The sequence below is a fragment of the Zea mays genome, chromosome 1 (genome assembly GCF_902167145.1).
Source record: "Zea mays cultivar B73 chromosome 1, Zm-B73-REFERENCE-NAM-5.0, whole genome shotgun sequence".
Taxonomy (NCBI): domain Eukaryota; kingdom Viridiplantae; phylum Streptophyta; class Magnoliopsida; order Poales; family Poaceae; genus Zea; species Zea mays.
In genome coordinates, this window is record NC_050096.1 from 44,712,570 (window position 1) to 44,784,658 (window position 72,089).

At 44.2% G+C, this 72,089-nt stretch overlaps 1 protein-coding gene across 1 annotated transcript; it reads left to right on the forward strand.

Moving 5' to 3' along the window:
- The first annotated feature begins 17,316 nt into the window (after positions 1–17,316).
- Positions 17,317–22,694, forward strand: LOC100273620 (jasmonate-regulated gene 21). Its single transcript, NM_001148036.1, has 3 exons — positions 17,317–17,687; positions 17,836–18,172; positions 22,115–22,694. Exons 1-3 carry the CDS (start codon positions 17,374–17,376, stop codon positions 22,409–22,411), a joined length of 948 nt encoding a protein of 315 aa, NP_001141508.1. The 5' UTR covers positions 17,317–17,373; the 3' UTR covers positions 22,412–22,694.
- Positions 22,695–72,089: the final 49,395 nt, after the last annotated feature.

Sequence of the window (72,089 nt, forward strand, 5' to 3'; positions counted from 1 at the left end):
TCACTTTGATGGAGAAGACTACGGATTTTGGAGTCACAAAATGCGTAGTCATTTGTTCTCTCTCCATCCAAGCATATGGGAGATAGTTGAGAATGGAATGCATTTTGATAGTAATGATAGTCCCATGTTTATCAATGAGCAAATTCATAAAAATGCATAAGCTACTACTGTTCTTCTAGCTTCTTTGTGCAGGGATGAATATCACAAAGTGAGCGGCTTGGATAGCGCCAAGCAAATTTGGGACACCCTCAAGATCTCTCATGAGGGGAATGATGTCACAATGCTCACCAAGATGGAGTTGGTGGAAGGCGAACTCGGGAGATTCGCTATGATAAGGGGAGAAGAGCCAACTCAAACGTACAACCGGCTAAAGACCCTTGTCAATAAGATAAGAAGCTATGGAAGCACGCGATGGACGGATCACGACGTCGTCCGCCTAATGCTAAGGTCTTTTACTGTCCTTGATCCTCATCTTGTAAACAATATTCGTGAGAATCCTAGGTACACCAAGATGACGCCCGAGGAGATACTTGGAAAGTTCGTGAGCGGGCGAATGATGATCAAGGAGGCTAGATATGTGGATGATGCATTGAATGGCCCAATCCAAGAGCCTCAAACTATCGCTCTCAAAGCAACAAGAAGCAAGGAGGCGTTACCAAGCAAGGTGGCGCAAATTGAGGCGGTCGGGCTTAATGATGAAGAAATGGCCCTCATCATCAAGCGCTTCAAGACGGCGCTAAGGGGTCGCAAGGAGCATTCAAACAAGACCAAGACGAAAGGGAAGCGCTCATGCTTCAAGTGGGGTAAGATTGGTCACTTTATCGCTAATTGTCCCGATAATTGACCAGGAAAAGAAGAGTGGAAAATGGGAAAAGAAGAAGAATTACAAGAAGGCAAAGGGCGAGGCACATATTGGAAAGGAGTGGGATTCGGACTGCTCCACGTCCGACTCCGACAACGAAGGACTCGCCGCCACCGCCTTCAACAAGTCATCTCTCTTTCCCAACGAGCATCACACATGCCTCATGGCTAAGGAGAAGAAAGTAAGTACTCGAAACTCTACTTATGCTTCTTCAAGTGAGGATGAGTCTAGTGATGATGATGAAATAGACTATTCATGCTTATTTAAGGGCTTAGATAGATCTAAGATTGACAAGATTAATGAATTGATTGATGCTTTAAATGATAAGAATAGGCTTCTAGAAAAGCAAGAGGATCTTTTGTATGAAGAACATGATAAGTTTGTAGAGGCACAAAAATCCCTTGCATTAGAAATTAAGAGGAATGAAATGCTTGCTTGTGAGTTGTCTACATGCCATGATTCTATTTCTAGCTTAAAGAGCATAAATGATGATTTGAATGCTAAGTTAAAAATAACTAGTAAATCAACATCTTGTGTAGAAAATGATGTTATTTGCAATAGGTGTAGAGATTTTGATATTGATGTTTGTAGTGAACACATAGCCTCTATTGCAAAATTAAATGATGAAGTTGCTAGTCTTAATACCCAACTTAAGACTAGCAAAAGTGAATTTGACAAATTAAAATTTGCAAGGGATGCCTACACAATTGGTAGACACCCCTCAATTAAGGATGGTCTTGGCTTCAAGAGGGAAGTCAAGAACTTAACAAGCCATAAGGCTTCCATCTCCACAAAGGAGAAGGGGAAGGCCCCTATGGTGAGTAATGCAAAAAAAACCATGCCTTCATGTACCATGATAGAAAATTTTCCAGAAATGTTCATGATGATAGGAGTTGTAATGCTTTTAACTCTCACGCCATGTTTGCTTCTAGTTCTTCCTATATGCATGGTAGAAATGTGCTTAGAAGAAATGTTGTTCATCATATGCCTAGGAGAAATGTTGTCAATATTCCTAGGAAAGTGAATGGACCTTCTACAATTTATCATGCTTTAAATGCTTCCTTTGCTATTTGTAGAAAGGATAGGAAGATAGTTGCTAGGAAATTAGGGGCAAAATGCAAGGGTGATAAAACTTGCATTTGGGTCCCTAAGGAAATTGTGACTAACCTTGTAGGACCCAACAAGAGTTGGGTACCTAAGACCCAAGCCTAAATTTGCCTTGCAGGTTTATGCATCCGGGGGCTCAAGCTGGATTATCGACAGCGGATGCACAAACCATATGACGGGGGAGAAGAAGATGTTCACCTCCTACGTCAAGAATAAGGATTCCCAAGATTCAATCATATTCGGTGATGGGAACCAAGGCAAGGTGAAAGGTTTAGGCAAGATTGCAATATCCAATGAGCACTCAATCTCTAATGTGTTTTTAGTTGAGTCTCTTGGATATAATTTACTATCTGTCAGTCAATTATGTAATATGGGATATAATTGTCTATTTACAAATGTAGATGTGTCTGTCTTTAGAGATGTGATGGTTCACTAGCCTTTAAGGGTGTACTAGACGACAAACTTTATTTAGTTGATTTTGCAAAAGAGGATGCCGGTCTAGATGCATGCTTAATTGCTAAGACTAGCATGGGCTGGCTGTGGCATCGCCGCTTAGCACATGTGGGGATGAAGAACCTTCACAAGCTTCTAAAGGGAGAACACGTGATAGGTTTGACTAACGTGCAATTCGAAAAAGATAGACCTTGTGCAGCTTGTCAAGCAGGTAAACAAGTGGGAGGAGCACATCACAGCAAGAATGTGATGATCACTTCAAGACCTCTGGAGCTGCTGCATATGGACCTCTTCGGACCCGTCGCCTATCTGAGCATAGGAGGAAGTAAGTATGGTCTAGTTATTGTTGATGACTTTTCCCGCTTCACTTGGGTGTTCTTTTTGCAGGATAAGTCTGAAACCCAAGGGACCCTCAAGCGCTTCCTCAGGAGAGCTCAAAATGAGTTTGAGCTCAAGGTGAAGAAGATAAGGAGCGACAACGGGACCGAATTCAAGAATCTTCAAGTGGAGGAGTTCCTTGAGGAGGAGGGGATCAAGCACGAGTTCTCCGCTCCCTACACACCTCAGCAAAATGGTGTGGTAGAGAGGAAGAACAGGACACTCATTGATATGGCGAGGACTATGCTTGGAGAGTTCAAGACCCCCGAGTGTTTTTGGTCGGAAGTCGTGAACACGGCTTGCCACGCCATCAACAGGGTCTATCTTCACCGCCTTCTCAAGAAGACCTCATATGAGCTGCTAACTGGTAACAAACCCAATGTATCGTACTTTCGTGTATTTGGGAGTAAATGCTACATTCTAGTGAAGAAGGGTAGGAATTCCAAATTTGCTCCCAAAGCTGTAGAAGGGTTTTTATTAGGTTATGATTCAAATACAAAGGCGTATAGGGTCTTCAACAAATCATCGGGTTTGGTTGAAGTCTCTAGCGACGTTGTATTTTATGAGACTAATGGCTCTCCAAGAGAGCAAGTTGTTGATCTTGATGATGTAGATGAAGAAGATGTTCCAACGGCCGCGATACGCACCATGGCGATTGGTGAAGTACGACCACAGGAACAAAAGGAGCAAGATCAACCCTCTTCCTCAACTATGGTGATTCCCCCAACTCAAGACGATGAACATGTTCATCAACAGGAGGCGTGTGATCAAGGGGGAGCACAAGATGATCATGTGATGGAGGAAGAAACTCAACCGGCACCTCCAACCCAAGTTCGAGCAATGATTCAAAGGGATCATCTCGTCGATCAAATTCTTGGTGATATTAGCAAGGGAGTAACTACTCGATCTCGATTAGTAAATTTTTGTGAGCATTACTCCTTTGTCTCTTCTATTGAGCCTTTCAGGGTAGAGGAGGCCTTGCTAGATCCGGACTGGGTGTTGGCCATGCAAGAGGAGCTCAACAACTTCAAGAGAAATGAAGTTTGGACGCTGGTGCCTCGTCCTAAGCAAAGTGTTGTGGGAACCAAGTGGGTGTTCCGCAACAAACAAGACGAGCACGGAGTGGTGACAAGGAACAAGGCTCGACTTGTGGCAAAAGGTTATGCCCAAGTCGCAGGATTGGACTTTGAGGAGACTTTTGCTCCTGTGGCTAGGCTAGAGTCCATTCGTATTTTGCTAGCATATGCCGCTCACCATTCTTTCAGGTTGTTCCAAATGGATGTGAAGAGCGCGTTCCTCAATGGGCCAATCAAGGAGGAGGTGTACGTAGAGCAACCCCCTGGCTTCGAGGATGAACGGTACCCCGACCACGTGTGTAAGCTCTCTAAGGCGCTCTATGGACTTAAGCAAGCCCCAAGAGCATGGTATGAATGCCTTAGAGATTTCTTAATTGCTAACGCTTTCAAGGTTGGGAAAGCCGATCCAACTCTTTTCACTAAGACTTGTGACGGTGATCTTTTTGTGTGCCAAATTTATGTCGACGACATAATATTTGGTTCTACTAATAAAAAGTCTTGTGAAGAGTTTAGCAGGGTGATGACGCAGAAATTCGAGATGTCGATGATGGGCGAGTTGAACTACTTCCTTGGGTTCCAAGTGAAGCAACTCAAGGATGACACCTTCATCTCCCAAACGAAGTACACGCAAGACTTGCTAAAGCGGTTTGGAATGAAGGACGCCAAGCCCGCAAAGACTCCGATGGGGACCGACGGACACACCGACCTAAACAAAGGAGGTAAGTCCGTTGATCAAAAGGCATACCGGTCAATGATAGAGTCATTACTTTACTTATGTGCTAGTAGACTGGATATTATGCTTAGCGTATGCATGTGTGCTAGATTTCAATCCGATCCTAAGGAGTGTCACTTAGTGGCAGTGAAGCGAATCCTTAGATATTTAGTTGCTACGCCTTGCTTCAGGCTCTGGTATCCAAAGGGGTCTACTTTTGACTTGATTGGATATTCAGATTCCGACTATGTTGGATGTAAGGTCGATAGGAAGAGTACATCAGGGACGTGCCAATTCTTAGGAAGGTCCCTGGTGTCATGGAATTCTAAGAAACAAACCTCCGTTGCCCTATCCACCGCTGAGGCCGAGTATGTTGCCGCAGGACAGTGTTGCGCGCAACTACTTTGGATGAGGCAAACCCTCAGGGACTTTGGCTACAATCTGAGCAAAGTCCCACTCCTATGTGATAATGAGAGTGCTATCCGCATGGCGGACAATCCTGTTGAACACAGCCGCACAAAGCACATAGACATCCGACATCACTTTTTGAGAGACCACCAGCAAAAGGGAGATATCGAAGTGTTTCATGTTAGCACCGAGAACCAGCTAGCCGATATCTTTACTAAGCCTCTAGATGAGAAGACCTTTTGCAGGTTGCGTAGTGAGCTAAATGTCTTAGATTCACGGAACTTGGATTGACTTATAGCATACATGTGTTTATGCCCTTGATCATGTTCCTTATGCATTTTGTTGCTTAATAATGGTGCTCAAGTTGTACAAACACTCCCTTGACCTCACAAGTCCGTTGCAAAGTGATGCACATATTTAGGGGGAGCTGTGCTACAACTTGACCCTTTGAGACTAACCATGTGCTTGAGTTTACTTGTTTTAGTCTCAAAGGAGGTTTGAAAGGGAAAAGGTGGACTTGGACCATGCAAGACTTCCACTGCACTCCGATGAAAGAGTAACTTCTTCCAAGTTCATCTCCGTACTCTTATTGCCTTTTTACTCTTAGTTGAAGATTTTGGTGAAGCAATGGGGTTAAAAGGGCCAAGATTGATCCCGTTTTGGTGCTTGATGCCAAAGGGGGAGAAAATAAAGGCCAAAGCAATAGATGGATCAGCTACCACTTGAGAATTTTGAAAATAGTAGATTAGAGCTTTAGGTTTGTCAAAACTCTTTTATTGTCTCTTATGCCAAAAGTTGGCCTCTTGTGGGGAGAAGTGTTGATTATGGGAAAAGGGGGAGTTTTTGAAATCCTTGATCAAATTTCTTTGGAAAACCTCTCTTTATGTCTCTACAAGTGAATTTGACTTAGAGATAGGAATTTGAGTTTGATTTGCAAAAACAAACCAAGTGGTGGCATAGAGTGATCCATATATGTCAAATTTGAATCAAAACAATTTTGAATTCTTAGTTGAATTGATTTTGTACTTGTTCTACTTGTTTTATGTTGTGTTGGCATAAATCACCAAAAAGGGGGAGATTGAAAGGGAAATGGTCCCTTGGGCCATTTCTAAGTATTTTGGTGATTTAGTGTCCAACACAAGTGCCTAAGTGTAAAAGGTGGACAAAGTACAAATCAAGAATAAAGGTACGTTTCTCAGACTTAGTACATTGTTTTATGGACTAATGTATTGTGTCTAAGTGCTGGAAACAGGAAAAATCCAATTGAAAATGCCTTGGCTCGAGCACCCAAGACTTTGCTCAGTCTAGAGCACCGGACTGTCCGGTGGTGCACCGGACAGTGTCCGGTGCGCCAGGCTGGCTCGAGCGAACTGGCCGCTCTCGGGAATTCACCGGCGACGTACGACTATAATTCACCGGACTGTCCGGTGTGCACCGGACTGTCCGGTGAGCCAACGGTCGGCCGGGCCAACGGTCGGCCGCGCGATCTGCGCGGGACACGTGGCTGAGCCAACGGCTAGAAGGGGGCACCGGACTGTCCGGTGTGCACCGGACATGTCCGGTGTGCACCGGACATGTCCGGTGCGCCAACGGCTCTCTGGCTGCCAACGGTCGGCCACGCCATTTAAGGAAGGAAATTGGGCACCGGACAGTGTCCGGTGTGCACCGGACTGTCCGGTGCGCCAGTCGACAGAAGGCAAGATCAGCCTTCCCAGATTGCTCTCAACGGCTCCTAGCTGCCTTGGGGCTATAAAAGGGACCCCTAGGCGCATGGAGGAGACAACCAAGCATCCTTTGAGCATTCTTGATCACTCACACTCCACTCTTGCGCACTTGTTCGACATTCTAGTGATTTGAGCCCCGTTCTAGTGTGCTAGTCTTTTTGAGCTCAAGTTTGGGTCTTGTGTGTGCGTATTTGCCGTGATCTTTGGGTCTTGTGTGAGTTGCTCATCCCTCCCTTACTCCGTGATTCTTTGTGAACATCAAAAGTGTAAGGGCGAGAGGCTCCAAGTTGTGGAGATTCCTCGCGAACGGGATAAGAAAAGAAAAGCAAAACACCGTGGTATTCAAGTTGATCATTGGATCACTTGAGAGGAGTTGAGTGCAACTCTCGTCCGTTGGGACGCCACAACGTGGAGTAGGCAAGTGTTGTACTTGGCCGAACCACGGGATAAACCACTGTGTCATCTCTGTGTTGAACTCTTTGTGGTTATCGTTTTGTGCAAGATCTTCTCTCTAGCCACTTGGTGATTATTGTGCTAACACCTAACCAAGTTTTGTGGCTTAAGTTTTAAGTTTTACAGGATCACCTATTCACCCCCCCTCTAGGTGCTCTCAGTCTCTTTCAACCCTTTCCCTCTCTCAAACGGTCCCTCGGACCAAGTGAGCTTTCTCTTCTCAATCACTTGGAACACAAAGTTCCCACAAGGACCACCACAAGATTGGTGTCTCTTGCCTCAATTACAAGTGAGTTTGATTGCAATGAAGAATCAAAGAAAAAAGAAGCAATCCAAGCGCAAGAGCTCAGAAGAACACGACAAATCTCTCTCTCTAATCACTAGGACGTTGTGTGGAGTTGGAGAGGATTTGATCACTTGAGTGTGTCTAGAATTGAATGCCTAGCTCTTGTAAGTGGTTGAGAGGTGGAAAACTTGGATGTCTTGAATGTGGGTGGTTGGGGGTATTTATAGCCCCAACCACCAAACTAGCCGTTTGGTGGGGCTGTCTGTCGCATGGTGCACCGGACAGTCCGGTGCACACCGGACATGTCCGGTGCGCCAGCCACGTCACCAAGGCCGTTGGGTTTCGACCGTTGGAGCTCTGTCTTCTGGGCCCGCCTTGATGTCGGTGGCGCACTGGACATGCACTGTAGAGTGTCCGGTGCTCCACTTCGCGCGTGCCTGACCTCTGCGCGCTCTGGCGCGCATTTAATGCCTCTGCAGGTGACCGTTGGCGCGAAGTAGCCGTTGCTCCGCTGGCTCACCGGACATGTCCGGTAAATTATAGCGGAGCGAATTCCCGAAGCTGGCGAGTTCCTGAGACGCCCTTCCTTGGAGCACCGGACACTGTCCGGTGTACACCGGACAGTCCGGTGAATTATAGCGAAGCGGCTCTGGATTTTCCCGAAGGTGAAGAGTTCAGCGTGAAGTCCCTTGGTGCTCCGGACACTGTCCGGTGGCACACCGGACAGTCCGGTGCGCCAGACTAGGGCACACTTCGGTTATCCCTTGCTCTCTTTGTTGAACCCAATACTTGGTCTTTTTATTGGCTAAGTGTGAACCTTTGGCACATGTATAACTTATACACTAGAGCAAACTAGTTAGTCCAATTTATTTGTGTTGGACAATTCAACCACCAAAATCATTTAGGAAATAGGTGTAAGCCTAATTCCCTTTCAGATACCCGATCATGGTCAGTTATCCTGTGTACGCCGGACAGTCTATGAACAACCAAAAGTAAAAAGACCATCAGACCACATCGTCCTAAGATAAGTACTAGTGAGCAAAACACTTCTAGAACGTTTGACCGGCTCAGCAGAGTCGGCCCTACTTTAATCAGTTGCTTGCTAAATATATGAAGAAGGTTGTTTCACACGACCGGCCACTAAAATGAACAAAGTCAAAAGGACGATATGTGCGAAAGCAAAAGCCGTTTAAATCGGCCCAAAAAGTGGTACAACCAAGATCGCCTGGCCATCCTCCACTAGGATGTCACAGTGCTTTCCAGTTTATTCATCGCCGATATGTTGTCCTACTTAAGTGAGGGTTGGTACGGCGATAAATCTGTATTACTGGCCCAACCTGTTTGCTTAGGCTGGTTGGGGGCACCACAAGTTTTGCCTATTGGTATGTTGATCAGGCAGACATGGCCGAAGAAGATGCAATCCAAATGGCCTCTATACATCAAATATTTATATTATCTGATCACAAGATCCGATGACTTGCATCGAGCTGAGTCCTTACTTTGGGAACAAAATAACTCATGAGATCTATTGTTTTCGATGTACGCTGGTGCTTTTGGTTTGCCAAGCTCCACCAAAAGGCAGGGGCATATGTTGAGCACCAAAAGTGGTGGACGGTCCGGCCCTTGGGCCCAGACAGTCTGCATGCCCCGCGATTAGATTATCTCAGGTGATTATCCTTATCTCGTGTGTGTGCTTATCTATCTAATCGTGTGGGAGTTGTTGGCTATCTCTTAGGAACAGGTTCATACCTCCTCCCTTATAAATATAAAGGGATACAACCAATTGAGAACCCCCGAACACATTCCAATCGAACCAATTACTTTCTTTATCATTCCTGCCCTAGGAGTAGATGTAGCATAGTTCTAGTTGTAGTCTTCCGCATATCCACCTCCATCTCTATTCGACTCTACGTCGTCTAGATCCGTCTTGTGGTGGCCTGCCGAGCCCAGGACAACCCTATGATCTTTACCCCTCATGAGGGGCAAGATCTACTTCGTCTACTTCAATCAAGATCTCTTCCTCGAATTGATCTCTTAATTTCTAGTCGACTCTATGTCGTCTGAAGACGCCCCGGGTGACCTGCTAACCCAGAGCACCCTAAGGTCTCTCCCCTAGGGGCGAGATCTAGGTCCTACAAGAAGAAGAAGACGACCCTGCGCCATCGCGGACCGTCCGGCCCAGAGCTCGGACCGTCCGGACAGCACGCAGGAAAGGCGCCGCTTCTGCCGCTAGGTCGCGAACCGTCCGGCCGAGAGCCACGGACAGTCCTCGCCCCGCAGCGAGCACCGCCAGGCGACTTGACAACCCGTCGCAGACTCCGCCACTGTTCACCTCGTGGTGCCAAACCCAAGGTATTGCTCATCACGAGAAGGCCCTAGGGTTCGTTGCTGTTTGGTCCCAAATAGGTGATGACCATCATATAGGTGTTTCCCCACCTTTAGGATAACCACGTTCTTCGACCCTACATCATCTAAAGGTGACAAGTACCACCAGTCGGTTCATTCTAGTGTTTGGTGACCAAAAAGGCGCCAACAAACCTATCTAATGTACCAAGAAAGAAGTTCAACAACCAAATAAAATCTCTTATCTTTATAACTTTTCATTATCTTTCCAAAAATTAAAAACACTGAGTTTGAAACTAAAAGTTAAGTCCAAAATACGAAAATATGTTGGGCTAAAAAACAGTACCAGACATATCCGGTGCTCCCATGACCCATCAAGTGATAGGATATAATGTGATTTTTATTGAACCAACAACCATATTTGGTGCTTCTATTTAATGCAAGTGTTGAGTTCTGCTCGGCTGCGCACAAAGAGTTGGACACTCAAGCATGCAGAAGTCAACATTTGGTCCTCCTCCAAATCCATAGGCAACAGATTTGAGGTAAGAATGGCGTTCCAGTTGTATTCCCTCTACTTTTCTGTTATCCTCCTTCGATTTTAAAATCCCTTGTTTTTTGGACGCATGAACCAATAGATTTTTTGATGTTGGCTCTAAATTTGTGATCCATTAACCATGGAGAGGTGGTGCTATGCAAGATTTGGACATGGAACCCAACTCCAACTCTTGTGACATGAACCTAAGGTATATAATCTATTCTGCTATGTAGTTTTGTTTACATTTTTTTGGCTATTCAAGTTGCTAACCAAAGATAGGTTTCCCCTCTAAATTGATATTTTCTTCATTGAGACACATTTCGAGTAGGCTTGGCGTGGAGCCTGAACTTAGCATGGCAGTTGTAGATGATGGTGCAGAAGTGCAGTTGTTGCTTGCTGGAGCTACAAATGAAGGATTGAAGCCATGAGTGAGGAGCAATTTTATGAAATTTTAGGTTTAGGGGATGAGGATGAGAGGGCAAAGAAAGCGCAAGATGAGAGGGTCAAGGTGGTTGAGGATGAGAAAGTAAAGAGGGCTAGATGAGCTACAACAAAAAGGTCATGTTGATGATGGTACTTCTGATGCTACCATTCTAGTTACCGATTTTATACCAGAAGAGAGTGCAATGGTGTATATAGGTGAAGGGTGCCCTTGGCATATTGTTGGTCATAGACAAGATGATATGAAGACAATATGGTATTCATTTCTTAATTTGATGTTTGCAAGTAGTTTAAGTAATAACTTTTACATAACAGATATATATATATATATCACAATTGTTTTACATAACATTGGGATATTGGTTGTTGTTGTAGGTTATAGTGTTGATTACTGAACGCACTTGCTATTATAGCAGTAGGAGAAAGACAACAACACCAACTAGTGCATGTGTTTCTAATATATCTATTCCTATGCTTAGGAAGTCACCCAATATGCCTACATTAGAGTTGCAGACCAAGCTACAAGATATGTACAAGTGTCAGATTGGATATGACACGATTTGGAGGAGAAAACATAGGGATCATAAACAGTTGTATGGGAGTTGGGAAGGGAGCTTTAAACAATTGTTTAATTGGAGGGCATAGGTAATGAGGAGGATGCGAGAAGTGTTATTGAGATTGACATAATTGAGGGTGATGACATCATTTACTTTTATAGATTTTTTGTGCACTTGCTCATTGCATTAAGGGTTTTTAGTAGGATGTAGGCCTTATCTTAGTGTAGATTCAACTGCACTAAATGTTAGGTGGAGTGGCCAATTGTCATAAGTAATAGCTATAGATGATCATAACTGGATGTATCCTGTTGCATTTGGATTAATACAAACTAAAATAGAGGATAACTGGGTTTGGTTTATGAAGCAGTTGCATAGGGCTATAGGAGACATGCCTCAGCTAGGAGTTTCCACATATGCTTGTAAGGGTTTAGAAAAAAACAGTGGTACAAGTGTTTCCTTATGTTGATCAAAGCGAATGTTTTTAGCACCTCATGCAAAACTTTATGAAGTGATGTAATGGTATCTTTTATTCACATATGTACCCTGCTGCTAGGGCTTATAAGAAGGACATATTTTAGACCACATGACCCACATGTTCTCAGGTAGCAATGATGTGTTCAAGTACCTTGATGAACACCATTCACTAAAATGGATGAGATGTGACTTCAACCAAGACATCAAGTGTGATTATATTGCTAACAATCTTGTACGATGTTTCAACAATTGGATTAGAGACATAAATGACTTTCTAGTGCCTGATCTTGTTGATAAGATAAGGGAAATGATAATGATTCTATGGGAGAAGAGGAGAAAATTTGGAGAACGACTTAAAGTGAAGATACTACCAACTGTACTACACCAATTGAATATAAGAACTAGAGGGTTGGGACACTTAAATGCTGTGAAAGCTGACTTACATGATGCAGACATATGGGACAGCAGCAACAATCACCATGATCGACATGTTGTTAAGGCACATTTACATGACTGCACTTGTGAAGAGTGGCAACATACTAGCAAGCCTTGCTAGCATGCATTGGCCTTGCTAACATTAGTGCAAAACAGGAATGTGAGGCTTGAGGATTTTGTTCATAAATACTACTTTGGTGCAAAGTTTAGAGAGGCATATAAAAGTGTTGGGGCCTATATTACCAAAGGTCATTAAAATATTGGCATTACATAATTATGTTTCAGGTGTACAATGAAAGCCAGACGAAGCAGGTCTTCGGCCATTTTAGGCGTACAATAATAGTCGAGCGAAGCTGTCTGTCAGCCAAAGCTACAAGGCTCAACTTCATCTGTGTGTATAGATAACAAGAATGTGGATTGAAGCAATCAGCTTTGGTAGAGGAGACGTCTCAGACAAAGAGCGATGAAGGTGCAATAAGTGTGAAGAAAGGGAAAAGACAAAGATATCCCTACTATGTTTGTAAACAATGAGCATAATACCTCCGGGCCGCGATTGTAACTTTGTACAAAGACAATGCATCTTTCCTATAAATAGATGGACAATGTCCTGTATAAAGTACCTTTTTAAGGGCCATAGCTTCGTACCTCTTAGCCTTCAAAGAATCTTCGTGCTTCCCTCTGTCAAGGAGCCGAAGGCATGCTTGTAAATTTATCTAGTGTAATGGGAGACATAATAAAAATGCTAAGGCAATGGAGATAAGTTCACATGTATCATTGAACTGTTTTATTCTATTACATGTCATTTTTGTTAACATTCCTGTCCGAAGACCTTCGTCCTTTGTATTAACACTTTAAAGAAGTGTTAAAATCAGGACGAAGGTCTCCATTCTTAACTTGTGTTGCCTTAATTTTCAACGTCTTCAAAGGATTGAAATCAAGTATCCAACAAAAAGATTGATAGAGCCATTGCCTGACAAGTCACAATGGCCCAAAGTGGAACTTCCATTTTATATGGGTGCACCAATTTGCAAAAGAACTATCGGCAAACAGATAAAGTTGAGGTTCAAAAGTTTCCTTGAAGGCGACAATAGTTCAAAGATAAAACAAGATGAAGGTGGCAGCAGTTCAAAGGCAAAACCAATTGAACAGGAAAAATCCAAAACGATGATAAGAGGAAAACATAGGTGCAAAAGATGTAGTACATTAAGTCATACAAATGTTAGTTACAAATGCCTACTCAATGGTACAAAGAAAAGGAAGAGAAAGCCTAGGAAGAATAATACTAAATCAAGTGGTAAAAGTCAGATGTCAACACCAGATAGGCCAATAACCACTAGAGAAACCATAATTCAAGAGAGCCTTGGTGCAACAATGACAAGAAGGTAATTCCAAAAAAATTACAAGCACACTCTAGTTTGAAATATGTTCTTTTACGATACCATTAACAATGTCTTTGTACAGACGACTTGCTGCTCTGTTAGAAGGCAATTCTTCTCATACCACTATGCCTACTTCAACTCCAACCAATATAGCAACTCTAACCAAGGAAGAAAAAATAGAACTCTTGAAGATCTGTAGTTTTTTAGATGGTAGACGGACATCATGATTCTATTTGTGGTTTTAGTCCTAAACTGAGATATTTGTGGTTATAGTGCTAAAGAGTCACATGTTTAATTTTGCAACAATATTTTGGATTCTGTAGTCCTAAACTGAGATATTTTGTGGCTGCTATATTCAGTATGGATGCTTGTCTTAAACATGTATGATTGCTATGCATATATATATATATATATATATATATATATATATATATATATATATATATATATATATATATATATATATATATATATATATATATATATATATATATATATATATATATATATCAAGTCCTACTATTTTATAAAAAAACATTTAGATCATGATTCATTACCATCTCTACCTTCAATCGGCGCGAGTTCGAATCTCTCGGAGTCTCAGTCCGGGCGTCGTTTCACTTTTCTTCTCTCTCGTTTTTTCCTGTTTTCTCTCTCTACATTCAGCGGGGGCTTACCGATGGCGTCAACTTGTCCATGTGGAGCAGTGGTCTGCACAGCGCGCAGGAATATAATCAAAACATGCCGGACCTAATTAGCACGCGGTCATGCATATCTTTCTCATTGATCAGACAAGCACTTTATGTCTTTATTAGAAGTTAACCAAGCTCGTGTCTGCTCTCACCTCCACGAGGAGCAGAAGGACGAAAAGCCAGAGCGAGAAGAGCAGCCTGTTTGCTCGTCGACCAAGTTCAGCGGGCTCCGAAGTTTATTCCTTCATGCATGTATATGTATGTATGATCTCTCCGTGCCAATCTAGGGGATAAGGTCTCTCTTTGTTTTGCTGTTTTTCTCTCTCTCTGCGCAAAGAAGCATTACGAACAAACCAATCTAGAGGAGAAAAGGTCGTAATAACCACTTCCTCCGTTTCGTTTTAGTTATCGCTGGATAGTGCAAAATTGAACTATTCAGCGACAACTAAAAATAAACGGAGGAAGTATTAGTTTTTGTTGATGCGTTTTTTTATCTAAACCCCTAAATAAAGTACCAGTTAAATTAATCTAGATCACCCAACAAATAACCCACATACCCCCACACTCAGATGTGTTTTCACGCATCCCATTTTATACACACAGAAAATCCTCATCCATCACATTAAACCAGATCTCTTTTCCCTTATTCTTTATCTCACTCACATCTAACGACCAAGGACGTCTAGATCATCCCACCCTCACATACGACCCCATACACGCCCTCACGGCCCCACGATGCTCTCTCGGTCTCTCCCCTGCGTTGTCTTTCTCTTGCTTTGTTAAATGCCGCCGATCCAGAAGGATGGACCAAGGCGGCGGCCGGCTCTCCACAGAGGATGTGTGAGGATGACGGCATGCATGGCGAGCATTATACTGGTACAAATAAAAAGACACGCATTATATTCAAGTATTATGTCATGGCAAGCAGCTTGTGTGTATGTCTTGGAATTGGTCTGTGTAGACGCATGTTATTAATTCTTTTGTTACTACGGATCATGAACACGAACGGGATAGTAAAATAACTAGGACTCCTATAAAACCGGGCAAAGACTCTTATGCTTGAGAGTGAGTGGAGCAATAGACGGAGACAAAGAGAGTGACGGGTGATTTAAAGGAGAGAATTTCATCCTTCTTAGAGGGCTTGTTTGTTTCGGATTCTAGCCGGATTCTGGCACTCAGAATCGGTTCTTGACCGCCAAACGCTTCACTTCTCAGACTGATTCGGTGAGAATCGCTTCTATGAAAATCACCTAAATCGCTAAATCAACGTGAATACAGAATTTGCCGAGTCGGCGCGATAAGAGGAACATGTTGCTTTTTCTTTCTAAAACCCTACGGATCTTTCACCTTACTCTTGTTGAATAATTAGACAAATTCCGGATTAAATTCTGAATATAAATCATGACCAAATCAGAAGAACTGAAGTAAAAAGTCAAATCAGATGATGCGTACTAATTAGACATACTGATAGATGGCGCGCGCCGGAATCAGCAGGGTCGACGACGTCAGAAGATCACGAGCAGTCGCATGAAGACGCTTCCCAAAAACCTTATTCGCCCTCTCCCGGTGCAGGATCTAGAAGACGAAGGGTTCCGGAGACCTGCTCTCCTGATCGCAGATGCACGTCTGCGGTCGGGATGAAGGGAACTGGAAGGCGGCTCAGATATGAAGAGAGACGAAAGCGAAACTGGGATGAATTGGATGCTGGCTGTCAGGCGCTATTTATAGTGCCGAATCCGCAACCAGATAGCTACCTTTGATCTTATCCGCCCGCGAAAATCTCGCGTTCAGTTTAGATTTTATAGCGATCGGTTAGGATTCTAAACTTAACAGCCAAGTAACCAAAAATTCAAACGGCAAAAGGAAACTGCGCCCCCGCAAGGCGAGGGGCCGGATTTCAGCGGACCATGATTTCGGCGGACCATTCACGCGCATGTCGTGCGCCCTTTGCCCCCGCCCTGGGCCGGCCAGGCGAGCGAGCGCGCACACGTGTGTGGCTCTCCACACTCTCTCCTCTCATCCATGACTTGGTGAGTGAGTGTGGCTTCCATATTTAAGCTAGCTCTACTCTACTAGAACTAGCAATATGGTGCTATTAGTTCCATCTATTCCCTAGCCATACTTATATGGGCTTTTGAGATTTTCCTGTGATTTATTTGATTTTCTCAAGTTGGGCCTAACCCATAAATCTTAACAACTCTGCATACAAGGCTCGCGAATTTAGATTCTCGTGACACCTAGATTATTCAGAAATTCAGATTCTCAAAAAAAAAGTTGTTTAGAAAAAATATACCAAACAGGCGCATAGATATGTAGCTCAAGCTTAGGAATGAAAAGAAGCTAGGTTACCTGTCCATGTGAAATTTGAAAAACCGATTGCCAAACAAAACATATTTGACTAACAAAAAATCCTACTGTGGCCGCAATTGGTGATGATCAGATGAAGTGCACAAATTGCAACAGGAGTGCTGTGTGTGGTGGTATACCTCCGTGACCACAAAATCCAAGAATGATTACATTACACAGACAGAGCTAACCTTTTTATATATATTGTACTACTATTTATTCTTTGAGCACGTGCTTTATTTTCCCTAGCCATGCATGTTGCTTTCAAGGCCACTAGCTAGCTAGTTGAAGTTTTATATTCAACACTCCAATGATGATCGCAAAGCCACAATGTCTCTCCCTTATCCTTTGATTTATAAAAGGGGGTAAAATACGGTATTATTATTACTAGACATCTCAGCTCTCTGGACCATCACGTGTACAATTGCGACCGCTATATATCAACAAATATATGCCATGAGTGTGCAAGTGTAAGTTGTGCACACAATATACAGGGCGGTTTTGTCTTAAGCCAGCAGCTCCCCGGCCGATGGCAATAAGCTGCTTCAACGGCGGCGCCGGCTGGCCGGAGCCCGTGGTGCGCGTCCAGGCTGTGTCTGACACGTGCGGCGACACGATCCCCGAGCGGTATGTGAAGCCCCTGTCGGAGCGGCCCCGGCTCTCACCGGCCTCCGATGGCAGCGGCCCGAATATCCCAGTCGTAGACCTGTCAATGCTAGACGTGGACGCGACATCCAGCGCCGTGGCGGCGGCGTGCCGGGAGTGGGGCTTTTTCCAGGCAGTGAACCACGGCGTCCGCCCGGAGCTGCTGCGCGGCGCGCGCGCGGCGTGGCGTGGCTTCTTCCGGCAGCCCGCGGAGGTGCGCGAGCGTTACGCGAACTCGCCGGCGACGTACGAGGGCTACGGCAGCCGCCTCGGCACCGCCAAGGGCGGCCCGCTGGACTGGGGCGACTACTACTTCCTCCATCTGCTGCCGGCTTCCCTCAAGAGCCACGAGAAGTGGCCTTCCCTGCCTTCCTCCCTACGGTAAAAAAAAAAAAACAGACACTGCACTGCATGCTTGCGCTCTATACTTGTATCGTCGACCAAGCTAGCACCGTTCCGTTCGGGCCCTAGTTCGTTGATCTCATTATGCATGCATGCTTGCACGGGACGTGCATGGTCGTCGTTGCAGGGGGGCAACGGAGGAGTACGGCGAGGAAGTGTTGCAGCTGTGCCGGAGGGTGATGCGGCTGCTCTCCAGCGGGCTGGGGCTGGAAGCCGGGAGACTGCAGGCGGCGTTCGGCGGAGAGGGCGGCGAAGGGGCGTGCTTGCGGGTCAACTTCTACCCGCAGTGCCCGCAGCCAGAGCTGACGCTGGGCGTAGCGGGGCACTCCGACCCCGGCGGCATGACCATGCTGCTGGTGGACGACCACGTCAAGGGCCTGCAGGTAAGGAGCCCCGACGGCCAGTGGATCGTCGTCGAACCCGTCCCCGACGCCTTCATCGTCAACGTCGGCGACCAGATCCAGGTACGCAATAATCATAATGGTCGGTCTTACATATGTGCACGTGGTATATACGTAAAAGAAAAAATCATGTCTCTTGGGGCAAAAAGAAAATAATAGACTGAATAGCGGTTATTATATTTCATAATAGAGAGAGACGATTGGCTAGTGTAATAACGACGTCGCATCGCATGTGCACCAATCTTATTAAGCCGCAAAGATATCCAGAAATTAAAAAAAACTAAACAACCAAAAGAAACACACTATATGACGAACGTAAAGACGGCGACACGTGTTCCCAGGACCAGCACGGCGGCATCAAGAAAAGAAGCGCTTCAAAACTGAGGCAGAGCGTCCCCGGATCTGATTGATCATATGTCAGGACTCAAGATTTGCGACAAAAGCATGGACCGATATGTACATATGTTGGACCATTTTTGTTTGGACATAAGCCATCCAACACATGTCCTTACCCACCAGGTACTAGTAGAATTTTCTTATGCCTTGTATCAAACTTCTAAAAATAATAGTTAGCAGTTAAAATTGGCTGAGAGATTTAGAATGAGTCAGCTAATTAATTGTTAGCTATACCTCTCAAATAGTTATTAGTTCTTAGCTATTTCAACCTACCTATATAATAACTTATTAACTAACTAGCAATTAGCTTTAGAGATTTAGAACAGAGCCTTAACATGCCAAAAATATTGCCCATACACAAAAAAAGAGGGATCTTGTGTCTGTTACGTGTGTCACAGATATAATGGCCAAGGGGAAATCAGCAGGTTATACTCCTAGTTAATGGATTTTATGTATGTTATGTGCACAGTTATAAAGATTGATTTATAGGGTGTTTGGTTTCACCCAACTAAGACTTCCTTTAGAATGTAGGAATTTCACACGAATTATACTGAAATTTATAGAAAGTAGTTTATTTTCACCGAAAAGACACAAGGAACACGAGAAAAAAATTCGTACAATCCAAATCCAAAGGAGGCCTAAAATTTAGTCCCGGTCGCATCAAAAATTTGAGTAAAATTATAGGTATTAAATATATTCTAATTGTAAAACTACTTATATAGATAAAGACTAAGGGCATGTACAATCCAATTAAATGAGGTGTCTCTTATGGGATTTTTAGGGGGCCAAGTGAAAAAAAATCAAGATACAGCCTATTCGCGAAGAGCTCATCTCTACATGACTCTCTATACATAATTGTGACTTGACTACATTAATGATTTAAAGGCTCAGAGTTGTATCATGCAGTCTTTTAACTAACTCTTTTACTTGGAAAACCGAGACGAAGTCCCTCGGTTGTATCATGCTATCCCCCAGGGCCGGTCCTGAGGTTTCATAGACCCGGGGCGAAACAAAAAATTAGAGCCCTCAAAAAATTTTGAATGATAAAAGTCTATAATATATATATATATATATATATATACACTTTCTTCTAAGTACATAAGCAAAATTTTTGAATGATAAAAATCTATAATATATCAAAACAACTTCGAATCTTTCTACATATTATCTCAAAAAATTCTTTTAATGTTTCTTGATGCGAAGTCATTGATAATATTGTTGCTACCAACCTCGTCTAATAATTTTTCTCAATGTATAAAGTAGCCAATCCGTTGAGGCGATCTTGAGACATTGTTGACCTTAATAGTTCTTCAACAATTTTAACTTTAAAAAGCTTCTCTAAGCCGATGCCACAGTCACAAGCACAGTAAATAATATCCAATGAACGATTGAAATATTTGGATACAGATCTATTTGCCGAACATACTCAAAAAATCTAAGATTATATATACATGTATATTACTTGGGGCCCTTCCAAAATCGGAGGCCCGGTGCGGCGGCTCCACTTGCCCCCCTCTAGGATCGGCCCTGCTATCCCCTGACTGTCTCTTGTATTTGAAAAACCGAGCCAGAATCTCTAGGTTGTATATGCCTAAAAAACAAGACAAATTTACTAAATCTAATTAAGTCTATATTTAATATTTATAATTGATATTTAAACATTTAATATGACATGAACTAAACTTTAGTCAGGTGAACCAAAGACTCCCTTAGACCCTATCAAGCAGTTTATTTATGTAGTCATCTAAAACACTAATTTATACTGTATACTACACTATTCTAAGCAGCGTGGAGTTTGGATACGGCCACGACGATGATTTAACTAGCCTTAGAGCAACTCCAGTAGTTCTCTAAAAAATAGCTTGCTACAATCATGTTTAGCAAGTTGCTAAATAGCTATTAGAAGTAAAAAATAACTTAGTCTCCAATAGTTGCTCATATTTAGGAAGTAGTTCGATTTTGAATCTAGCTTTAGCGGCCCTGTCTCTATGAGATCTGCCTGATAATAAGGTTGAGAGCAGAGGATATGAGGGCGGAAGAAAAAAGGTCGGTCGATATGAATTATGGATGAGTGGTGGTCCGGTGACGCAACCTATGAGAAAGTTAGGTTCGACGGTGAAGGAGAAACTTGCGTCATACGTGTTTGACCTAGCTACCTCATTATGCTAGAAAATGAAAAAAGAGTGTGTTATAACTGGCTATCTCACTGTATGGGAAAGGTAAAAATAATCACGCTAGTGTGAAGAAATTGACGTCAACTGTATTTAGAGAGTTCCTACTGAGTTGCTAAATGTGGAGAGTAAATAGAGTTGAATAGCAACTAAGTAAATTTAGCAAGTCTATTTAGAGAACCATTGGAGAAGCATTTTTCTGTTCACTTCTTAAATTTAAAATTTAGAGAGTTATTTAGAGAACTATTGGAGTTGCTCTTAGCTATTAGTGTGCGCGCACTCTGCACAGCACAGCCGTGCACAAGTGGGGCCGTGGGGGTATAATAAAGGTGAGAGTGGAGTTGGACACCTGCTTGGTATTTTTGTCTCCTAGCATGACCTAGGTCTGTCTGCCTGCCCGTCTGTGTGCACTGCCCAGAGAGACGTACCGTATCTTTGCAGCTTTGCGAGACTGGACGTGCATGTCTCCTTGGATTTGTATTGATGTGCCGTTGCCATCACAGATCAAAGCAGCACATCTGCGCGATAGGCCCTGCAGAACCATTCGCTTCCAAAAGTACGCGTCCGTGCACGTGGGACGACCATCAGCGCCTCGTTTCGTCTGCTCGATCCATCTCAAGGTCGAACAGGATAACCATCCGAATTATTTTGCCTTTGGCTGACCATTCAAACTCGATCTCTTGTCGCTAGCATTCCAGTGGCCAACCAAACACTAGCTATTTTATTTTTTCGTCTATACCCTAGATATATATTAGCATAGTTTTCTCTGACTTTGGCCGACAATATCTTAAGCTATATATTATGTGTGTATATATACTGATAATACGATAGTACCAAAAATTCTTCCTTCAAATACTGTGTTAATATATAACGGCAACGACTGCTATGTAAGCGGTCATTCTTCGCAAGCCTGCAAGCAAACTATCTGATCCATTAGATTACGATCCAACCGTAGGTCACATTTAACACTTAAACCTTTCCACCACCAGCTCAATAATCTTTATAAAAAACCTCTAAAAACCATGATCGTAATCTAATAGATTATATGGTTTGCTTGCACGCTTTCAAAGAAGGACTACTTGCATAGCAGTCGTTGCCATATATAACTGCCCTCATTTATTCATTTATGTATATATCCAACCAAGAGTTAGCGGCCAAACTCTATCGGTCTGTGTAATTGAAGCCTTAAAAAATATTGTACTGCATTAGTCAAATCCCTGGCATGCACTAATAAATATCTCATCCGTTCTTTTTTTTATTTATCGTGTTTTACTTCAAAAATGAACCGACAAATATTATTTTGACACCTTATATTTCACAAATCACAAGTATGCGCAGCACCATGCATAATTGCATGCATGTACCTGCGGGGCAGTTCATATATATAATTGTCACGTTTGCACACTAAAATACGCATGCATGTTGTGCGCCTGCGCAGGTGCTGAGCAACGCGGCATACAAGAGCGTGGAGCACCGGGTGACGGTAAGCGCGGCAGAGGACCGGCTGTCTATGGCTTTCTTCTACAACCCGCGAAGCGACCTGCCCATCGCGCCGATGGCGGAGCTGGTGGGGCCCGACCGCCCGGCGCTGTACCCGGAGATGACCTTCGACGAGTACCGTGTTTTTATCCGGCAACGTGGTTTGGCCGGCAAGGCGCAGCTTGAGTCCCTGCAGGTCAAAGCCACCGCCGGCGGAGGAGGCTGTAGCGCTGCAGCTGCCTCCTCCACCAGCTAGCATAGCTACTGAGCTATATATATACATATATCATCTGCAGGGCCAGCCGGTTTCAGTTAGCTAGCTGTGCATAATCAACGTTGGATCGACCAGTGAATAATATACAATTATTTGATGTTAATTTCTACACAAATGTTGTACGTGTTGTACATTCATCCCATGTAACTGAGCAGTAAATGTAAGTGTGTGGAACTCCCGTTGCTATTTGGTCTTCGCTCTTGAGTTCAAGAGGGAAGTAGGACAATGATCCAAATCAATATAATACTACTAACCATCGATTATTAATTGTTTTAGCGCTGCACGATTTTGAAACCTAGCCCTTCCACCAATTGGTGTCACTGGCATAATATATGCTATGGGTTCAATATAATAATGTACTCTCTCTCGTCTAATTATCCAATTAGTGATAACCGATGTACTTGTTGGCAGCAAGACATCAATGGTAAATGCCAATCTTAAGGGCATTGTTTCCGAGCAAAGAGAATGGAGGGGATTGGAGGGGAGGATTTTAGCCTAGCTAGATTAGTTAGTGAGTCATTTAGTTAGATTTGATTAGTTTTGTTAGTTAGATTACTTAATTTTAAGTTAGATTAGATTAGTATTTTTAGGTACACTAGTTATTATAGGTAGAAGAAATACATTTAGAAACTAGTTTTATTAGTGAGTTAGTTAGATTAATAAATTAAATTAGTTATATTAGTAAATTTGTTAGATCAATTTTGAAGACTTGATGTTGTTTGCTGAAATGATTTTGTAGATGCATTGTTTAATCCATTTGTTTCATGGAGGAATTATTAGAAAAGAAGATGGGTGTTTGAGAATGTAAAAGATGAATCGGAAATGTTTGATACGTCGTCTAGCATTAATGAATGGTTTTTAGGTAAAGAAAAAGTTTGATGGTGATTTCACATCGAAGGAAATGTTTGTTAGTGGGAAGAGTAGGTCAGACTATGTGTTGTTGCCCTTGCACAACGAGGGCCAATGGTCACGCTACATAATGGTAGTGCAAGGGTCAAATATGACATTGATTGAGGGTTTGGTGGAGAATGAATATAGGAGGTCATTTCATGGTCTTGGAGTGGATGAACAGTAATATAGGGTCGGTGTGGATGCAATACCGATCAATGAAGTATTGGACAGTCAGTTGACCTAAGAGTCACTCAATCCTTTTCCCATGACAGTTGGTAAATCGATGTTGTATTTACAAGGCATCATCAACAACAACTTTGACATGGGTTCATATGAGTAGGACGGGTGGGAGCAATAGGAGGAGGAAAGGATTACTAATGATAATAGCAATGATTCAGATGACTCCAAAGAGTAGGATATTGATTATGGACAAGGTACCTTAGAAGAGGGACATGACCATTACCAGGACCAATGGAGGATATATTAGTCACATGTATGTCTGTTCGTACTCCATTAAGTACGGTTCATGGGAGAGGTTGAGAAAAATATAATAAGTTAGCTACATACATTAAAATTAAAATAGGGTAACAAAACAATTAGATTGTCCAAGCACTCACTAAGTAGTCTAGCAATAAGATCTTTTATGAGGTGCATTTCAACTTTTTCCACCTCCCTTACCCTATACTCCTCAACCTTCTAGTTAGTAGTACTTCCTTTGCATCTCGCAAATATATCAACCATTTTGTACTTAGATGTATCAAATGAAGTAAATCCCATTCTTGTTCATGATAATGTAACTTCTCTTTGTGGAGGTTAATGAAATTATCGCCGAGCTCAGATCCATACTTTAACTTACATTGCATTACCTGCTTCTATCTGATTGTATCCTCAAATTCACATTGCATTACATTTCATTACCCGCATCAATAGCTTATTCCAAGCTTCCAAGGAATTAGGGCTTAGTAGGCTTCAATGCCACATTTTCATAGGACTAAGGGGCTACAATATGCTCCTTCTCCTTCTCCTCCTTTAGCTTTGGCTCCAACCAATAGGATTTAGGTCAGTACTCCCACTCACTGAAATGGCACTTCCACTATCCATGTTACAAATGAGGACATATTATTAATTCCATGTAGAAAAATACAGTGACCAAGAGAAACGAAGATGCCCTTACTTTATTCTTGTTTCCACACTCAGACTCAAGTGAACCTATAGGTGCAAGGACAGTTGGATCTATGATGTCATACATAGGAGGGTTCTCAAATCATTTATTGGTGGATTTGGTCTTGTCCTTGTCAGTCATTTCGAAGGATTGAAGGGAGGTGAAATCCATAGCTCAAAGCGCTCATGCGGTCATCTCTCTCTCCACGAGTCATTGAAAAGTTGCTATCTTGCAAGAAACTTATCAGGGCCATCAATCCATTAAAAACATCTCTTATGGTGCTAAACAGGTTGATGACACCAACTTATCAGTAATTTAGTAACACATATCAAGGAGCAACAAACGAAATATTTACTTAAAATTACTTCTATTGAAACCACCACACGTGCAGAAGCAACGAACAGTTGTGTCTGGATACCTCCATGAGCTAGCTCCCCATAGTCAAAATTAGGCACTAGTAGCACAAGATGCGATTAGTGCATCCTTGCAAGATGTGTCTAGATATAAATCTCTGGGATGAAGCTGTTTTCACCACTTCTCTTTGTCACACATCGTGCATCTCTAAAAATGGAGGGTTCTAAGGAAACAAATCTCTTTGGCTTATACAACAATCTAACCATTTCATATTAATGTAGGTACATGGCTTATACTAACAAAATAACTAAACAAAACTAAATCTAAACCAAAATATTATTATAACAAACTAAAACCTAAAGACACTGATTAAATTTAGCATAAACATAAATATGTCAACTCAAATTTCTAATTATATAACTAATCTAAATATAGAACTTACGTAACTATATTCAAACAGAGTTTTATAAATAATTGATCTGCTTAAAATTCTTCATATTTCTAATCAAATATACTTTTCCTTTAAAACTTATCAATTAAGGCTAATATTAAAATCCACGGTAGAAAAAAGAAATTAGAGGACATTACCTTACCTTTACTCGGGGAAGCTTGGGGGATCAACTCCTGATCTTGATGAATGATGTGGCAGAGAAAGGTCTTGGTTGGGAGGAACAATGAATGAGCCAGGGAAAAGAAAAAAAACGGTTGCAGGGCAGCCGTAGTTGTTGCATCTGTAATCCATAGAGACAAGCAATCTATAGAGACAAAATATCATATAAGCCGTAGTCGGATTAAAACCGTAGTAAGGCCCAGCGAGAATAACCTGGCGAGAGAAAAAAACGGGACCGGCTCTAATTCCAGGATGCGACATAATTGTGTGCTTTCAAAAGCTATTTTCCCTTATTGGAGAGTATTTCCATAGTTGGAAACTTGGAATGCACACATGGGTACAGAGATTATTGCGGCCACGGGTGGCTTGAAGCCGTGGGGGCCACGACCTGCATGATGCGGCTGTGGACCTGACCTATCTCCGATTCTCCGTGCAGGTTCTATCATGGGGACTCCAGAATCTTTCAACTCCTGGCGTTGATTGAGTACAATTATACAGTATTAGTACGCAACAATTTGGTAAAACTAAAAAATAAATTTAATATTAAAGTGAATATATGATCTCTATATTATTAAACTGATAACAACAAATATTACATTTTATCTTAACTAAAAGACTGAGAAATGTATGAGTTAACAAAGAATCTAGTCCTTTTTTATAGCTTGCTCGGTCCCTCGTCCGCCTTTAGATAGCGAGGTGCTACTATGTGAGAGTGTTGCGCTCTTGTCTTGTTGGATTTGAGTAGTTTCTTACTACCATAGACCCATCTATGATGTAACGACCTATTGATATGTAAGAAATGAGGGAGTGACGTAGATCGACCATTGAACTAATATTTTGTAGGGGTAGAGACTCAGTGCACTTCTAGTCTAGCCTTAAAACTTGATGGTTTCTGTGTTTATTAATTTATATATTTACTAAAAAAGATAATATTACACTATGATTAAATAAGAGATATAAGAAAATAGTTTCATAGATAAAAACAATGTCTACATAAGAATTAAGATATAATAAAAATGTAATAGATAGTTAATAGAGAGAAGGCATATGATTAGACAAAAAAGTCTATAGAAGTTATCCACCATGCATAGACGTTTATATATAATGTCAACACAAATTAATAAGTATAAAACTATTTATAGATTTTAGTATTAAGACTGTCCTCATAAACTCATTTATTTACGTCAAAAACTAAACTCATTTATTTATTTATAAAAGTATGTATCATTAAGCAAGCTGTAGAGGCCAAATGAGACCGGCAACTAACCTTTCATCCACGTGGCAGTGCCTGGTTGGACGTCATTTTCAGTGGACGCATTGAACACACGGGTCACGGGTGCTGACGGCGAACTTAGGTGCATGTGCAACGCATGCTTAATGGACGAGAGCGACAGGCAGCCAAATTTCCTTCCCACGTTCGCGGTTGGTTCATACTCTACACAGGGGTATGAGAGCGCACCGAACAACGCCTTTAAAGTGTTTGAATTTATGTCGCAATCGTTAGAGTAAAACTTATCTATTCTTAATGATAATCTGATCATTATATAGGCTTCCGATAGCTAGAGGATCGGAAACCTAGATCAGACGTGTCATCCGGTTGAGCCAGATCAGGTTCGGATGTCTATAAAAACATTCCAAATCCATAGGGATTAGGGTTTCGGGGTCTAGCAGCGGTTGCAACCGCGTGAGGTGCGAGCGGTGACCGGACGTCGACGACCACTTCCTGCAGCGTGAGACGCGAGTGGCATCGTGAGGCGTGAGTGGTGGCTCCAAGCGACATATGTGAGCGGCGGCCCTAGGCGTTGTCGGCGAGTGGCGGCCCGAGACGCGAGCGCCGCGACGGCCGTGACTATCCTAGGCACGAGCGGTGGCGGCGACCGCGACCTCCCGAGGCATGATTGGTGGCGATGGCGATGACCTTCCGAGGCACGAGCGGTGATGGCCGTGATGACCGTCCGTGGTGGCATCCGAAAACAACGATCTCCTTTGATGCAGCGCATCGGAGGGCGTCCTCCTCCGACGACCACCTTTGATCTGATGGCCTCTGAGGTGTCCTTTGATCTGGCGACCTCGGGATCGTCCTTTGGTGACCAACTACCCGATCCTTGTTTATGCCATCGTTGATTATGTTTTATGCCTGCTACTTACACTATTTATGCATTCTAGTGATGATTTTTACGATGATGAATACGATTGTTTATGTCTGTCATAAAACTGTCCCTAATTCCTGGAGGGGTTGTTAGTTGAACCGATATTAGTTTTTTATCAATTATGCTACACGGTGTATGTATTTATACGACTTTCTATAAGAATTTATGCTCTGTGTGAATCATGTCATCCTATTTTATGCATGCGTGCAATGGAAACGAAAATATCATCCAAAATTTGCGCGCATGCAATGGAAACAAACACGATCTGTCATAGTTTTTGTATCTGCATAAAATAGAAACTGCATGCATCCGACTCCCATATGGATCTATCATAAAAATAGGATCGTGAATACAACGCACCAGAGTTATCAACCTCTCTCACATGGCTTAGTATTTACGCACATAACTGAGGAATCTTATCCAACTCAATGATGCAATGAAGAACAATACAATTGCTTATTTAAAACAAAGAGAGATGATAGATATGGAAGATGACAAAGATCAAGTGATCCCACCAACAAGTGAGAATATTCTTGACCAACCTAGCATATGTGGCTCTCATGATCAACAAGTACAGGATCAACAATTGGATTGTCGATCTCAAGTTGAAAACTATCAATATTAATTTTTCTAACTAGTCACTATTGCAAGAGATCATCCCTTGGACTAAATAGTTCTATATTTTAGTGGTGTGCAAACAAGATCAAGGCTAGCATCCTTCTAGAAGCACTACTCATTTGTATCCTCCACTGAACCAACGAAGGTTGAAGAGGCTTTGTTGGATATTGATTAGATAAAAGTCATACATGAAGAGCTAAATAATTTCACAAGAAATAAAGTATGGGAACTAGTTGAGGGTCCTTAAATTCTTGTGAATCATGATTGTGAGAAATGAGCTTACCCATGATGATCTAGTTAATAGAGGTCACCAAGTTCAATCTTGTCTTCTTGGCCTCCTTGCTGCCATGAGATTATAGGGAGTCATTGCATCAAACATGCACATAAATTACAAGTTGATAATGAACTCTAGAGACAAAGTAGAAGAATACTTTTATGCTTACACTTGGATATTGAGGTATGCGGTCTTCATCTTAACCTTCTTCCTCATTTAATATGAGCATAAGATTTAGGATTCGGGGGCAGATCATGTGTGAACTTGAGAGGGATTTCAGTATATTAGATCTGTGGGAGGGGTTTGGGGCTTGAGCTTCATCTCCTTCATTCACACATGATCTCCACCTTCAGTTCCTTCATTTTTATTCTCCATTCATTTGTTGTTCCTTTCTCTATATTGTTCTTTTAGAGAGAGAGATGAGAGTGTGAGGTTGAGAGTGTGTGAGAGACAAAGATTTTGATGTCTTGAGTTAAAATATTGAGTTGACATGTGAAGCCAACAGGGTAGGAAGATGACCACACAATAGTTGCATGATGCAAAATTTCTATGTCCACATACCACATCAGTTGGTCTAGTGGTAAATGTTGGATGGTCCGATGGGACCAATCAACTATGGTCAACCAGGGGCCATCAACCATCATATAGTTCGATGAAGAGTATTTAATGGTACAATCATACATTTGTGATTTTGAGTTGGTGTAACACTTAGTGTCACAATCGGATTTAAGGAGAAATCCATATGCATCTAACATGTGTGTCAGGATCAAATCTCACACATATGATGACTCAGTGTACAGAAAACAATATCACATTTTTTACTTAATACAAGTTATGTACAAAATAACTAAATAAATTACATCATATTATGACAACGATCCTCCATAACCATAGTTGACTGGGAGACGACAACCTAGACCTCTCCGAACTCATCGCAACATTCTTCATGCTCTTCTAGCAGTACCTTGACCTGGTGTGATTATAGCAAGTGTGAGCTCCCATACGGTCATCGCTCAGCAAGTGTAGGGAAAAAGTGTAGTGTAAGGCTTACCAAGGAAAATGGTTAAGCCTGAGCATTGCTTTTAATTTTGTTGGTAAAAATTTTATTAGTAATTACTAAGTAAATACCAACTCAACTAAATACTTGATCAATATAGAAATATCATAAAGAAATCCAACAATGCAATGTATCTTTACTACTCCTTAAGAGCGTAAGGAGGGCGTCCACCGCCTTCACCACGGCTCCACCCTCCTCCCCTCCCCCGCCGCTAATCTCGCGGCCAATCCACGCCCACCCCGTTCCCGCAGCCGGTGCCTCTTCCAATTCCAAGCGACCAGATCGTTCTAGAGACAGTTCGCTTGATCCCAGCCCTATCGACCCCCTCCGTTGTGCGTTGACCTCCCCCGACCTTGCCCCCCAGCCGCCGCCTGGCGCCTCGACCCCCGCCGCGCATTGCCCGACGCCCCCGTCCTCCTTGGCTCCCACAACTGCAAGCATGCACCTCTGGATCGATTTGTTGTGTTGGATCGATTTGTTGTGTTGTTCCCCAATCTTCGCCTCTGCCCCGGTCACCAATCCATCCCGCCTCGATCCAGATCAGGTAACCCCACGCCGAGATCCAAAGCAAAGTTGTTTGTTCCTCTTCCTCTGTCCCGCTCGTCCATTCCCTCTCTCCATCTATCGTCACATGCACCCACCATCGCGGCTCCTCCTCCGATACTTGCCTCTGACTCCCCGATTACTCCATGCGACTTCTTTCATGCAACATTCATCGCCCCCTAAGTGGCCTCCCAGTCACCAGCGCCACGATGCCTCTTGCGAAGAGGACAATTTGTACGGGTATGGGGGCATCGTCAATGAGTGGGGCACCATTGGGCTGTTGCTGCTCGAGGCGACAGCCGAGCGGATCGTCGGGGATGGGGCCCTGAGACATGGGGTGTCGCGGATAAGGCCACTCGTGTGAAGCTCTGCATGTTGGGTGAGGATCTTTTTGTGTGTGTGACAGTCCCCGGCTCCTTCCTCTCGCCCTCCATAGCTCCCTCCCTCGCTCTTTATCTTTCTATTGTTTTTCCGCTTCTACAGGTGTCCCTGTGGGGGTCCAGTGCGAGGGAGACATTTTCGAGGAGCGCCAGCTCCATAGCCACCTCCATCGTGTCGCCGTGGCTGCCCTCTCCATTCAAGTACCTCCCACACCACCATGAAAGGTCTTCCGAGAGCACAGGGATGACAAAGAGCCCTAGGATCCCATCATGCCACCGGTAACCAGTCCAGCAACCAGAGATTTCTTCTCTGACTCGACCTTCATGTTAGTTATGGCCTTCCTTCTGAAGCGGGTCCGACGGAATGGAGGGCCCCAACCATAGCAGGTGCTCCTATTGGCTATTGCAACCAACTCAGGTGTGAGTGTGAGTGGAAGTGGACCAACCGACGAAGCCTCTGGTCTCCAGCAACGCACCAGGTGATTGGGGCCAATGCCGACACTCCATGACCAGCTAATTCGTCTGCTGGTTTTGTCGGGGACCATAATTAGGGGTACCCCCAAGACTCCTAAACTCGGCTGGTAACCACCATCAGCACAAGCTGCAAAGGCCTGATGAGCGCAATACAGGTCAAGGCTCCGTCCATTCAAGGGGCACGATCTCGCCTCACCCGAGCCCAACCTCGGGCAGGAACAGTAGACCCAGGTGGATTCACGCCTCGCCCGAGGGCCTCCTCAAGCAACGGGCGCACCTTCGACTCGCCCGAGGCCTAGCTCGGGCAGGCTTCGTGGAGAAGCAACCTTGGCCAGATCACCTCGCCAACCAACTGTATCGCAGGAGCATTCAATGCAAGGATCGTCTGACACCTTATCCTGACACGCGTTCCTCAGTCGGCAGGACCGAAGTGACCGCAGTCACTTCGCCCCTCCACTAACTGACCTGACAGGAAAACAGCGCCGCATGCCCTGCTCTGACTGCTGTGCCACCCGCCAGGGTGAGGCCGATGGCAGCCGAGTCCAGCCTCAGGCGCCATAGGAAGCTCCGCCTCGCCCGATCCCAGGGCTTGGCCCCCGCCTCGACCTCGGACGACGGTCTCCGCCTCACCCGACCCCAGGGCTCGGACTCAACCTCGACCTCAAAAGACGGTCTCCGCCTCGTCCGACCCTAGGGCTCGGACTCAACCTCGACCTCGGAAGAGTCACCGCCTCGCCCGACCTTGGGCTTGGACCGACCACGTTACAGGGGGGCCCATCATTACCCTACCCCTAGCTAGCTCAGGCTACGGGGAACAAGACCGGTGTCCCATCTGGCTCGCCCCGATAAAACAGGTAATGATGGCACCCCGCGTGCCCCCATGACGACGACGGTTCTTAGCCCCTTACGGAAGCAAGGAGACGTCAGCAAGGACCCGACAGCCCTGACAGTTGTGCTTCTACAAAGCTCAAGCGCTCCTCCGACGGCCACGACATCACATGAACATGGCACTAACACCTCTCCGACAGCCACGTCGGCATGTACATAGGGCTCTGGCTCCTCTCTGCTAGACACGTTAGCATATTGCTATACCCCCCATTCCGGGGTACCATATGTGGTCAACCTGGGACCGACTGACGGTCGTCTCAACCTACAGGCCCCCGGGTTCCGAGGAAGATGACGAGCCCGACTCTGGTTGGGATTTCTCCGGGCTCGATAACCCCAGCGCCATGCGAGACTTCATGACCGCATGTGACTACTGCCTCTTCGATTGCTCCAATGGTGGCCACAACCTTGACGACGAAGACTGTGACCCAAGTCGCGAATGTTTCCACGTCGATCTAGGGGGTCTCGACGAAGGCAACCACCTTGGTATGCCGGAGGACGGCGATCCCCCTAGGCCTGCGCCTCGCGTTGACATCCTTCGAGAGCTAGCTGTGGTCCCAGTCCCTACGGGGGGTCAGGACGCACAGCTCGAGCAAATCCGCGAGATGCAGGCCAGGCTCGACGAGGAAGCAGGACAACTTGTGCAGCTCCGGCAGAACATCGGGCAGGAGTGGGCAGGCCGAGCACCAGCCAGAGAAGCGCGTCATCTGCCCCAGGACGTCCAGCACCGCATCGCCGATGATGCCAGGGCAAGTTTGCCTCCGGCTTCCAGCGGGGTCGGCCAGAACCTGGCTGCGGCAGCAATACTACTCCGAGCGATACCGGAACCATCCACCACCGAGGGGCGGCGTATCCAGGGAGAACTCAAGAATCTCCTGGAGGATGCCGCGGTCCGACGGGGCAAAAGCTCTGCCTCCCGGAGGCAGGGGTACCCCCTGGAGCATAGCGCCGCGACTTCCCGATTCATGAGGGATGCCTCGGTCCACACCGGGCGCACGCGGGACGCAACGCCTGCAGCCCCGGGTCGCCTCGGCAACGAGCACCACCGCCGCGACCGTCGAGCCCACCTCGACGAGAAGATGCGCCGAGGCTACCACCCGAGGCGTGGGGGACGCTATGACAGCAGGGAGGATCGGAGTCCCTCGCCCAAACCACCCAGTCCGCAAGCTTTCAGCCGGGCCATACGACGGGCGTCGTTCCCGACCCGGTTCCGAACCCCGCCTACCATCACCAAGTACTCGGGGGAAACAAGGCCGGAACTGTGGCTCGCAGACTACCGACTGGCCTGCCAGCTGGGTGGAACGGACGATGACAACCTCATCATCCGCAACCTCCCCCTGTTCCTCTCCGACGCCGCCCGAGCCTGGCTGGAGCATCTGCCTCCTGCGCAGATCTCCAACTGGGACGACCTGGTCAAAGCCTTCACCGAAAACTTCCAGGGCACATACGTGCGCCCTGGGAACTCCTGGGATCTCCGAAGTTGCCGCCAGCAGCCAGGAGAGTCCCTGCGGGACTACATCCGGCGGTTTTCGAAGCAGCGCACCGAGCTGCCCAACATCACCGACTCAGATGTCATTGGCGCGTTCCTCGCCGGCACCACTTGCTGTGACCTGGTGAGCAAGCTGGGTCGCAAGACTCCCACCAGGGCGAGCGAGCTGATGGACATTGCCACTAAGTTTGCCTCTGGTCAGGAGGCTATTGAGGCCATCTTCCGAAAGGACAAGCAGCCTCAGGGGCGCCAGCAGGAAGACGTCCCCGAGGCGTTCGCTCAGCGCGACACGAAGAAGAAGGGCAAGAAGAAGTCGCAAGCGAAACACGACATCGCCGACGCAGATCTTGTCACCGCTGCCGAGCACAGGAACCCTCGAAAGCCTCCCGGAGGGGCCAACCTGTTCGACAAGATGCTCAAGGAGTCGTGCCCCTATCATCAGGGTCCCGTCAAGCACACCCTTGAGGAGTGCGTCATGCTTCGGCGCTACTTCCACAAGGCCGGGCCCCCGGCGGAAGGTGGCAAAGGCCATGACAACGACAAGAAGGAGGGCCACAAAGCAGAGGAGTTCCCCGAGGTCCACGACTGCTTCATGATCTACGGTGGGCAAGTGGCGAACGCCTCGGCACGGCACCACAAGCAAGAGCGCCGGGAGGTCTGCTCGGTGAAGGTGGCGGCGCCAGTCTACCTAGACTGGTCTGACAAGCCCATCACCTTCGACCAAGGCGACCACCCCGACCGCGTGCCGAGCCCGGGGAAGTACCCGCTCGTTGTCGATCCCATCATCGGCAACGTCAGGCTTACCAAGGTCGTCATGGACGGAGGCAGCAGCCTCAACATCATCTACGCCAAGACCCTCGGGCTCTTGCAGATCGATCTATCCACGATCCGGGCCGGTGCGGCACCCTTTCACGGGATCATCCCCGGGAAGCGCGTCCAACCCCTTAGGCAACTCGATCTGCCCGTCTGCTTCGGGACTCCCTCCAACTTCCGAAAGGAAACCCTCACGTTCGAGGTGGTCGGGTTCCGAGGAACCTACCACGCAGTGATTGGGAGACCATGCTACGCCAAGTTCATGGTCGTCCCCAACTACACCTACCTCAAGCTCAAGATGCCGGGCCCCAACGGGGTCATTACCGTCGGATCCACATACCGACACGCGTACGAATGCGACGTGGAGTGCGTGGAGTACGCTGAGGCCCTCGCCGAATCCGAGGCCCTCATCGCCAACCTGGAGAGCCTCTCCAAAGAGGTGCCAGATGCGAAGCGCCACACCGGCAACTTCGAGCCAACAGAGGTGGTTAAGTCCGTCCCTCTCGACCCCAGCAACAACGCCTCCAAGCAAGTCCGGATCGGCTCCGAGCTCGACCCCAAATAGGAAGCAGTGCTCGTCGACTTTCCCCGCGCGAACGCCGAGGTTTTTGCGTGGAGTCCCTCGGACATGCCTGCATATCGAGGGATGTCGCCGAGCACTCGCTGGATATCCGAGCTGGAGCCCGACCCGTGAAGCAGCCTTTGCGCCGATTCGACGAAGAAAAGCGCAGAGCCATAGGCGAGGAGATCCACAAGCTGATGGCTGCAGGGTTCATCAAAGAGGTATTCCATCCCGAATGGCTAGCCAACCCTGTGCTTGTTAAAAAGAAAGGTGGGAAGTGGAGGATGTGTGTAGACTACACTGGTCTAAACAAAGCATGTCTGAAGGTTCCCTACCCTCTGCCTCGCATCGATCAAATCGTGGATTCCACTGCTGGGTGCGAAACCCTGTCATTCCTTGATGCCTACTCAGGGTATCACCAAATCAGGATGAAAGAGTCCGACCAGCTCGCGACCTCTTTCATCACACCCTTTGGCATGTACTGCTATATTACTATGCCATTTGGTTTGAGGAATGCAGGCACGACATACCAAAGGTGCATGAACCACGTGTTCGGAGAGCACATTGGCCAAACGGTCGAGGCTTACGTCGATGACATCGTAGTCAAGACGAGGAAAGCCTCCGACCTCCTCACTGACCTTGAAACGACATTCAAGTGTCTCAAGGCGAAAGGCATAAAACTCAATCCCGAGAAGTGTGTCTTCGGAGTCCCCCGAGGCATGCTCCTAGGGTTCATTGTCTCCGAGCGGGGCATCAAGGCCAACCCGGAGAAAATCACGGCCATCACCAACATGGGGCCCATCAAGGACTTGAAAGGAGTACAGAGGGTCATGGGATGCCTTGCGGCTCTGAGCCGCTTCATCCCGCGCCGCGGCGAAAGAGGCCTACCCCTGTACCGCCTCTTAAGGAAGACCGAGCGCTTCACTTGGACCCCCGAGGCCGAGGAAGCCCTCGGGAACTTAAAGGCGCTCCTTACAAGCGCGCCCCCATCTTGGTGCCCCCCGCCGCTGGAGAAGCCCTCTTGATCTACGTAGCCGCAACCACTCAGGTGGTCAGCGCCGCGATCGTGGTCGAGACACGAGAAGAAGGGCATGCATTGCCCGTCCAGAGGTCGATCTACTTCATCAGTGAGGTACTGTCCGAGACCAAAATCCGCTACCCGCAAATTCAGAAGCTACTGTACGCGGTAATCCTGACGCGGCGAAAGTTGCGACACTACTTCGAGTCTCATCCGGTGACTGTGGTGTCATCCTTCCCCCTGGGGGAGATCATCCAGTGTCGAGAAGCCTCGGGTAGGATTGCAAAGTGGGCGGTGGAGATCATGGGCGAGACAATCTCGTTCGCTCCTCGAAAGGCCATCAAGTCCCAAGTCTTGGCGGACTTTGTGGCTGAATGGGTCGACACCTAGCTTCCAGCAGCTCCGATCCAACCGGAACTCTGGACCATGTTTTTCGACGGGTCGCTGATGAAAACAGGAGCGGGCGCGGGCCTGCTCTTCATCTCACCCCTCGGGAAGCACCTCCGTTACGTGTTGCGCCTCCATTTCCCGGCGTCAAACAACGTGGCCGAGTACGAGGCTCTGGTTAACGGGTTGTGCATCGCCATTGAGCTAGGAGTTCGGCGCCTCGACGCTCGTGGCGATTCGCAGCTCGTCATCGACCAAGTCATGAAGAACTCCCATTGTCGCGACCCGAAGATGGAAGCCTACTGCGACGAGGTTCGGCGCCTGAAAGACAAGTTCTACGGGCTCGAGCTCAACCACGTCGCTCGACGATACAACGAAACTGCGGACGAGCTGGCTAAAATAGCCTCAGGACGGACAACGGTTCCCCCGGACGTCTTCTCCCGAGACCTACATCAACCCTCTGTCAAGACCGATGACACGCCCGAGCCCGAGGAGGCCTCGGCCCAGCCCGAGGCACCCTCGCCTCAGCCCGAGGCACCCTCGGCCGCCAAGGGTGAGGCACTGCGCGTCGAGGAAGAGCGGAATGGGGTCACGCCTAGTCGAAACTGGCAGACCCCGTACCTGCAATATCTCCACCGAGGAGAGCTACCCCTCGACAGAGCCGAAGCTCGGCGACTGGCGCGACGCGCCAAGTCGTTCGTCTTGCTACTCCTCTACATATTTATTTTACGAGATGTAACTTCAAAAGTTATGGAAAGATATTCTGATTCAAAATCTTTGGAAAATGTTGTATTTCTTCCTAGCAGAGTTCAATACGAAAATAAAGGACTCCATGTTGGGAATGGCATACGTAGTACGGGTGGTATTTCCGGTATAACTGATCAGGGTTGTTCTGAAAGCAAGTCAATTGGTGCTTTGGAAAGTGAGTGCCAAAGGCTAGTCACTGCTTGGTTTATAGAAGGGAAGGATGAAAGAGATACCGAAGAGTACAAATACGCAGGAGTCGGGACTCATCTAACTACTCTTTCAACTATCCCTACTCTTACTTAAATTGTCCCCCTAAGAAGTCATCAAATGGTAACATGATGTCGCGTGTGGTAGGGATCAAAAAAAGCATTAGCACATTCGTAGAGAGACTTAGGGGAATTGTTATTAGGTGTGTTTCATCACCTAGGCAATTGATACAACTTATTGCTTGCTCCAAGCTTCAGCTTGAAGTTGGTCGACTTGTTTGGGCTTTGGGCTGAGTTTTGATTAATGGAGTTATTGTAAAGAATTAGGGTTTAGTTATCAAGCTTTTAGTATCCATGATAACACTAAGGGGTTTTCCATTTTGTCTTAAGTGATTGATCAAAAGATGGGCACATAATGAAACATATTGAGACTTAATGGACGGGATTCTACGACGGGTTGTGTCTGTAAGAGGTTGTTGGTGCCGATTTGGGCGACAGCCACTGCGATGAGAACCGGTGGCGGTGCTCTCTGCGAAAACACGGACAGACCGCGGCCAGGGGCCAAACGGTCCGTGACCTAGCGCAGAGGTTAGGGTTCCTGCCTGACAAGCCGGACGGTCCGTGCCTAGTGGTTGGGGGTCCACGCGTGCGTAGGGGCGGCAGAGTTCGTCGACGGTGCCTAGATCTTGCTCCCGGGAGGGACCCCACCGGGGAGGAGGGATCCTTGGGTGTGTCTTGGGATCGGCAGGACACCCAAGATGTCTCTAAACGACGTAGAGCTAGAGAGAGGTGAAGATTAGAGAGAGGAATCTAAGTTATTGTCTACTCCTAGGGAAAAAGGTAAAGAATAGAAGGTAAATTGATTGACTGATCGATTGTTAGTCCTTCAATCGGTCGTACCCCTTCTCTACTACTTATTAAGGTAGTAAGGGGTAGGCTACCATTCCGTGTTTTCCCATTCTCATTCCATGTCCTGCCTCTCCATTCCCCCTCCCCACACAGTTGTCATTCCCATTCCCTATTCTGCATTTCCCATTCCCCCCTCCTCGCACAATCAATTCTCATGTTCTGCCACCATTCCCTACCATTCTCATTCCTTGTTCTGCTTTTCTCATTCCCCCCTCCCTGCAAAGCTCATTCCCATTCCCACGTACATCTCACGCCTAGCTAAAATTAAATTAAAAAACACAAATGGCCCCAAGGGGATTTGAACCTGCGACCCTCAAGCAAATGTGTTCATAGCTACCACTACACCACATGTGTGTTTATGTCTATATGTATTACAGTAAAAACATCTACTACATCACTCCCGAAGTCCACCTGCTACCCATGCACAATGTGTAGTAGTAGATAAGTATCACCGAGATTCTTGAATTATATTTTTGGATGAAGGGAGTAGTATTTAAAGAAGAGCCTTGCATGCAATTTCTTTTGTTTGATTAATGTTTTCAACTTAAATTCCTTTTTTGCATGTGTGACATTTATTCTCCGTAATATTTTTTCCATGGATCTTACTTGTGAGTCATTTTTATAAACCAACGCCAAAGATGAATACATGTTTCTTACTTTAAAACCCCGAATAAACACCACTAGTAGGAGGCGCTCACGTTGGCGTCGCTCATCGACGACGAGAAGAAGCTTGACGACTGCCAGTTCGACCTCTGAAAGCAGTCCTACGTGGTCGCATTCGCCACTATGTACGGTAAGCTCCGGCGCAGCCGCCGCTTGGACGCGGTCCAGAGCAGCTGCACCACGATGTTCATCATCAAACAGGGAGACCTCATGGTTGTCACCAACGCCGGAGACTCTCGGGTTGTTCTAGGCACCACATCCCACGATGGCGCCATAACGCCGTCCAACTCATCATCCACCTGAAGCCCAACCTACCACGTAAGTCGCTACTGACCGGCCATGAATTCTTGTGCGCTAGGACGACGACCGTTGCTGACGTTGTGCAACGGCCAGGTGTACTACCTCGCTGTGAACAAGATGTATGTAGAGGAGTAGCACATCCGGTGGTGCAACGACCAGGTGTACTACCTCGCTGATGAGCCTGGGGTGCACTTTGTTTGGCAGCCTAACCAAGAGTCATCGGTACTCGCCATGTCGCGCGCGCTCGATGACTACTATATCAAGGACTGTGGCGTCATCTCGGTGCGCAGGTGACGCAGAGGAAGACCGACAACAATGACCACTCGCCATCGTCGGGGTAGCTTTTGTGCCGACCTATCTTTAATTCTCTTCGCAAACACACACGCTTGCCTTTTTGTTTAAACAAGCGTGTATGATGGTGTGTGCCTGATGACTGACGATGTACGAGGGAACTTCTACCGGCAGGTGTGGCACGTGCTCTCCAATGATGAGACTACCGGTGGGTGTTCGGGTTACCCAAAAATTTCGGGTCGGGTACTTTAAATTTCGGGTTTTGAGAATCGATACCCGAAATTACAACGAGTTTTACAATACCCGAAAATTCGGGTACCCAGAATTTCGGGTTTGGGTTCGGTTATTCCCGAACTACCCGAACTATTGTGTTGGCTTCATAAAAACACATATACCCTATTAAATTATTATAAAAATATACTTTGAATAATGATATACATGGACATATAAAACACAAGCAATCTACAATCACAAGTTATGCACACTTACACATAATTATAGATGTACAAATTAATAATTAAGCATGACATGAGTACATGACACATGAAAGTTCGGGTAATTCAGGTATTTCGGGTACCTGATTGTGATACCCGAATTACCCAAAATAAATTCGGGTTTTGCAAGTTGCTACCCAAAATTCCCAAACAAAATTCGGGTTTCGGGTATTTTGGGTTCGGGTTCGGGTTTGGGGTTACAGGTTTTTTGCCCAGCCCTAGATGAGACCATGCAAATCATGGCATATATTGAAGTCTGCTTGATACTGATGGTTGCAATGTAGTAGTGAAACAACTAAATTAAAATAACAAAATTTATGTATGGCCAGGATCACTAATGGATTATGAAACATTTTTCTTATAGCAATATAAGACACATTTTGTATATAAATTATCATGGTATTATATGTTCCCGTTGCAACGCACGAGCACTCACCTAGTCAAATGCTTAAGGGGGAGTTCTGGACCTGTTCCTAGGCGTTCTTCAACACCTTCCGCGGGATTAGAGGGCTAAACGTGCAAGGAGATAGGAGTTTTAACCGCCTGATTTGATCTACTCGCGGACTGTCCGCGCCTAAGGGCGGACCGTCCGGTCGTGCTCAGCGCCACAAATGATGCTCAACAAAGGTCTCATGGGTTACACTGAGCATGGCGATAATATGGTCCTGCTAGGGTCTGGTGAGACAAAAAAATCTAGGGTCCACTAGAGTCTAGGGCTCAAGGTAGGGGACTAATGATTAGTTTTGGGGTTTTCAAGATGTTTATTTGCAAAGATTTATTTGGAGCGGCCTTTGGGTCATGACACCCCACCTCCCCTTTGGCAAGCATGCATATCCTTCCTTTCCTATGGTACAATGTTACTATATCTCATGCTTGTGATTGTGATGGCGGTACATGGAGGCGCACGTAGGTCGTAGACCCTTAGTGAGTGGTATTATTGAGGTATGATCTATGATGACCCTTCTCTCTCCCTCATACTCTTTATATCTAATGATAGTAGTCACATCTAGCAGATTCACAAGGAGGCACAACATCCATGGCGGCTCATCCACAACATCCATGGTGGGGGGAGCAGATACATGACACTTGATCCATGGCGATTCGGCTTGGGGCTTTGGTGCATTTGTGATGGTGCTCAACTCTATGGATTAGTGGGGTGAGGTAGCTCCAACTCGGTGATGAGACAACAATGAGCTTCGCAATGTGGCATCCCTTTAAATTGTTTCAATAATTTTGTAGATGTAGTTCCATTTAAACTGTAAGGATGTTTTGTCCGCCTCTATAGTTTTTATTTCTAATAACCATATAGTTGAGACAGGCAAGACGATGGCCTTTTAAAATGCATTACAATCCCTTGTGGAATGCATTTTGTTGTAGTGAACATTAGGATCCTCTTGTATAGCTCCAAACAAAGGAAAAAGATATAGCAGTTATGGCTACATGCAGGTACAGATCCCACATGAGAGTGGGGCGATGGAATCGAACCCTCACTAACTCAAATTATAGAGTCTCTCTCCTACAATTTGGTATGAAAATTTAAAATAATTGTTTAGAGATGAAAGATAATAGGAGATGTCTTGTCTAGCTAATTTTTCTAGATCCCTCATTGCCTCATTGGCTACATTGCATATGTAAAGGCAAGTAATATGCATTGTGCGCATGTAAAATACAACACATTCGATTGCGCAGGACAACTACTTAGGTCATGTTTGGTTCAAAGCACTAATTTTTAGTCCTGCATTTTAGTATATTTAATCACTAAATTGCCAAACATAGAGACTAAAATAGGAACTAAAACATTTTAGTCTCTAGTCCCTCAAGTGTTGACTAGGGTATGTTTGGTTGAAATGACAGGACAAGATGAGATGGAACGATCCCTCAAATAAGATTATTTGCTTTAGAGTCAGGGTTGAGACAGGACCAAACCCAGAGAAATATTTCCATTTGATTCCATCCCCACATGTCTCTTAAACTGGGGGACAAGGCCATCCTCCCGGGGACGAGGCTCCTCACATCCCGTGCATGCGCATTTATGCCTCAAGTCCCCTTCCATCCCTCCTTACAAAGGTGGGATAAATCCCTCCCTCCTTGTCCCTCAAACCAAACAAAAAATATCTCCAACTACACATGACTAGGGATCATTTCATCCCTCAAATCAAGGTGCATCCCATCCTCACCTAGTCTGTTCCGCAACCAAACACATGCTAAAAGGGATGTGGCTTCCCTCCTCACATTTGCATCCTCCCATGAGTACTATCATGTGGTCAATTTATATTTGTCCTCCTTTCTCCCTCCGACTCAATGGAGGAAATGAGAGAAATGAGAGGAAGCCATGACATAGATTTTCCAAAATTAAAATAGTATGGCAGTAACTTAAGCAGACAGGCACCAAAACATAACCATTCCTGTCACAAATACTCCAACCACAACAACTCTTTATTCATCAAAGGTGGGGACATTTGATACACCTATAATATAATATTTTTCTAGTATCTTAGATCCAAAATTCAACATTGCTAAGATGAGTGGAGTCATGAACAATCCTACAAGTTTCGTAGCTCCTAGTGCAAAGTTGCATGACTCACAACCGAGTGGTACTCATTAGGCACCTATGGCATCAACTTTTGAAGATTTCCTAGAATAAACATCAAGATTGGAAAAGGTAAGATTCTCACCCCCACTGTGTTTGTACAAGAAACATTGTATTCATGTGTCAAATTTTACTGTACAAAAGTATGCTTATGTTAATCCTAATTTGACATCAGTTCTTTTTAAAATAAATATCATGAACAAATCAGTATCATGAAGAAAATGATGCATCCCAAATGAACAATTGTCCAGAAGACATGGTACCAAAGGTTGGGATGAGATTTAACTTTGAACAACATGCTTATGACTTCTACAATGCTTATGCTGGAAAGTTAGGTTTTAGCATCCGAAGGAACAGTTGTCATTATTTGGGGGCTTCTTCCACAATAAGCACCAGGGAATTTTGTTGCTTCTGTGAAGGTATGTGAGGTCCATTAATCATACTATAATAACTAGTATTATCTCCATCTAATTTGAACCAAAATGTTTTACACTAATAGGAGCTCGTTCTGTTGAAAAAAGGTTAGACTCAATTGACAAGAACAAGACTTTTAGTAGATTTGAGATAAGGTGCATGTGTCAAGCATCTATGGAGATAAAACTTATAGATGGATTCTACTTTGTCTATGAATTTGTGTCTAGGCATAATCATAATCTTGCTACAAGAAAACAAAATCACCAATTAAGATCACAAAGGATAATCGATGGAGCACAAATTTCAAAGATAGATGTGGCAAAATCTCGGTGGAGGGATGAGTAGGAAAAAAAGAAAGGGCGATGCCCGACTCCAGCACCGTCGTCTTCCTGTTCATCGTCGGCCCGCGATGCCGCGCCCGTGGTCCATGGGCTGCTTCCTTCGCTATCCCTCTGCATAGGTCGGTCTTCCGGGAAGTCGGCTTCGGTCTCGGCCCAGAGCGACGCGCGCGTCGAGTCGGCGCATGGAAGAGGGTTTTCTCCTGGTAAGGTTCTAGGGTTTCCGCCCGATTTCGTTGGTTCTCATTCGTTTCCTCATTTCGCATCGCGTCTCTCTCGCCTCTGGTCTCTCCCGATCTCGACGCGTTCTAGCTTCAGTGGTGGTTGGTTTTCTTCTCTGTTTCGTCCGCCTGAAGTTGACGAGGAGTGGCCCCTCCTGAGTCGCTCTTCTGCTTCGCGTCGGATGGATCCAAAGAATCGTAACGCTAACTGGGACCGATGGGGTCCAAAAGATGCTCCTCAGGGTTCACAATCTTGGGGAAAGAATCGGAGTCTTAGCTGGCGCCTAAAGCCGGGTACTGGAAAACCCGAGAACAAGGATGACATCCAAACCTCTTCTTCCGGTGATGGCGGTCAGTCAGGTATTCTCAAAACCCCCCTCCTCCTATTCTGAAAAAAGAGAATGAACCGGTGCATCGTTTTTTCTGCCAAAAATGTGGTACGGATGGGCATCATGCTAGGGATTGCTTCAAAACTTTATGGTGTGAGATCTATCGCAAAGAAACTCACAACACAGCGAGGTGCGTTCTCCCCAAACAAAACAAGCCATGTATGCCTATTGTTGGTATGGCGGCGGATGGGTTAGGGTTTTACTCGTCTCACTTTTCCAAACCTCTGTCAAAAAAACCTAAGCGCAGTTTCATTGGTTTGGTTAAAGTGGTTGAGGGCTTGATTTCTACTGAGGATCTTGAGAAGGATTTTGGCTTTCATTTCCCCTGGGGTCATACTTGGAAAGCCACCAAGTGTCACTCTGGTTTCCTGATGCAATTTCCTTCTCAAGAGAGGCTTGATGAAATGATCAATTTTCCTGAATTGAAAATGAAGTTGTGTGGGGCAAAAATTTATGTTTCTTCTTAGAGTTCACAGGCTAAGCCAAAATCCAAACTCCACTCTGTATGGATTGTTGCTGAAAATGTGCCTGAAGAACTTCAGAGCTACCAGGCTATCTGTGAGCTGGGCTCCACAATTGGGGTTGTAGAAGAAGTGGACATTTTGTCCTTAGACTCTAAAGATATTGTGAGATTCAAAGTTCATGTCAAAAGTGTTGCCATGATTCCTCCAATCATTGAAGTAGGTGTCAAGCCTTTTATGTATGACATCTACTTTAAAATTGATAATATAACTGATGAAGGGTGGAATGATGACTCCATAAATCTGGGCAAGAGGGCTTTGGTTGATAGACAGGGTTTTGGTGATCCTTCTCTGGAGAAATCTGTTAAAAAGGCCCAAAGTGGTGGTGAAAAAACTGTCATGGATGATAAGGGAAAAACTCCCTTGGAGGATCCCTTAGTGCATGGTAATGAAGCTGGTTTTCAAACTGAACAGTCAGAAGGACTGAAGGCTGGGAAAAATTCTGAAGGTGACAAAGGATATCTAGACAATCTGGGTAATGAGGAAGATGATTACAATGAAAGTGAGGATGATCTGTTGGACTCCTAAGATCTGGAAGAATTCATCAAAGATGAAGAACTTATTCTTTCCCCTTCTCAAGAGAAAGGAAAAATGAGTATAAGTGCTACTCATTCTGAAGATACTGGCAAAGAAGCTAGAGTGAAGAAAGGAGGGTCCATGGAAGGGGAGCTTGCAGAAGGCATCCGAAGAAGCAGCAGGTTGGAGTCCAATGATGAAATGAAGATTGCGGATAAGGCTACAGCGAGAGCAATGGCTAAAGACACGTTCATTAACAAAGGTACGTCTTACAATCCATTTTCTGTTCTTAATACTGATAATGTTGTTCTTATGGATGTTGCGCACAAATTAGGGGTTGAATTAGAATCTTCTGTTAATGAAGCTGTGGAAAATTTAGACCTGATAAAATCGTTAGAGCTTTCTATGAAGAATCTTGTTGTGCAATCTGTTAAGTGTAATTTTGATCCTAACAAGGCAGTTATTCATGACTCTGATATGGATAATAGTGTCCATAATGAAGGAGGGGATAATGCTTTGACTGATCTTGAAAATGTGATGGTGCTCAGAAAAGGTCGCAAAATTTGCCACAGAAAAAAATCTATGAGGAAAAAGAAAGACAACAAATCTCCTAAACATAGGAATATTCCTATTAAAAGGAGAGGTCTGAATGAGGGGCTCACCCAAAGTTGTTCAGAATGATAGGCTTAATTTGGAATTGTCAGGGCCTGGGTAAAAATGTGAAAAGTGATTTCCTAAGAGATATTATTAGGAAAGAGAGAATTGATTTTATTGGTCTTCAAGAAACCAACAAAAAAACTTTGATGACTCTTGGTTGAATTTCATTGGTGGCAATAGAAATTTTGCTTGGGTTTGGTCCCCCCTAATGGGAGATCTGGTGGCTTACTCGTAGTGTTTGATGCTGACATTTTTGATGTGAGAGAAAAAGATTTGGGGGAATTTATGATTCGTATTCTGGTGATTCATAAGGAATCAGGCTTTATTTGGAACTTCATAAACGTGTATGGAGCTGCTCAAAATGACCAGAAACATAAATTTCTGAGTGAGTTGTCTCCTTTCTGTTCCAAGTGCTCTCACCCCATGTTAATTGGTGGTGACTTAACATCTTTGGAATGAGTCAGACAAAAATAAACCTAGAGGCACTAATAGGTGGAGTTCTTTATTTAATTCTATTATTGATGTGCATGATCTGATTGAACTAGAGCTTAGTGGTAGACTTTATACCTGGTCCAATAATAGAAATCCCCCTACGTATGAGAAGTTGGATAGATTTCTTGTTAGCCCGGAGTGGGATTTGCATTATAATAATGTGAATGTTTCTGGTCTCAGTAGATCTTTTTCTGATCATGTGCCTTTATGTCTCAAAACTGATTTTGCTCCCCCTTTAGTGAGAGATTTTAGATATGAGTTGTGTTGGATGCTTAGACCTGATTTTAGAATTATAGTTGAAAAGAATTGGTCTTTGCCTGTCAGAGGTAAAAAAAAGTATTGATATTTGGAAAGAAAAAATAAAACATCTCAAGAAAATGTTGAAAGGTTGGAACATAAATGTTGAAGGTAGGTATTTAAAACTAAAAAAAGATTTGATGAGTAAAATTGACATTTTAGATAAAAAAGTGAAATTTTGGGCATTTCAGATGCTGAAAGAATTGAAAAGCTTGAGTTGGAGTGGAATTTGAAAAAAAAAATATGGAAGAAGGGTGCAAAAAAAGCAAACTGTGAGGGAGAAATTCATTAATGAGGGGGATGAGAATACCAAATTCTTTCATCTTATTGCGAAAGGTCGGAAACGACGTGTTAAAATTCCTTTTTTTGATCCATGATGGTGCCTCTGTGAATGATTCTCAAAGTATCAATAAGATTGTGTCTTCTTATTATAAAGATCTTTTTGGCCCTTCTGTCCACTCTAGTATTAATGTTTCTAATCTCAATATGAATCAGTTGTCTGACACAGACAGATCGCTTTTAACTGCTCCTTTTAACATCAATGAAGTTAAAAAAGTGGTGTTTGAGATAAAACATAATAGTGTTCCTGGTCCGGATGGTTTTCCTGCTGAATTCTTTCAAAAAATTTGGGAGCTTATCCACATGGACATTTGGAACTTTTTCAAAGACTTCTATGAGGGAAATCTAGATATTGAAAGATTGAATTATGGGATGGTTACTCTCTTACCAAAAGTGGATAATGCGGTTGTTATGAAGAACTTTAGACCTATTTGTCTTTTGAATGTTTGCTATAAAATTATTACCAAAATTCTAAATAACAGGCTGGCTAGTTGCATCATAAAGGTGATTTGTGACTCTCAGTATGGTTTTATTAAAGGCAGATACATAATGGACGGGGTCGTCTCGCTCAATGAAATTCATCATGAGGTTAAGAGGAAAAAACAAAGTGGTGTGGTCCTTAAGATTGATTTTAAAAAATCTTATGACAAAGTGAATTGCCATTTTATTTATGTCATGATGTAGAAAAAAGGTTTTGGGAGTACTTGGTGTGATTGGGTGATGAGAACTATGCAAGGTGGCAAAGTAGCCATAAAAACAAATGATATGTTGGGTCCATACTTCACTTCACATAAAGGGGTGAGACAAGGGGATCCTTTCTCTCCCCTTTTGTTTAATTTGGTTGCTGATGGCTTGGCGTGTATGATTCGTAAAGCCCAAGATGAGGGTTTGATTGAGGGTCTTATACCTCATATCATCCAAAACAGATGCAGTTGTCTTCAATATGCTGATGATACTATTTTTCTTATTCAAGATTGTTTAGAAGGAGCCAGAAATCTCAAATTCATTTTGTGTTTGTTTGAAAGTATGCCGGGGTTGAAAATAAATTTCCACAAAAGTGAAATTTTTTGTTTTGGAAAAGCTAAGGAAATTGAATATTTGTATGCTGATATTTTAACTTGTCCTATTGGTAATCTTCCTATGAAATATCTTGGTGTGCCAATTGATAATAAGAAGATAAATAAAAGCCTCTAGGTTCCCATGATAGAAAAATTGGAAAAAGGCTTGCTGGGTGGCAGGGTAGATTTTTGAGTCTGGGTGGTAGGCTGACTCTTTTAAATAGCTGCCTATCCAATGTTCCGCTTTATATGCTTTTGATTTACCCTATTCCTAAATCAGTTATCAGAAAAGTGGATATTTTAAGGAGACGTCTTTTATGGCAAGGGGGCATCAGTCAAAAAAATTTCATCTGGTTGATTGGGTGTCTGTGTGTTCTCCTAAAAATCAGGGAGGTTTAGGGGTTTTGAACCTTGAATTTATGAATGATTCCTTACTAACTAAATGGCTTTGGAATATTGAAAATTCAAATGGTTTATGGCAGAAAATCATTGCAAGTAAGTACATTAAGGGAAAACCCCTTATTTCGGTCAAGCAAAAACAAGGGGATTCACACTTTTGAAAGAAGATTTTGAGTCTGTGTGATATCTTTTATAAATACTGTAAAACTTTGGTGGGAAATGGCTTGAATACTAGCTTTTGGAAGAGTAACTAGATAGGTAATCTGCCCCTGGCTGTCCAGTTTTCTTCCTTATTTGACTTGGCTTATGACAAAGACATTTCTGTTAATAAGGTCTTGGTGTCCAATTTTGAGTCTCTCTCGTTTAGGAGAAGGATTATTGGTAATCTGAGGATGTTATTTGATGATTTGTTGTAAACATGTTTCCTTGTCTGATCAAGATGACAGAATTGTTTGGGGTCTTGGAAAAAAAGGTTTTTCTGTGAATTCTTTATATAAAAAGAAAGTGATGGATCAAGTTTCTGTTCCTTACAAGTTCTTGTGGAAATCCAAGTTGCCACAGAAAATCAAGATTTTTATCTGGTTGGTGGTGAGAAATAAAATTCTTACTAAAGATAATTTGAAGAAAAGGAACTGGAATGATTCTCAAGAGTGTTGTTTCTGTGGTGGTGATGAGTCTATTGATCATTTATTTTTTTCACTGTCCCATTGCGAGATACATGTGGAGAGTTATCCAAGTGGCTTTGAACTTGGTGGAGATTCCAAAACGTATTAGCAACCTTTGTGATAATTGGTTAAGTAAACCAAAAGACAAGATTGCTAATCTGATTTTGTTTGGCTGTGGAGCGGTGTTCTGGGCAATTTGGCGCACAAGAAATGGTTGGTGCTTTGGTAATAAAATTATGCTTGATCCTTCTAACATCATTTTTCTTTGCTACTTCTGGTTGCATTCCTGGGCTATACGACAGAGAAAGAGGGAGCAAAAAATGGTGGTCCAAGGAAGCAAGCTAATCAGAAAGATAGCAAGTGAAGCGTTTGGTCGAGCGTTTGGGTGGTGTCCGAGAGACAGGCGAATTCCTGGCTGATCAAAAATGGAGTGTGGTTTCTGGCGTTGGTGTTAGCCTATACTTTTGGTGTTGGTTTGAATTAGTGCCTTTTGTTGCGCCTGTCTGTCGTGAAATGATTGTAAATAAGAAAATCTTATGTTCCTGGTAGCAGGTCGAACTTTGTCTTCTACTCTAGGCCCTTTACTTATTTAGGGTGATAGTGTAAGGTGTCTAGGTAGAGATCAGGCCTAGTTGGTGTTCTGTCGAATCGTAGGATCGCGATGGGTGTCGTTGTATTGAACTTTTCCTATTTCCTAATGAAATAGGGGGCTTCGCCCCTTTGTTAAAAAAAGATGTGGCAAAATCTATAGGCATCTCTACAAAAGCAGCTATTGATCTATTGGCAAAAGAAGCAAGTGGAAAGGATAATCTTGGATTCACTCATGTAGATGTGAAGGATAGGCTAAAAGCGATCAGTAAAAGTACAAGAAGGGGATATTGGAGGCATGTTGGAATATATTGAGAAGAAGACATCAGAAGATGTTAAGTTTTTCTACTCTATTCAAGTAGATGACGATGATTTGGTTACTAACAATTTTTGGGTAGATGCTAAAATGGTCGTGGACTACAAAACTTATGGTGATGTTGTTAGTTTTGACACGACATATAGAAATTTGGACACTAGTTGTTGAAAGGGAAATGTGCCCTTGGGCCATTTCTAAGTATTTTGGTGATTTAGTGTCTAACACAAGTACTTAAATGTAAAATGGTGGACAAAGTACAAACTAAGGATAAAGGTATGTTTCTCAGACTTAGTACATTGTTTTATGGACTAATGTATTGTGTCTAAGTGCTGGAAACAGGAAAAATCCAATTGAAAATGTCTTGGCTCGAGCAGCCAGAAATATGCTCAGTCTGGGAGCACCGGACTGTCCGGTGGTGCACCGGACAGTGTCCGGTGCGCCAGGCTGGTTCGAGCGAAGTGGCCGCTCTCGGGAATTCACCGGCGGCGTACGACTATAATTCACCGGACTGTCCGGTGTGCACCGGACTGTCCGGTGAACCAACGGTCGGCCGGGCCAACGGTCGGCCGCGCGATCTGCGCGGAACACGTGGCCGAGCCAACGGCTAGAAGGGGGCACCGGACTGTCCGGTGTGCACCGGACATGTCCGGTGCGCCAACGGCTCTCTGGCTGCCAACGGTCGGCTTCGCCGTAGAAGGAAAGAAATCGGGCACCGGACACTGTCCGGTGCGCCAGATGACAGAAGGCAAGAACTGCCTTCCCAGATTGCTCTCAATGGCTCCTAGCTGCCTTGGGGCTATAAAAGGGACCCCTAGGCGCATGGAGGAGTATACCAAGCATCCTTTGAGCACTATTGATCACTCACACATCATTCTTGCGCATTTGTTCGCCATTCTAGTGATTTGAGCCCCGTTCTAGTGTGCTAGTCTTTTGAGCTCAAGTCTGGGTCTTGTGTGTGCGTATTGGCTGTGATCTTTGTGTCTTGTGTGCGTTGCTCATCCCTCCCTTACTCCGTGATTCTTTGTGAACATCAAAAGTGTAAGGGCGAGAGGCTCCAAGTTGTGGAGATTCCTCGCAAACGGGATAAAAAAAGAAAAGCAAAACACTGTGGTATTCAAGTTGATCATTGGATCACTTGAGAGGAGTTGAGTGCAACTCTCGTCCGTTGGGACGCCACAACGTGGAGTAGGCAAGCGTTGGTCTTGGCCGAACCACGGGATAAACCACTGTGTCATCTTTATGTTGAATTCTTTGTGGTTATCGTATTGTGCAAGATCTTCTCTCTAGCCACTTGGTGATTATTGTGCTAACACTTAACCAAGTTTTGTGGCTTAAGTTTTAAGTTTTACAGGATCACCTATTCACCCCCCCCTCTAGGTGCTCTCAATTGGTATCGGAGCCGTTCTCTTCAAGAAGGGACTAATCGCCCGAAGAGATGGATCCTAAGGGAAAGGGGATGGTGGTCAACAACAACGAGAAGGAGTCTATCTTCAACGAGTCGAAGGATGACAAGCCTACCGACTCGGGCTCAGGCCACAAGCGCAAAGACAGGAAGAAGAAGAAGACGAGGCGCATCAAGGAGATCGTCGACTACGACAGCGACGAATCTTCCTCTTCCCAAAAGGATGACGACGACTACGAGAAAAAGAAAACGGTCAATTCGAACTTTTCTTTTGATTACTCTCGTATTCCTCAAAGTACAAATGCTCATTTAGTATCTATTCCACTTGGTAAACCTCCTCATTTTGATGGAGAGGACTACGGATTTTGGAGTCACAAAATGCGTAGTCACTTGTTCTCTCTCCATCCTAGTATATGGGAGATTGTAGAGAGTGGAATGCACTTTGATAGTACGGATAGTCCCATGTTTATTAATGAGCAAATTCATAAAAATGCACAAGCTACTACTGTTCTTCTAGCTTCATTGTGCAGGGATGAATACCACAAAGTGAGCGGCTTGGATAACGCCAAGCAAATTTGGGACACCCTCAAGATCTCTCATGAGGGGAATGATGTCACAATGCTCACCAAGATGGAGTTGGTGGAAGGCGAACTCGGGAGATTCGCTACGATAAGGGGAGAAGAGCCAACTCAAACGTACAACCGGCTAAAGACCCTTGTCAACAAGATAAGAAGCTATGGAAGCACGCGATGGACAGACCACGACGTCGTCCGCCTAATGCTAAGGTATTTTACTGTCCTTGATCCTCATCTTGTAAACAACATTCATGAGAATCCTAGGTACACCAAGATGACGCCCGAGGAGATACTTGGAAAATTCGTGAGCGGGCGAATGATGATCAAGGAAGCAAGATACGTGGACGACACATTGAATGGTCCAATCAATGAGCCTCAACCTCTTGCTCTCAAGGCAACAAGAAGCAAGGATACGCTACCTAGCAAGGTGGCACAAATAGAGGCGGCCGGACTTAATGATGAAGAGATGGCTCTCATCATCAAAAGATTCAAGACGGCGCTAAAAGGTCGCAAGGGGCAGCCAAGCAAGACCAAGACAAAGGGGAAGCGCTCATGCTTCAAATGTGGTAAACTTGGTCATTTTATTGCTAACTGTCCCGACAATGATAGTGATCAGGATCAAGGGAACAAGAGGGAGAAGAAGAAGAATTATAAGAAGGCAAAGGGCGAGGCACATCTTGGAAAGGAGTGGGATTCGGATTGCTCCTCTTCCGACTCCGACAATGAAGGACTCGCCGCCACCGCCTTCAACAAGTCATCCCTCTTCCCCAACGAGCGTCACACATGCCTTATGGCAAGGGAGAAGAAGGTATGTACTCGAAACACTACTTATGCTTCTTCAAGTGAGGACGAATCTAGTGATGAGGATGAAATAGATTATTCATGTTTATTTAAGGGCCTAGATAGAACCAAGGTAGATAAAATTAATGAACTGATTGATGCCTTGAATGATAAGAATAGGCTTTTAGAAAAGCAAGAGGATATGTTGTATGAAGAACATGACAAATTTGTAGAAGCACAAAAATCTCATGCTCTAGAAGTTAAAAGAAATGAAATGCTTTCTTGTGAATTATCTTCTTGCCATGAGACAATTTCTAACTTAAGGAGCATTAATGATGATTTGAATGCTAAGTTAGAAATAGCTAGTAAATCAACATCTTGTGTAGAAAATGATGTTATTTGCAATAGGTGTAAAGATTTTGACATTGATGCTTGTAGTGAACACATAGCCTCTATTGCAAAATTAAATGATGAAATTGCTAGTCTTAATGCCCAACTTAAGACTAGCAAAAGTAAATTTGACAAATTAAAATTTGCAAGGGATGCCTACACAATTGGTAGACACCCCTCAATTAAGGATGGTCTTGGCTTCAAGAGGGAAGTCAAGAACTTAACAAGCCATAAGGCTTCCATCTCCACAAAGGAGAAAGGGAAGGCCCCTATGGCGAGTAATGCAAAAAAGAACCATGCCTTCATGTACCATGATAGAAAATTTTCTAGAAATGTTCATGATGATAGGAGTTGTAATGCTTATAATGCTTTTGACTCTCATGCCATGTTTGCTTCTAGTTCTTCCTATATGCATGGTAGAAATGTGTTTAGAAGAAATGTTGTTCATCATATGCCTAGGAGAAATGTTGGTAGTACTCCTAGGAAAGTTAATGAACCTTCTACAATTTATCATGCCTGTGATGCTTCATTTGCAATTTGTAGAAAGGATAGAAAGGTGATTGCTAGGAAATTAGGGGCAAAATGCAAGGGAGATAAAACTTGCATTTGGGTCCCTAAGACAATTGTGACTAACCTTGTAGGACCCAACAAGAGTTGGGTACCTAAGTCCCAAGCCTAAATTTGCCTTGCAGGTTTATGCATCCGGGGGTTCAAGCTGGATTATCGACAGCGGATGCACAAACCACATGACGGGGGAGAAGAAGATGTTCACCTCCTACGTCAAGAACAAGGACACCCAAGATTCAATAATATTCGGTGATGGGAACCAAGGCAAGGTAAAAGGGTTAGGTAAAATTGCAATCTCAAATGAACACTCTATTTCTAATGTGTTTTTAGTTGAGTCCCTTGGATATAATTTACTATCTGTGAGTCAATTATGTAACATGGGATACAATTGTTTATTTACAAACATTGATGTGTCTGTCTTTAGAAGAAGTGATGGTTCACTAGCTTTTAAGGGTGTATTAGACGGCAAACTTTACTTAGTTGATTTTGCAAAAGAGGAGGCCGGTCTAGATGCATGCTTAATAGCTAAGACTAGCATGGGCTGGATGTGGCATCGCCGCTTAGCACATGTGGGGATGAAGAACCTTCACAAGCTTTTAAAGGGAGAACATGTGATAGGTTTAACTAACGTGCAATTCGAAAAAGATAGACCTTGTGCAGCATGTCAAGCAGGTAAACAGGTGGGAGGAGCACATCACAGCAAGAATGTGATGACCACATCAAGGCCCCTGGAGCTGCTACATATGGACCTCTTCGGACCCGTCGCTTATCTAAGCATAGGGGGAAGTAAGTATGGTTTAGTTATTGTGGATGACTTTTCCCGCTTCACTTGGGTATTCTTTTTGCAGGATAAGTCTGAGACCCAAGGAACCCTCAAGCGCTTCCTAAGGAGAGCTCAAAACGAGTTTGAGCTCAAGGTGAAGAAGATAAGGAGCGACAACGGGTCAGAGTTCAAGAACCTTCAAGTGGAGGAGTTCTTTGAGGAGGAAGGGATCAAGCACGAGTTCTCCACTCCCTACACACCACAGCAAAATGGTGTGGTAGAGAGGAAGAACAGGACGCTAATCGATATGGCGAGGATGATGCTTGAAGAATTCAAGACCCCCGAGCGTTTTTGGTCGGAAGCTGTGAACACGGCTTGCCACGCCATCAACAGGGTCTACCTTCACCGCCTCCTCAAGAAGACGTCATATGAGCTTCTAACCGGTAACAAACCCAATGTATCTTACTTTCGTGTATTTGGGAGCAAATGTTACATTCTAGTGAAGAAGGGTAGAAATTCTAAGTTTGCTCCAAAAGCTGTAGAAGGGTTTTTGTTAGGTTATGATTCAAATACAAAGGCGTATAGGGTCTTCAACAAATCATCGGGTTTGGTTGAAGTCTCTAGCGACGTTGTATTTGATGAGACTAATGGCTCTCCAAGAGAGCAAGTTGTTGATCTTGATGATGTAGATGAAGAAGATGTTCCGACGGCCGCTATACGAACCATGGCGATTGGTGAAGTACGACCACAGGAACAAAAGGAGCAAGATCAACCTTCTTCCTCAACTATGGTGCATCCCCCAACTCAAGACGATGAACAGATTCATCAACAGGAGGCGTGTGATCAAGGGGGAGCACAAGATGATCATGTGATGGAGGAAGAAGCGCAACCGGCACCTCCAACCCAAGTTCGAGCGATGATTCAAAGGGATCATCCCGTCGAGCAAATTTTGGGTGATATTAGCAAGGGAGTAACTACTCGATCTCGATTAGTTAATTTTTGTGAGCATTACTCCTTTGTCTCTTCTATTGAGCCTTTCAGGGTAGAAGAGGCCTTGCTAGATCCGGACTGGGTGTTGGCCATGCAAGAGGAGCTCAACAACTTCAAGAGGAATGAAGTTTGGACGCTGGTGCCTCGTCCTAAGCAAAATGTTGTGGGAACCAAGTGGGTGTTCCGCAACAAACAAGACGAGCACGGAGTGGTGACAAGGAACAAGGCTTGACTTGTGGCAAAAGGTTATGCCCAAGTCGCAGGTTTGGACTTTGAGGAGACTTTTGCTCCTGTAGCTAGGCTAGAGTCCATTCGTATATTGCTAGCATATGCCGCTCACCATTCTTTCAGGTTGTTCCAAATGGATGTGAAGAGCGCTTTCCTCAACGGGCCAATCAAGGAGGAGGTGTACGTGGAGCAACCCCCTGGCTTCGAGGATGAACGGTACCCCGACCACGTGTGTAAGCTCTCTAAGGCGCTCTATGGACTTAAGCAAGCCCCAAGAGCATGGTATGAATGCCTTAGAGATTTCTTAATTGCTAATGCCTTCAAGGTTGGGAAAGCCGATCCAACTCTTTTCACTAAGACTTGTGACGGTGATCTGTTTGTGTGCCAAATTTATGTCGATGACATAATATTTGGTTCTACTAATAAAAAGTCGTGTGAAGAGTTTAGCAGGGTGATGACGCAGAAATTCGAGATGTCAATGATGGGCGAGTTGAACTACTTCCTTGGGTTCCAAGTGAAGCAACTCAAGGACGGCACCTTCATCTCTCAAACAAAGTACACGCAAGTCTTGCTGAAGCGGTTTGGGATGAAGGATGCCAAGCCCGCAAAGACTCCGATGGGGACCGACGGACACACCGATCTCAACAAAGGAGGTAAGTCCGTTGATCAAAAAGCATACCGGTCTATGATAGGGTCGTTACTTTATTTATGTGCTAGTAGACCGGATATTGTGCTTAGCGTATGCATGTGTGCTAGATTTCAATCTGATCCTAAGGAGTGTCACTTAGTGGCAGTGAAGCGAATCCTTAGATATTTAGTTGCTACGCCTTGCTTCGGGCTCTGGTATCCAAATGGGTCAACCTTTGATCTAATTGGATATTCAGATTCCGACTATGCTGGATGTAAGGTCGATAGGAAGAGTACATCGGGGACGTGCCAATTCTTAGGAAGGTCCCTGGTGTCATGGAATTCTAAGAAACAAACCTCTGTTGCCCTATTCACCGCTGAGGCCGAGTACGTTGCCGCAGGATAGTGTTGCGCACAACTACTTTGGATGAGGCAAACCCTCAGGGACTTTGGCTACAATCTGAGCAAAGTCCCACTCCTATGTGATAATGAGAGTGCTATCCGCATGGCGGAAAATCCTGTTGAACACAGCCGCACAAAGCACATAGACATCCGACATCACTTTTTGAGAGACCACCAGCAAAAGGGAGATATCGAAGTGTTTCATGTTAGCACCGAGAACCAGCTAGCCGATATCTTTACCAAGCCTCTAGATGAGAAGACCTTTTGCAGGCTGCGTAGTGAGCTAAATGTCTTAGATTCGCGGAACTTGGATTGATTTATAGCATACATGTGTTTATGCCTTTGCTCATGTTCCTTATGTATTTCGTTGCTTACTTATGGTGCTCAAGTTGTACAAACACTCCCTGGACCTCACAAGTCCGTTGCAAAGTGATGCACATGTTTAGGGGGAGATGTGTTACAATTTGACCCTTTGAGACTAACCATGTGCGTGAGTCTGCTTGATTTAGTCTCGAAGGTGAATTGAAAGGGAAAAGGTGGACTTGGACCATGCAAGACTTCCACTGCACTCCGATGAAAAGAGTAACTTTTCCAAGTTCATCTTTATACTCTTATTGCCTATTTGCTCTTCGTTGAAGATTTTGGTGAGGCATTGGGGTTAAAGGGCCAAGATTAATCCCGTTTTGGTGCTTGATGCCAAAGGGGGAGAAAATAAAGGCCAAAGCGATAAATGGATCAGCTACCACTTGAGAGATTTTGAAAATAGTAGAATAGAGCTTTTGGTTTGTCAAAACTCTTTTATTGTCTCTCTTGTCAAAAGTTGGCTTCTTGTGGGGAGAAGTGTTGATTATGGGACTCTTGTCAAAAGTTGGCTTCTTGTGGGGAGAAGTGCTGATTATGGGAAAAAGGGGAGTTCTTGAAATCTTGAATCAATTTCGCTTGGAATGACTCTCTTTATGTCTTAACATGTGTGTTTGACTTAGAGATAGAAATTTGAGTTTGATTTGCAAAGTACAATCCAAGTGGTGGCAAAGGGTGATCCATATATGTCAAAATTGAATCAAAACAATTTGAGTTCTTATTTGAATTGACTTTGTATTTGTTCCACTTGCTTTATATTGTGTTGGCATAAATCACCAAAAAGGGGGAGATTGAAAGGGAAATGTGCCCTTGGGCCATTTCTAAGTATTTTGGTGATTTAGTGTCTAACACAAGTACTTAAATGTAAAATGGTGGACAAAGTACAAACCAAGGATAAAGGTATGTTTCTCAGACTTAGTACATTGTTTTATGGACTAATGTATTGTGTCTAAGTGCTGGAAACAGGAAAAATCCAATTGAAAATGTCTTGGCTCGAGCAGCCAGAAATATGCTCAGTCTGGGAGCACCGGACTGCCCGGTGGTGCACCGGACAGTGTCCGGTGCGCCAGGCTGGTTCGAGCGAAGTGGCCGCTCTCGGGAATTCACCGGCGACGTACGGCTATAATTCACCGGACTGTCCGGTGTGCACCGGACTGTCCGGTGAACCAACGGTCGGCCGGGCCAACGGTCGGTCGCACGATCTGCGCAGGACACGTGGCCGAGCCAACGGCTAGAAGGGGGCACCGGACTGTCCGGTGTGCACCGGACATGTCCGGTGCGCTAACGGCTCTTTGGCTGCCAACGGTCGGCTTCACCGTAGAAGGAAAGAAATCGGGCACCAGACACTGTCCGGTGCGCCAGACGACAGAAGGCAAGAATTGCCTTCCCATATTGCTCTCAATGGCTCCTAGCTGCCTTGGGGCTATAAAAGGGACCCCTAGGCGCATGGAGGAGTATACCAAACATCCTTTGAGCACTATTGATCACTCACACATCATTCTTGCGCACTTGTTCGCCATTCTAGTGATTTGAGCCCCGTTCTAGTGTGCTAGTCTTTTGAGCTCAAGTCTGGGTCTTGTGTGTGCGTATTTGCTGTGATCTTTGTGTCTTGTGTGCGTTGCTCATCCCTCCCTTACTCCGTGATTCTTTGTGAACATCAAAAGTGTAAGGGCGAGAGGCTCCAAGTTGTGGAGATTCCTCACAAACGAGATAAGAAAAGAAAAGCAAAACACTGTGGTATTCAAGTTGATCATTGGATCACTTGAGAGGAGTTGAGTGCAACTCTCGTCCGTTGGGACACCACAACGTGGAGTAGGCAAGCGTTGGTCTTGGCCGAACCACGGGATAAACCACTGTGTCATCTCTGTGTTGAATTCTTTGTGGTTATCGTATTGTGCAAGATCTTCTCTCTAGCCACTTGGTGATTATTGTGCTAACACTTAACCAAGTTTTGTGGCTTAAGTTTTAAGTTTTACAGGATCACCTATTCACCCCCCCTCTAGGTGCTCTCAGTTGTCCTCTTGGTTTGCTTGTTGGGGTAAATAATCATAAGAAAACCATTATATTTGGTGTTGCACTTATATATATAATGAGGCTGTAGAGAGTTTTATTTGGCTAATTCGAATGTTTCTAAAGGTTATGTTCCGAAAAAACCAAAGAAATGGAGAAAAACTTGAAATTAGGCCTAGCTCAAATTTGAGTAGTTCCTCTACTTTAGAAGGTAGCTATTCATTTAACTACTCTTATCATCGTTGTAGTTATGCTCCTCCTATTAAAAAATATTTACAGGTAATAGAGATGGTTCAAAATTTTGAATTTCAAAATTTTATTTCCTATCATGTTTGTTACATGTGCTAGCCCACATCAAGCACCAACCCGACCAGGCCAGTCGACGCCCGCAACCGGCCAGCAACCAACCCACCATGCATCGAGCAACCGAGCGTCCTGCTTGCAGCCCCACGCAACGCGCATCAAACTGAGCTTTAGGGTCTGTTTGGTTCGGCTGTGGCTGTGAAAAAAGCTGTTGTGGGCTGTGAGCTGTGAGAAAAGCTGTTGTGGGCTATGAGCTGTTAAAAATCTAAAAAGTGTTTGGTGGAAACCACTAAAAGTCGCTAAAAGTTTTTCCATATATATTTTCACAGTTCCATCCAAAAGCCGCTAAAAGCAGGTCCAGAGGTGCTTTCAGTTTTACACTGCAAGAAAGTCGGCTTTTAGAAAAAGCTGCTTCCTAGATACAGCCCTTTGGTTTGGCTTTTGGCTTTTAGGGGGTAAAAGCCAAAGCCAAAAGCCAAACCAAACGCACCCTTAATCTATACTGGCTTTTACTGTTTCTATAGTGTTTTGTCTTTATGGATTGCAACTACAACAGTTCAAACAGTAGGCTTTAATCCGAAGGGAACATCTTTTGAATTTGTGGTGAATGATGTTATGAGTACTTGAAGTCTGGTAAGACTGTAAGTCTCAGTTTCCTATTTGAGTTGGCATCTTTAGTGGATATTTGTCCAAGACAAATACAGATCCATCATGTGTATTTTGATTTTTTTTACTTCCTACCTGTATGGACATATGATGTATCAGGATCATTGACAGGTTGGTTTAAGGTTACCCAATTTTCTGAAAACCAAGAAAACCAAACCGATGAAACCAAAACCAAATACATCGGTTTCCAAGAAATTTACCTACCAAACGGTTGTTCTAATTTGAAAAGCAAAGTTTCTCTGTACGAAAAAACCGAACCAAAGAAACTGATTGCCCAGTCCTATCCTTTAGTGACTACTTATCACTTTTAGTCCTTAAGTAGCAAACATGATAGGTACTAAAGTTTAGTCCTATAGCTAAGTTTAGTCTAGACAAATAGAATTATAGTCGAGTCCAGCTACACTAAGGGTGTGTTTGGTTGGGGAGCCAACTGGAATGGAGAGACTCCATTCTAGTTTTTTAGAATGGAACCATTCTCATTCTGTGTTTGGCAAGAAGAACAGAACTGCTCCATTTATTTGTTTGGTTGAAGACTAGAATATAATGGAGCCACTTATTAACCTCTCACTCAAGCATATCAGTGTACGGATTATTACAGTTCCAGAGTATAGGAGAAGGGGCAGAGGAGAGACTTGGAGAAGAAGTATGAGAATAATATCTGATACATGCATTCCCATCTCTCTTGCTTCTACTGGCATATATGCTTCCTCTACTCTATTGTGTTCACCCAATCTAGCCCAACCACCTTGGTATTTTCCTTCCTATGCCTATTGCTTCGACGAGGCCCTCTTGACCCTATTCCTTGTCTGGCACACGCTTGCCCTAGTATAGACTTGCTCCTAGCTTGCCATGGTGACAATTCGCTCACATCTCCCTTGCTTGAAATGTTCGTTGCCCCCAAACAGTAGCATGTGGAAATTGTGTTGTAATGCTTGAACATCTTCCCATATTGCTAATTCTGTCGATAATTGTGACCACCAGACCAAAATTTGAGAGGTTGGAGTCCCATTGTGAGTGACAGTACACCTTTTAAGCACCTACACTAGAATACTGAACAGAGAAGTATTAGTAGGTAAGGAGGGTGATGGAACATAACCCGTACCAACAGTCTTCAATTGCGACACATGTACCACAGGATGAATCTTGGAAGTCTCTAGAAGATGCAACTTGTAAGCAACGGTACCAACACGTAGAAGGATCTAAAAGGGTCCAAGAAATTTGAATGCTAGCTTTTGACAAGAACGGGCAGCCACCGACGATTGCATGTATGGTTGTAACTTCAAGAAAACTCATTCACCAACAGCAAACTCGCACTCTGAACGTCCTTTACCAGCTTTTCGCTTCATGCGAAGCTTGGCCCGCTCAAGATGTTGCTTCAACAGATCAGAATTCAACAAACGTTGTTGTAACCAATCCGCTAGCTGTGACGAACTGATGATAGGCTGATCGGTGATCCCAAGTTGTCTGGGCTGACAGCCATACAAGGCTTCAAATGGCGAGAGGCCTGTAGCAAAGTGAGTAGAAGAGTTATACCAAAACTGAGCAACAGAAAGCCACTTACTCCAACGATTTGGACACGCGTGCACAAAGCTACGCAGAAACGTTTCTAGGCACTCATTAACCTTCTCAATTTGCCCATCATATTGCAGATGGTACGTCGAACTCATATGAAGCTGAACATCTGCCAGGTGAAATTGTTCTTGCCACAAACGGCTAAGGAACACCTTATCCTGATCGGATACAATGGATTGAGGAAGACCATGGTGTTTATAGATGTGGTCAAGAAATACACGAGCTACCGTGAAAGCTGTAAATGGATGCCAGAGGGGAAGGAAATTTGGATATTTGGTGAAGGTATCCACTACCACCAAAATACAAGTATATGACTGAGAGGATGGCTATGCCTCAATAAAATCCATGGATATAATTTTCCACAACCCTATGGGAACGGGAAGTGGTTGGAGCAACCCTGGCAACTTAGCACGATCAGCCTTAGCTTGCCGGCAAATAACACAGTTGACCACAAAGTCATGGACAAATTGCTTCATACCCTTCCATGGAAATAGGTGCTTGAGCCAAGCAAAGGTTACAGGGAACCCTGAATAGCCCACTACTGTCGAGCAATGAAATGTTGAGACCAAGCGTTGCTGCAACTGCACATTATCTTCGAGCCAAATACGATTCATGTATCTCAGAAGACCATATTGCCAAGCTTTATGAGGTATAGCTTGAGGATCGAGTGCCAATTTGGCTACCATCGTCGAAGCCTCATTGTCCCCATCATATGATGAAACCACCTCTGTCAGCCACTATGGGGTACACGAAGACATAACCTAGCAAGCAGGAGTCACAATGGGATGTCGAGACAAAGCATTCACTGCTCCGTTATCCACCCCTTTCTTGAAAATGATACGATATTGAAGACCCAACAGACGTGTGAACATCTTTTTCTACCAAACAGTATGTAGCCGCTGCTCGTCCAACTGAGCCAAATTGTGGTGATCCATATGAATATGGCACTCTTTCAATTGCAAATAACGACGCCATTGATCAACCGCCACCAGAATTGCAAGGTACTCTTTCTCGTAAGTCGACGGACCTTGTAGTTTGGGTCCCAAGGCCTTGCTCAAGTATGCAACAGGATAACCCGCCTACATGAGTACAACACCGACACCCACATCACTACATCTATCTCCAAATAAAATGGTATGCAAAAGTTTTGTAAAGCTAACACCGGCGTTGTTATCAGTGCCTCTTTAGTGCTTGGAAAGATGACTCATGTGCTGGAGTCCAAATGAATATGGTTCTTTCTTGAGCAAGTTGGTGAGAGGTTTGGCAATAACTCCAAAATGACGCAGAAATCGACGGTAGTACCCAGCCAATCCCAAGAAACTATGCAGTTCCTTTACATTGGCAGGACTATCCCATGTAGCCACAACTTAGATTTTCTCCGGATCCATAGCAATACCCTTGGCTGAAATCACATGCCCCAATTATGACAACTCTGAGCGAGAAAAATAACACTTGGACCATTTCACCTTCCAGTGATCCCGGAGCAACAACTGCAATACCTACCTAAGGTGCAACAAATGATCTTCAAATGATGAGCTATAGACCAAAGTATTGTCAAAAAATTCCAACACACATCGACATAACTAGGGAGCTAAAGTAGCATTCATGCCTTCATGGCATTCTAAAAAGTGGTCGGGGCTCCCGTCAACCCAAAAGCTATCACTCTAACCTCATAATGCCCTGAGTCTGTTTGAAATGTTGTTTTGTGAGTATATGTGAGCTTCAAGAGAATCTGTTGTTACTCGGATGTGAGGTCCAAACTAAAAAACTAAGATGCCTGACCAAGCTCATCTAGCAATTCCTCAATCACTAGTACAGGGAACACTAACTTGACCGTGATAGCATTCAAATGGTGAAAATCCACACAAACCCATCAAGAGTTGTCCTTTTTCACCAATAACATGGACGAAGAAAAGGGTCTATTATATTGCTCGGTTGTGTCAGACCAGCCTGTAGCATGACCAAAATTTGGCGCTCAATTTCATTTTTGATAGCTGGTGGATACCTGTAGGGATGAACATGCACGGGAGCTGCACCAGACACCAATGGAATGGCATGGTCACATGCTCTTGAAGGGGGAATGCTTGTAGGGGCCTCAAAAACTTATGCAAATTCAGCTAACAACGAAACCAACTGTTCAGGTAGTCCAAAATCCTGAAATGAAGGTATGACTACATCAACCACTAACACCTCAACCATTGAGCCTGGTTGTAATGTTACAGAAATACCATGAAGCAAAATCGATGAATTATGATAGAAAATGACCATCCATTTCTACAGCCAATGAACCCCAATCGGGCTATGTAAAGCCAGCCAATCCATGTTGCTGATGACATCATAAGAAGATAGAACCTGAAGGCATCTAGGCCCCTGGTTGGTTTTAGTGATTAATGACAACGTAATATTATATGTGACTAACGTGTGTTTTGCAGAGACAAATGGTAAGTTAGGTCGCATGACAGGTAGAAGTACTACAACTGTGAAAACAATCCCGGAGACAAGAACTCGAAGCGACGGCTAAAACGACGAAACAAAAGGTGAAGGTCTACGGAGTCCGAGTGTCAAGGAGATGTGGACACTCGCGATTTAGTTAGGTCTTTTATTCTCTTTTAGCCGTACTATAAAGAGGGGTTGTCGATGAGTAGTTTGACCAAGAGAGTTCTAGTGTAGTGTTGGTGCACAATCACACTCATATACAGTGCTAGGTGTCACTCTAGAACTCACACTCAAGTTAGAACGAAAACCGATCTGAAAAACTAGAGTTAGAGTTTCTGGCTTTGGGGCACCGGACTGTCCGGTGTGCACCGGACTGTCCGGTGCACCCTCTGCCAGGTGGGGCCAGGTGGGGCCAGGCTGGTCCACGGCAGAGACTCTCCCCTTCGCAGAAACCCGAGAGCGCAGTGTTCTGAGTTGAATTTTAGTGGCACACCGGACACCGCACCGGACTGTCCGGTGTGCACCGGACAGTGGACTGTTCACTGTCCGGTGCGCCATGAGTCCAACGGCTCTCTGTCAGAACTAGCCGTTGGAAGTGACCGTTGGCGCACCGGTGGCGCACCGGACTGTCCGGTGCGCCATCGCGCAGTAAATTGCCTGTAACGGCTAGTTGGTGGGTGAGGGCTATTTATACCCCCTCCACCCACCATATTCAATGTCTTGCACTCCACATTTATTCCAGCACATTGGTAGAGCATTGCAAGCACCAAAAGCCTAGTGAGGAGATTAGAGAATCATAATCCGCGCTTGTTCCTCATTAGTGCTAGTGAGAGCCACCTAGAGCACACACCACTTGCATTAGGCTTCTCTTGGTCAAGCGAAAGTCTACGGCTTGTTACTCTTGGTGATCGGCATCACCTAGACGGCTTGGTGGCGTTGGGAGCTCGGTGATCACCGTGAAGATCTTGTTGGTGACCCGACTCAAGTTTGTAAGCGGTCTCGAGGGATCCACCGCGCCGGAGTGGCAAAGGATCATCTCGTAGTGAGCACTTGGTTCTTGCGAGGATCAAGGGGGAGCGATACCCTTGCGCGGGTGCTCCAACGAGGACTAGTGGAGAGTGCCGACTCTTCGATACCTCGGGAAAAATCGGAGGAGTCTTCTAAACTTTGCTTTACATTCCGCACTTAATTCGAGCACTTCACATTGTGTATTTGTTTAGCAAGTATTTGAAGTATTATCTTAGCTTTGTTACATTTCTAGTATTATATTCTTAGTGCTAGTTGTTGGGGTGAAGTTGGGCTCTTGTTTAGCTCTTGCTTAGGTTTTAATTAGTGTTGATTTTTAGAAAAGCCCAATTCACCCCCCCTCTTGGGCATCGTGATCCTTTCAATTGGTATCAGAGCCTTGTTGCTCATAGATTAGCTTAACCGCTAGAGTTATGATGTCCGGTGGGGATGGACCTCCTCCCGTTTTTGATGGTGACGATTTTCCTTATTGGAAAATTCGTATGGAAGCTTACTTAGAGGCTATAGACATTGGTGTCTATAAAGCCGCCACACAAGGGTTTCCCGAACCTAGAGATCCCACAAATCTTGTAGGTGATGAGTTCAATTATGAGAAATGGAATGCTAAGGCCAAAAACACCCTTTTTAGAGGCCTTTGCAAAGATGTGTTCAATAGAGTAAGGAATCATAAAAGTGCTCATGATTTGTGGATGGACATTTGTGCTCTACACGAAGGAACTAGAAGTGAACGTGAGGAAAGATATCACATAGCCATGCGAAAGTTAAATTCTTTTGAAATGCTTACTAATGAAAATGCAAATGCTATGTACTCACGACTTAATATTCTTGTAGAGGAAGTCAATGGATTGGGGCTTACTCAAATCTCAACCGGATGTTGTGAGGAAGATTCTCAGTGTCCTCCCAATAGACAAATATGGACACATTGTCACTGTGCTACATCAAATGGATCTTTCAGTTACCACACCTACACAAATTTTGGGAAAGATCAATGCCCATGAAATGTACATGCACATCAACAAAGAAGAATCATCTTCCAAAAGAAAGGATTTGGCTCTCAAAGCAAATCATGAAAGAAAAGGAAAAGCAAAAATACAAGTTGAGGAAGAATCCTCAAGTGATGATGACCTTGATGCAAACATTGCCTTGATGGTAAGGAAGACCACCAAGATGTTGAAGAAGCTAAATAGAGAAGGCATCAAATTTGATTCAAGAAAGAAGAAGTTCTTCTCCAACAAAAGAAAGCCCATTTCTGAGATGGACTGCTACAACTGTGGTGAGCTTGGTCATCTTGCTCATCAATGCAACAAGCCCAAAAAGAACAAGTTCAAGGGCAAGAAAGAAGATGACAGCGATGATGAAAAGAAGGAAAATAAATTCTTCAAGAGGAAGGATGGAAAGCAAAAGAGGTTTCACAAGAAGAAGAATGGAAAGGCATATATTGTTGGCGACTGGCTCACCGACATCGAATCATCAAGTGGGTCTTCTTCAAGTGAAGAAGAGAATGATGAAAAGGTTGCTGCCATCGCCGGGGACTTCTCTTCACCACCACCATCGCCATCATCCACTTCTCACCTATGCCTCATGGCTAGGGGTGAACGGAAGGTACAAAATGATATTAATATTGATGATGATAGTGATAGTGATAGTGATGAAGAATTTGCTTCACCTTAATATGATGAGTTAGCTGACTTACTTAAAGAATATACTCAAATCATTAGAAAGTCAAAAGCTAAATGTGATAGGTTGAAAAATGAAAATGAATCTTTAAATGCCAAGTATGACATAGTTATAAAGGCTAGTGATGAAATAAAAGAAGAAAATAAAACTATGTCATCAACTGTAAATGAGCTCACAAACTCCCTAAAAGATGCTAAGGAAAAATATGACAAATTAAATGAAGCTAATAGGGAGTTGCAAAATAGACTAGTAAAGATCAAGGAAGACTATACTCAAATTAAATTTGATCATGACAATCTTCTTGTTGAAAATGAACTTTTATCTTGCAAAACACATGAGGCTATTAACCCTGTTGTTAAGCTTGATGTAGCAACCTCATGTGATGACTTGATTCAAGAAGAGCAAACTAGTCTACATGCTGAATTGACTGAAAAAGTTGAAGTCCTGACTTTAGACAATCAAAAATTGAAGAATTACTTGACTGATGCAACTACTAGAGGAAAAGTTGCTATTGAGAACAATGATTTCAAAAATGAGTTGGCAGTGGATAATCAAAGGCTTAAGAATGAGGTCAAGAAACTAAAAAGTGAAAATGAACATCTTGCAACAAGTGTGCAAAAGTTCAACAAGGGTCAATACCTCCAAAATGAGCTGCTTATGAACACTGTTATGAAAAATAACAAGAGTGGTATTGGATACAATGCTTTTGCACAAAAGAAAGCTATCACTCAATACAAGCCAAAGCAGACTCACAAGCCTATCAAATGCTTTGAGTGTGGAAATGAAGGTCATTTTGCCCACAACTGCAAAGCTAAACCACCAACTCCCTTGCCTAAGCACTCGAGACCATTTGCTTTCAATGCTCACTATGTTCTAAGAAAGGTTGCAAATGGAAAGATTAAGGTTACATTCCTAGGTCCACCAAATAAGAGTAGACCTAGACAAATCTGGGTGGCAAAGTCCTTAATTGAGAGAGTCACTGGTCCTATGCAATATAGGGCCCTCAAAACTCAAGCTTGAATTGTCTGTGAATGTAGGTGAACTACAAGACTGGTGGGAGCCATTGGGTTATTGACAGTGGATGCACACAACATATGACAGGCAACCCACGGATGTTCACCTCATTAGATGAGAATGTTGATGGTCAAGATAAAATCACATTTGGAGACAACTCAAAAGGAAAAGTGCAAGGACTTGGCAAGGTGGCAATCTCAAATGATTTATCAAAATCAAATGTTCTCTTAGTTGCACCTTTGAGCTTCAATTTATTATCAGTGGGACAACTCTGTGATCTTGGACTTCAATGCTTATTCACTCCATCAGAGGTTATTGTAACAAAAATGGATGATGAATCAATGGTATTCAAGGGATTTAGATACAACAACCTCTACTTAGTGGATTTCACTTCAGAAGATGCAGACTTAAGAACTTGCCTCTTCACCAAAGCTTCTCTTGGATGGCTTTGGCATAGGAGGCTTGCACATGTTGGGATGAGCACACTCAAGAAGGTATTAAAGAAAGATATGGTTAGAGGTTTAAAGGATGTGGTGTTTGAAAAAGACAAGCCATGCAGTGCATGTCAAGCTGGAAAGCAAGTTGCTAATACACATCCTACTAAAGCTTTCATGTCAACATCAAGGCCACTGGAACTACTTCACATGGATTTATTTGGACCTACAAATTATGTCAGTGTCGGTGGCAACCTCTACTGTCTAGTGATTGTTGATGACTTCTCAAGATACACTTGGGTGTTCTTTCTCCATGACAAATCTGAAGTTGCATCTATATTCAAGAAGTTTGCCAAGAAAGCACAAAATGAATTTGATTGCAAGATTAAGAAGATTAGAAGTGACAATGGCAAAGAATTTGACAACACCAACATTCATGAGTACTGTGATGAAATTGGGATCAAGCATGAAGTATCTGCCACATATACACCTCAACAAAATGGAGTTGTTGAAAGGAAAAATAGGACCTTGATCACCCTTGCAAGAACAATGATTGATGAGTATAACACACCGGAGAGGTTTTGGGCCGAAGCTGTCAACACTGCTTGTTATGCATCAAACAGGCTATTTCCTCACCGGCTACTTGCGAAGACTCCTTATGAACTGCTAAATGGGAAAAAGCCAGACGTCTCTTTCTTCTGGGTATTTGGGTGCAAATGCTACATCTACAAGAAACGCCATCACCTAGGGAAGTTTCAAAGACGTTGTGATATTGGTTTTCTTTTGGGTTATTCATTAAAGTCCAAAGCATATCGAGTATTCAACTATGCCACTGGCGTGGTAGAAGAAACATATGATGTGGAATTTGATGAGACTAATGGCTCCCAAGGAGCACTTGAAAATCTTGATGATGTAGGTGATGAGCCACTTAGGGAAGCAATGAAGAACATGCCTATTGGAGCTATCAAACCAAAAGAAGATGAAGAAGAGGTGCAAATCATTGACAGGCCTTCTTCATCAAATGTACCACAAGATGATGAAAAAGATGAGAGGCATGCAAATGAAGATACATTTGTCTCTCATGAACAAGCAAGGGTACAAGCCAAAGATGTTGATGCTCTAGGATCTTCTTCCCAAGTGGTTGACAGGAGAAACTCATCACTACTTCAAGCACATCCTCAAAACCAAATCATCGGGAGTCCTTCACAAGGGGTTATTACTCGATCACATAGACATGCTAATTTTATTGAACATCACTCTTTTGTTTCTTGTGTTGAGCCTACTTGTATAGATGAGGCGCTACAGGATCCGAACTGGGTGAATGCCATGCATGAAGAACTTAACAACTTCACCCGTAACGAAGTTTGGACCCTGGAGAAGCCCCCACAAGATGCAAGAATCATTGGAACAAAGTGGGTGTTCAGAAACAAACAAGATGATCAAGGTGTGATTGTAAGAAACAAGGCAAGACTTGTCGCAAAGGGATTCTCTCAAGTTGAAGGCTTAGATTTTGGAGAGACCTTTGCCCCAGTTGCTCGACTGGAAGCCATCCGTATCCTACTTGCATATGCATCATGTTATGATATAAAACTTTATCAAATGGATGTAAAAAGTGCATTTTTAAATGGCTTCATAAATGAACTTGTATATGTTGAGCAACCGCCTGGATTTGAAGACCCTAGATATCCTAACCATGCTTACAGGTTGTCCAAGGCGCTATATGGGCTAAAGCAAGCTCCAAGGGCTTGGTATGAGCGTCTTCGCGACTTCCTCATCGAAAAGGGCTTCAAAATCGGGACCGTCGACACAACTCTCTTCACAAAGAAACATAACGGTGATATTTTCATTTGTCAAGTATATGTTGATGATATAATCTTTGGCTCGACAAATGACTATCATTGCAAGGAATTTGGTGAGTTGATGTCGAAGGAGTTCGAGATGTCAATGATTGGTGAGCTAACATACTTCCTCGGCTTTCAAGTCAAGCAAATGAAAGATGGTAACTTTCTCTCACAAGAGAAGTATACCAAAGACTTGTTGAAAAGGTTCAACATGGAGAAGTGCAAACCAATCAAGACCCCCATGCCTACAAATGGACATCTCGACTTAGATGAGGGAGGTAACTCGGTTAATCAAACTCTCTACCGTTCTATGATTGGTAGTTTATTATACCTTACCGCATCTAGGCCCGATATTATGTTTAGTGTCTGCATGTGTGCTAGATTTCAATCTAATCCTAAGAAAGCTCACCTTCGCGCTGTTAAGAGAATTCTTAGGTATCTCAGGCACACCACAAGCGTTGGTCTGTGGTATCCCAAAGGAGCTACTTTTGATTTAATTGGCTATTCCGATTCGGATTATGCCGGTTGCAAAATTGATAGGAAAAGTACTTCTGGGGGATGCCATCTGCTTGGTAGATCACTAGTTTCATGGACATCCAAAAGGCAAAATAGTGTTGCCTTGTCAACTGCCGAAGCGGAATACATTGCCGCAGGTGCTTGTTGCACACAGATTTTATATATGAAACAAACTCTTCTAGACTATGGTGTAGTTCTAGAAAAGGTACCTTTGTTGTGTGATAATGAGAGTGCTGTTAAAATTGCTAATAATCCTGTACAACACTCTCGCACCAAGCACATTGATATCCGTCATCACTTCCTTAGAGATCATGTTGCTAAAGGAGATATCATTTTAGAAGGAGTGAGGTCGGAAGATCAATTAGCGGATATTTCACTAAGCCACTTGATAAGACCCGCTTTTGCATGTTGAGGAATGAACTAAATATTCTTGATCTCAGAAATTTTATGTGATATGTCAAATGGTGTTGTCAAGCTTGCATTGCATATTTAAATTCCTTGTATTGCATCTAGGGCTTGTCTAACCTAGTTGAGATAACCGCCAACTAAGCGAGTGAAAAAGCTTAACTCGGGTCAAACCTGACAAGTCTTAGTTTTTAAGCTTTTAGCACTTAAATTCTTACTTTTCATGCAATTATTGGTTCTTGAAATATGCATGAGGTACTGCACTTAGGGGGAGTATTCAAAACTCAAATCATTCTTGAAAACCCCTAGTGCAAGCCAAAATGCAAATTTCACCATTTGCCTATTTTCTCTAAAAATTATCTAGCCTATGGCAAAATATTTTGAAAAGTATATGAGGGTGCCAATACCTGTCCCAACAAGTGTTATTTTGTGTGATTATAAGTTGGGATTTGGTTTGGTTAGGAGTTAGATAGAAAAATTCAAAATTTTCCAAACTCCCCTCTGTCTGGGCTCACCGGACAGTCCGGTGTGCACCGGACACTGCACTGTGAATGTCCGGTGCACCGGCAGCCGCGCGCTAAATCTCAATTTTCCTGTGCGTTGTCCGGTGGCTCACCGGACAGCTACTGTGCGCTGTCCGGTGTGCACCGGACAGGCACTGTAGACTGTCCGGTGCGCACTTATCGCGTTTTAAAAAAGGCCTCCAGCCCGCAGAGCCGAGCCAGAGGCTCCCTGTTTCTCCCTGTCAGCTTCTGCTCTCGGTCTCAGGCGTTTTCCCTCCCCTCACCGGCGATCTCCCCTCAACGGCGGTGATCCTCCGGCGTCCTGGCCTTCGTCCTCTCCCTCCCGGTGAGCAGGCTCACCTCTTCCCCCTAATTTCCCCTCTCACTTCCTCTCAGTTCTCTGTTTGTGACTTTTGGCACCTTTTCTCCACCCCTTTCACCTCTATTCAAAATCTCTGTGAAATCCAGTGAAACCATGTGGCCATTTGTGTTCCTATGTGTGCCTTGAACATCCCTACAGGTTCCTAGCTCCTTCGGGAGGGTATTCCCACCTCTCATGGCCGTTTCACCGAAACCCTAAATCCCCGCACGCCACATGCTCGGTGAAATGCCCAAACCAGCCAAAAATGCTCCAATTGAACCCAAATTTTTCAGGCACCTTCACAACACTTCCAGTAACCCACTTGCCAAATTTCACGCCAATCCGAGATCCCAGGCTTAAATTTCACCAAAATTCCCGTTTTGAGCGATCGTTTCCGAGCCGAGTGCCCAAATATCTTTTTCTTCGACTAAATTCAAACCAAGCACACACTTCACTCATATTCACCTATATAAACCTATTCGTGAAGCCTCGGCTCAATTCCATGTCATTTCATGCCTCATTTCGAATTCCAAACCTCCTATGTCACTATTTATCTGTCAAACGTCGCTTTTACGTCTTTTGACCTCTTGAACGTCCCGTCTCGTGCCATATCTCTCTGTGTATGTATTTATTCACATTTCATATGCTTATGACTATGTGACTAATACGTGCTCACCTCTTCTGTCATTTCAGTGACCTTGTGTGACCGTGTGCCGTCTCCCGTCCTGCCTGGAT

Excerpts from the sequence above, each read along its gene's own strand:
- LOC100273620 (NM_001148036.1), top strand. The coding sequence starts at position 17,374 with ATGCTAGACGTGGACGCGACATCCAGCGCCGTGGCGGCGGCGTGCCGG. Across the intron at positions 17,688-17,835 it reads TCCCTGCCTTCCTCCCTACG|GGGGGCAACGGAGGAGTACG; the intron begins GTAAAAAAAAAA and ends TCGTCGTTGCAG. Across the intron at positions 18,173-22,114 it reads ACGTCGGCGACCAGATCCAG|GTGCTGAGCAACGCGGCATA; the intron begins GTACGCAATAAT and ends GCGCCTGCGCAG.